General features: G+C 38.6%; 2 protein-coding genes and 3 non-coding genes across 5 annotated transcripts; all 5 read right to left on the bottom strand.

Moving 5' to 3' along the window:
- Positions 1–892: 892 nt before the first annotated feature.
- stx12 (syntaxin 12) lies at positions 893–14,599 on the bottom strand. The gene is made up of 10 exons (XM_042436594.1): positions 14,498–14,599; positions 13,616–13,756; positions 9,905–9,974; positions 9,326–9,425; positions 6,592–6,729; positions 4,947–4,990; positions 4,206–4,311; positions 4,007–4,079; positions 3,058–3,140; positions 893–1,852 (listed from the first exon to the last, which is right to left on the bottom strand). The coding sequence occupies exons 2-10, from the start codon at positions 13,713–13,715 to the stop codon at positions 1,760–1,762; spliced, it is 807 nt and encodes a 268-aa protein (XP_042292528.1). The 5' UTR covers positions 13,716–13,756; positions 14,498–14,599; the 3' UTR covers positions 893–1,759.
- Positions 14,600–16,299: 1,700 nt separating this feature from the next.
- LOC121913527 lies at positions 16,300–21,392 on the bottom strand. Its single transcript, XM_042436187.1, has 3 exons — positions 20,788–21,392; positions 17,125–17,183; positions 16,300–16,905 (listed from the first exon to the last, which is right to left on the bottom strand). The coding sequence occupies exons 1-3, from the start codon at positions 21,259–21,261 to the stop codon at positions 16,824–16,826; spliced, it is 615 nt and encodes a 204-aa protein (XP_042292121.1). The 5' UTR covers positions 21,262–21,392; the 3' UTR covers positions 16,300–16,823.
- Positions 21,393–32,382: 10,990 nt separating this feature from the next.
- trnat-ugu lies at positions 32,383–32,456 on the bottom strand. The gene has a single exon. It is a non-coding gene; the product is annotated as a tRNA-Thr (tRNA).
- A 1,589-nt stretch (positions 32,457–34,045) lies between these two features.
- On the bottom strand, positions 34,046–34,119 carry trnat-cgu. The gene has a single exon. It is a non-coding gene; the product is annotated as a tRNA-Thr (tRNA).
- A 1,004-nt stretch (positions 34,120–35,123) lies between these two features.
- trnat-ugu lies at positions 35,124–35,197 on the bottom strand. Its single transcript has one exon. It is a non-coding gene; the product is annotated as a tRNA-Thr (tRNA).
- Between the last annotated feature and the right edge of the window lie 25,171 nt (positions 35,198–60,368).

The following is a 60,368-nucleotide window of genomic DNA, read 5'->3' as shown; positions in this document are numbered from 1 at the left end:
GAAACACTAGAAATAATTTCCAAATATTAGAAGTAGGCTAAGGCTTAAAATACATGAAGGAATTATTATATATGACTTAACTATAGAGTGAATATTTTTGCTATTTAGTCAGCTGATGAAGAACCAATTCTGAATATGTTCCATAAAATTAAAAAAACAAACAAACTTAAAGTAATGCCAGACTGTTTCTGCTACTGAAGCAAAGAGTGGAAAGTTACTGATTGAGGTCTATCAGAACCAAATGTTACATTTATAATCATGGAAGCCAATTAACAGTGTGTGGATTATTTTTCTAATAAAAGTTAAATTATTATTTGGTTTTATAAAATCATCCACACTCTCAGCTGTCACTCTGAGGATAAAATAAAACTTTGCACAGTTAAAATGCAGCTAAACTCATCATGTGTTTAGTGTTGTAAACAATCTCTGTTTGTTAGAAGCTCTGTTTTAAAACCAGAGTGGAAATGGAAAGCCTGGAACAATAAAATGTTTCCACTGACCTATAAAAATATATATTGCTCTTTACTTGTCACTTTACTGTAAACTCAGGACTTTTGTTGATGTCAGGATCTTGTAGGAATTACTTTTTTTTCCCCAGTGATCTGATTGGTCAGTAGTTGGGGTGTTAACAGGTTGTTATCCGATCCTCTGGAGCAGGTTAGCTGTTCAGCATAAGTTACCATGGTGATGTACCCCGGTAAGAAGTGAACCACTGTTGTAGCCCTGAAAACCCAGAGTTAACCCTGAAGTTACCTCACTAACCCAAAGTCCTGCTTCATAGTACAGGCCCCCAGGCCTCCGGTTAGAAAAATACCAAACAGGTTGTTGAGCCTCCATAAAAATCTGACCCTGAACCAATATGTCTAGATAAACTGATCACACATCCAGAGCATCAGAAGTGTTTAAGACATTTATTACGTATACTGACAGGAGTCATAGAAATCAATTAAAAATGTTTTGTTTGAGATCCATAATGTTATCAGCAGAATATAACGCAGCACTTTTGTAATATTTACAAACATGGATTTGATTGATAATATTAATCTGTTAGAGCTTTCAGTTTACAACATTTATATTACAATCACGGCTGCCATCACCATCAGGAGTCATCCAGGTCCCATGTACAAGTTACTGTGAAGGCCAGGAGCTGCAGCAGAGCTCTCAGTAGTGTCAGATCAGATCTACTACACACAGATGGTTTGACAACACTCACCTGAGCAACACAGCTACAACTTCAAACTGTGGCACTCCACACACTTTACATCAGAAGGTTCCACAAGAACAGGTAACAAAAAAATAATTTACAGCCCCTAAAAACCACAGATTTATTTCCTTTTTAACAAGCCTTGTTTCTTTTTTTTCCATTTTGCCTGTTCTGAAATCATTCCCAATAATATTTTGATATTTGAAATACAGTGACGGCTAGTGTTAGTGCAGTAAATAAGACAAAAAACGAATGAAGCAAATTAAGGAATCTTGGATCTTAAATCACTCCCCTACACCACCTCAGTCCTCTCTCCTCTCCTTCATATCAGTTTAAATAGGATATTTTTCAGCTATTTTACAAAACCGGACTTGATCAGTACAGATGAGTGTTTTTTTCACAGCGGACATCCCTCTGCACAGATCCACTCCCGTTGACCTTGGTGAAGTGATCGGCCTCTATTTGCTCTTCTTGTGATTTCCAAGCAGGTACTTGCAGGTGGGAGGGGGGCAGAGCAAAAATATAGTCGTGGCACAATACATGTGTGGAATGAACTCACTTAGCCGCTTGCCAGATAATGATGCCGAGTATGACAAGCACGATGGAACAAACCATAGCGAGGATACACATCTTCTTCCGGGACTTTTGCTGTGATAAAGAAAGCAGAGAAAGGAGGATTGTTAGCAGGGACTTCACCAAATGCCAAACTGTAGATCTAAATTTGGGGAAACAGATTTTGGGCTTTTAGTTTCTCTAATATACATTCTTTTTGGTTTATGTATGAAAATGAATAAGCTTCATAAAAGCAGAATGTATGGCAGACCTGCTGTATTGGATTGCACAGGTGTTCCTAATAAAGTGCTCAGTGAGTGTATATGTATTTACAGTAACAATCAAAAGTGGGTATTTTATTATTTATTTTCTACATTGTACTGACAAGATGAAATAACACATTGAATCATGTAGTAAACTAAAGTCTTCAACAAACCAAAATATCTTTCATATTTTAGGTTCCTCCTATTGCCAGCAAAGCTGTCATCACAGCAAACATTGGCTACTTTGAAGAATCTAAAATATGAAACATGTTTTGGTTTGTTTAACACTTTTATTTTACTACATAATTGCGTGTGTTATTTCATAGTTTTGATGTCTCCAGTATTGCTCTACAATGTAGAAAATAGTAAAAAAAAAAATAAAGACAAAGGTGTGTCCAAACTTTTGACAATCGACAAATTTTTCTCATTGGCAACAAATCTGAAGTATGATGTGTGTGTATTCAAAGCCAGATATATCGTGTTCCTCTGTGCCAGAGACCTCCGTTGTTGTCTGACAACTATTAAAAACATGTTATACTGTTGCACTGGGTGACATGTCCCTTTGCCCAGACAGTGGTTATGGTAGTTTGTTTGGAAATGGTTCCAAACACTAATAACAGTGCTAACATTTTCAGTGTCAGGGGAGCTTATACAGCAGACACCATTGTGCATGCTATGGAACGCGTGCTACATATCACAACTTCTTGACTTTGTGCTGTATTGTAAATTTCTCAAAGATCTTCAGTACAAAGTCAAGAGTGAGTTATGAGAGCTGTGATATAAAAGATGATTTTCCACAATGTAGACAATAAAGTAACTAATAAAAGTGGATAGACAAGAAAATCACATAGGAGGGTTTGTGACCATAATATTCCAGAACAGAAGTGTGACGAGCTTTCGACCTGCACGAGATTGTAACGTGCTACTGGATCACCGACCTCATCTGTGCCTCTCCTCCCACTGTGACGCACAGTCAGTGACCAAAATACCAAAACAGTGACACCAAAATAGAGCTCGGAGTGACTGCTGCAGACTCACTTGGTAGTAGGCAGCTCTCTGGAGCTGCTCTGTTCCTCGTTCCACGTGAACCTCAGCGTTCTCCACGTTTGCCTCGATGCTGTCTGTAGAACAGCACAAACAGCAGGGTCAGCAGAGAACTAATAGAAGTCACAGTGAAGACGACTAGAGGTTTTGTAGCGTTCACAATTAGGAAAACAGCATTAGTTATTATTAAAACACTTCAGATGAACTTTGTTAACATTTTCCTGATAAGTGACCCATTGTGTTTGTGTGAATAATGTCTGCAAATTGACATTATTGTAGGTGTATGAAGTATCTGACTGAGAGATTGCTATTCACATCTCCATCTGTTGGTTTTTGTTAACAATGAGCATGATAGTTTTAGTCGTCTAAACTAAATGTAAAGCATAGTGATGGCAGATCAGAAAAGGGTCATGAATATTTTTGTTATGGTAGTGTACATTTTAGAAGGCAATGAATAATCACCTATTTTGAACTTAAACTTTGACGGTTGAGCTCACAACTGTTGTGTTATTTGGGTTGGAGGAAAAAGCAACCCTTCCCTGCAGAAGCTTCACTTTTTTCCCCCAATAAACATTATTTCTGTTATTCTGTATAATTACATGTAAAAAACACACCATAAATTCTCTATCTCAACTGAAAAGAAAGCAAACCTTTATTTTCACACTGTTTACATTAAAATAAAATAAAAAAAAATCTCCTGACATACTTGATTCAAACTCAACACTTCCTCTATGTTGAACTTGTTGGATGAAATAACCATTCAATAAATCCAATACTGTCAAACTAAATGGTGTAGTCAAATGATTACATTGATATTTGCTGTTGTGGTCGATTCAGTCTCACTGCTGCTGATTGTGTGGGTTTGAATGAAAAACAACAGGATCAGTTGTTTTCATGTGTTTTTGAACTTAACAGATCCACAGAGCGCTCCAGTGCTACTCACCAATCATCTCTCCCTGATCATGGATCATCACTGCCAGGTCCTTGAAGATCTGGTTGACATCCATGATGTCCGACTGAAACAGACAAGACAGACCAAAGGTTAGAATCAGCTGTGATCCCATCACATGACAGTGGATTCTAGGCAGAGGTGAGAAGTCAGTGGTATGTATTAATATTAGAAATAGTAAGCAGAAGCTGACCTCCAGCTGTCTGATGTTGGTTTCTCTCTCCTTGATGAGCTCCAGGTCCTCCTCTGTGATGGCAGCCTCTTCTGTCTGGGTGGTCATCTGACCCCAGTCCTCTTGACTTTACACAAACCACATAACATTTAAAAACATGAGTGAGGTTTAGAATAATGTGAACACACACGGTGCAACTATTAAAGCAGTTTACTGAGCATCAATTAACTAAAGCTGCTCTCTCAACTTCCTGCTGAGGTTCTTCTTCTTTTCAGTCTTGTTTTCACTTTCTAAGCAGAATGTAAATGTCAAACAACTTCTAAAACTGCTTCTGAAAACAGTGTGCTACATAACGCCAACGTCACCCTCTCCAGTCACCCTGTAACCCTTTCACATGTGCAACCTGTATTATTACTGTACATTAGTTCATCTGTTTGTTAAGTAATGGCTGTTTGGTTGGAACACATGTATCTGTTGTTGATCCATTTTGACTCAACACTGGTTTTAGAAACAACAGGACAACTTGACTGAAACTAATGGAGGGAAGAATGAACTGCAATAGAAAATAATGAATAGACAACAAAAGCATTAGATGATTTTGACCATGCTGAACTATTAACAATGATGAATTAGAGAGTATTATTTCACAATTTCATGGTTATATTCTTATCTGTATGTATTCATTTCAAAATGTCTTTTTATTCATTGAATATTGAACACAAATTCCCAGATTAAAGGAAACCCTGAATGACAGTCACTTACTTCTCGAAGGAAACAAGCTTTTCATCCCGAGAGCTATCTTCAGCCTGAAAGAAAAGAGAAACCCTGCTATTAAGTCTCTGCATTACATCATTCATGCAACTGTACTGTGTGTGTGTGTGTGTGTGTATTCAAAGGTTTGGACACACCTACTCATTCAGTGGTTTTGCTTTACTTTTTACTATTTTTTATATTGTAGAGCAATACTGAAGACATCAAAACATATTTTAGATTCCTCAAAGAAGCCACTGTTTGCCTTGATGACATCTGTGCACGCTATCAGCAATATCTTGACCAGCTTCATGAGGTAGTCACCTGGAATGGTTTTCACTTAACAGGTGTGTTTTGTCAAAAGTGGCCAAGAGTTCCCTCTGCTGGAGAGGAGAAGTTCATTAGAGTTATCAGCCGTTTAACAGCAGCTCAGATTAGAGCCTGCATCAGTGCTTCCCAGAGTTCAAGTAGCAGACACATCTCAATAACTGTTCAGAGGAGACTGCGTGAATCAGGCCTTCATAGTTTGCTGCAAAGAAACCACTACTAACAGAGACCAAGAAGAAGAATTGTTTGGGCCAAGAAACAAGGAATGGACATTAGACCGGTGGAAATCTGTACTTTGGTCTGATGAGTCCAAATTTGAGATTTTTGGTTCCAGCAGTCGTGTGGTCATGAGATGCAGAGAAGGTGAACGGATGTTATCTGCATGTGTGGTTCCAGCAGTGACACTTCACCGCTTTGATACACTCTGCAGCGATACACCAACCCATCTGGTTTGGGCTTAGTAGGACCATTATTTGTTTTTCCAACAGGACAGTGACCTGAAACACACCTCCAGGCTTTGTAAGGGCTATTTGACCAGGAAGAAGACTGATGGAGTGCTGCATCAGATGACCTGGTCTCCACTATCATCCAACCTCAACCCAACTGAGATGGTTTGGGGTGAGTTGGACCGCAGAGTGAAGGAAAAGCAGCCAACACGTGCTCAGCGTGTGTTGGAACTCCTTCGAGACTGTTGGAAAAGCATTTCAGGTGACGACCTGCCAAGAATGCCAAGAGTGTGCAAAGCTGTCATCACAGCAAACATTGGCTACTTTGAGGATCCAAAATATGAAAGATATTTTGGTTTGTTTAAGACTTTTATTTACTACATGATTCCATATGTGTTATTTCCTGTTGTCAGTGCTGTTCTACAAAGTTGAAAATATAAAAATAAATAAATACATTAAAACCTTGACTGAGTAGGTGTGTCCAAACTTTTGACTGTTATTGTAAATACATATACACATACGCTCATTGAGCACTTTATTAGGAACACCTCTGCAATCTGATGCAATCCAATATAGCAAGTCTGCCATAAATTCTACTTTTATTAAGCTTATACATTTTCAGTTTTTGTTGACATGCCATAAAGGGTTAATTCTACTTTGTTTATTGGAGGTGGGTGAAAAAAATTGATTCACGTAAGAATCACGATTCTTATCTTTGATTCTGAATCGATTTAAATGTGCCAAAAATGTATTTTTCTAAATGTTAAGTTCATAAAGTTATATTGACGGAACGAAAAAAGACATAACTCAACTGCGAAGGCTTTGCCCTTGAATTATTTGTCTGTTATGGTGTGGCGTGACACCACCGCTGACTTACTACTCACCGATAGACGGGATCCAGCTCTTGCTCTGGCTACTGACTCCTTCTCCTTCTCCGCTGCACGCCGCTGGACTGCTTGGAAGTTGTTGAGAGCTGCTGAGAAATCATTCATGAGTCGGTCCCTCTGGATCTTCTGCTGCCTCTGGACACCACAGAGGAGATAAAAAGGTATGAGACCGGTTAGGAAAACAAGGAAAAATAAAATAGATAAAGATAAAGAGGGCCACACTTCAGATTTTTATTTGTTTTTTTTTATTTATTACAATATACTTGAATGTGTTTGACTGAGCTCTGTCTTTTGTCTCCTCCATCTTTGCCATTAATATGATAAATCACTGGGACTTTTTTCTCTTTACCTAGATCCTGTAGTTGTTTTTAGATTGTTTATTATATATTGTTTTTTGTATTTTATATTGATTATTATTTAAAGTTATAAAAGTAGTGTTAAAAAATAAAAGTATACAAACTTTCAGTATCTGCTTCAGCATTCATTCTGAAAAAAATCTAAGCTATTGCCTACATTACCACAACTATACAGAATAGCCAATAAACTCATTTTCCTAGCTGTTTGCAGTTTGGTCATTTTGCAGTGGTGTTAGAAATGACACTGACTATGCCTTTACATCTGTTGTAATGGCCTTCACTCAACCATTGTGCTATCTCTCCCTGTGTGAGGCCTATGAACCTCTTGATAAGGGCAAGTTTATGTATGTGTGTGTATTCTGTCACACACAGAGGACTTATTTGAGTATTAGAGTGTTAGTGTAATTGTGTGTGTTAGTGTATGTGTGAGGGTGTCCATCTGCTCTACCCAAACACGGGTGGTGATTCGGTTCTGTAGCCGTTTATAAACGGTGTGTAGCAGTGATCCAGAGTGTTTGTTTCCTTTGTGGTGCAGTCAATATGTTGATGGAAGTCAGGCATTACCTTCTTAAGGTTATCATATTGATTTAAAGCCCTCAAATCCTGCAATCAGTATTGACTTAAAAATCCTGTATTGGTTTTCAGACAAGCCCTCGCTGAGGTAATAAAGGTACTAGGCTGCTTTCTGATTGTGGGTCATAACTACAAAGAGACTTTGCTCTTAGCTGATATTTAAATGACGTTTAATAATTTTACAGCTGATCAGCCATGAGTGTTGTTTGTGGTTATGTTTTAATGGTAGTCATTTATTCTCATCAGCTGCTTTTGACTGATTACTTAGAGTGCCCCCCCTCCCTCAAAAACATGTTTTTCTTCTTGTTCCTACAGTTGGATGTTTGAGCTTCACTGTGTAGAATCACACATGTGCAGTTTGTTGCTAGAAGGTTGTTTTCACATTCATCTGTTGAGAGTGGAAATTTTCTCTGTTCTTATTGAAAATCAGATTTCTAGTGATGGGCCTATGAGCAGGGTTTGTAACAACGCAACTAGTCTGGAGCCAATCATGGTCCAATATTCGACTTATACAAGTGTGATGTGGAAACTTCAAGCCTCCATACACTGAGAATGGACTTTCCAATGAAGTAGGTAACATCTTGTGTCCTTGTGTTTATGGAAAAGCCATGTCAGACACACATTATTGTTCCAAGCAGAGTATGTTCATGTCTTAATACATGTCTGGAGGGGATCTTTAAGTTTGAAATCACATAGCAGGGCAATATCTCATCTCATTTTCTCCCCTTTCCCGACTGGTCTTTCATCTGTTTCTATCTGCAGATGTGTGTAAACAATTGGTCTGATCCATATGTGTATGTATGGTCTCTCTGCAATAACAAAATTAATACGTACTTTGTTATTACAGAGAGACCATATGTAAACATGACTTTATATGTGCGCTGTGATGTCTGTCAGAGCACACAAACACCATGAACACACCTGTCACCTGCCCAGCACAGTGCTGTCAAACCAGAAACACCATGGCTACACTTTATTTTTATGGGCTACACACAGCAGGGCATGGCTATGCTAATGATGCTAGCCATGCTAACTAGCTGCTAGCCATGACATCCAACATGACACACCAGGGAAAAAAAAACAGAGAGGTTTACCTGCATTGAAAAAACCCACAGATGTGCTAATTTTGGTGTAAAAAGGGGTGTAAGACAAACATTAAGGCTACATTCAGATAGCTTTCGTTTTAGCCTTTTTGCAACTGTTTGCTATTAGCCTAACCAGCATGCTATAGTTGTGAGCAGAGGCTACAGCGCAAACATAAGTTACTCGGGCTCTTAAAATTTAAGAACTGGTTCCAATTAAGAACCAGGTTTCAGGAGGCATCACTAGCTGAAACTAATTATTAAACTGGATGCTCTACTTAGTTGAGGCATCTGATACTGACAGTCAGCGGCTGTGCGGGATGACCTGCATTTTATGTGTAATGATAGCCTTGCAGGTGGTGCAGGTATTATATTATTCTTGCTCAACTGTCTTAAAGAAATACTATGTTTCAAACCTGCATTTTGCAGGCAAAACAAAATCGATTCAAATCTTGAATCGACCCCAAACTTGATTTTTTTTGGGCCATATCACCAAACCCTATCACATTGATCGCTTTCATTACACAATTTTTTATCTTTTGTGATACTGTGACAACAGTAATAGAATGGTAGGTAGGTGAATGGAGCGAGTGTCTGTGTTAGTGCTGACTGCAGAGGCTGGAGTGACAGTCATTTTATCTCCTATCATACAAAGTGTATACTACTGATATATATCTATACTTGTGATACTAGCTTTAATAAATGCAAACTGATACTCACTTGCTCTGAGGGTGATGAGGGCAAAGGGATTGAGCCCAGTTCTTTCAGGTGCTTGTTGGTTTCTTTTGCAAGCTGGTTGGTAGAGTGTTGTATCTGCTGCCTGTGGTGGAAACAACAGTTCAGAATGACAACACTGTTGGACAACCTCATGCACTCCATACTGCAAAATGTAGAGCTGGTTTAGTCTGTGTTCTTGAAATGTTTGGATTAAGATTCAATAATGCAATAATACTGAATAACTTGTTTGTGTTTTGATTGGACCGTTACTGGTATCATATTAGCTGTGTGAGATACAGGCATCACTGAAACACTAATTATTTATATTGAGAAACAGATTTACAACTCAGTGAAAAGGCCATTACACATTTGGGATGGTCTGTTTCTAAGTTCTGAGTAAGAAGATAAAACATCGCTGTCAGCTCTGGGGCAGATCTAACAGGAAGTCTGGAATCCTGTCCACAGCAGTCCAAGGTGACTAAACAAAAGCATTCTTTAGTGACTGTGTGTGTGTGTGTGTGTGTGTGTGTGTGTGAGGCAGAGAGAAGAAGCAATGCAGGGGGAGATAAGGTTGATACATACAGTCGATCCTGGAGTTGACTGGTATCCTGTCTGGTCCCCAGCTGGTTCACCATACTCTTGATCTGAGCAGCTGTCAGGAAAAGAACACAATGATAATGTGAATCTTGTAATGGAAGAACTCACTGGTTCTACACATGCCATGACAACAGACTATAGGAAAGAAATAGACCTGTCTTCAGTATTCAACTTTTTTTTTTTTTTAAGACAAAATGGATTTAGAATACAAATCAAGAGTCATAATAATCAGGCTGTGGCTAAATCACTGTAAATCACTATGGAGTGTTGCAAAGTACAATGAATGCATGTAAGCAAAATGTCAATAATGAGAACACTGCATATGTTAACTCTGTTGTTCTGTTTCCTCTTAAACACGTAAGAAATGTTCTTCTGTTTCCTCATTCTTGAAACACTAAATACACTGGTGTTATCTACAGCCACAACATCTTTGTAGACAACTATTTCATGTAGGGGTGGAGTAAATTAAGCGTGCCATATCCTCTTTCTCTCACTAATGTACTGTATACACAAACGGCACATAAAGGTCACACGGCTCAGTTCAGAAGATCAGGCTTTATGGCGTCACTTTAACATCTGAACATTTTATCTGATGACATAAACCACCGATAAAATGCTGAACCTCAGTCAGCAGTTCACTGGGTCTCCGGTTTATTATTCCACTGTCGTAAAACTATTAACCTAAACTGTTTTTAACAATGTTGAAATGAGCAATTACAACAGAATATGTGCAGGGTCTGTTCCTTTACATATAACAGACTGATAACAGACAGGTTCCCTTTATTTAATATCTCAGTATTAACACTGCTGCATTTACAGTCCAGATGGTAACTACTGTATTTACACAGTTTCTACAGAAAAATCAATTTGAAATAAAACATTGGATTCTACATTAAAGTGCCATGTTTCAGTTTGAATTTGAGTAGGTTTACATCAATACTGCAGGTAGTCCAACTTGATTCTTAGTTGGATGAAATCCAACCTTTGCTTGTCTAACTCACCAGACTAAAATAAACCAATGTGAAACTAAGCCTGTGTGTAATATTAAACCACACTGTATCAGTTCACTCATAAAATGACATCAAAAATGACTTCAAATGTTATCATGGTTTGGTTTGGGGCGTCATGATGTCAATGTAGCGTTACTGGTTTGATTCCGGGTGAGGACCTTTGTTACATCTCATTCCTCTCTCTCTCTCCCCGCATTGCCTGTCATCTCTTTTTAAAGCTGCCATATTGCTTCAACAGCGATGCTTGTTGAATGGTGGAATAGCTTCAGAAACCCCCCCCCCCCCCGACCCCATATCTTATCAGTGCTGGAATTGATGGAGCTGTGTCTCTATGAATGCCTTCCAGGAGCTGTTGTGTGAAAGTGTGCGCTGTTACCTTCGTATTTAAACCATTAGCGTGTCTCGTCCCTCTCTATGACAGCAGGCTTTTCATCTCATTTTTGAGTGGGTTCATTCTGAACAACTATTAACACTTGCTTTCCAATGTGGTCAGACAACACATCATATGAACTAGTTCTTTTTAGTGTCCACCCCTGAATAAAGGCTAATTAGGTACCGTTTGACTAGCTGACGGTGACATAGCTAGACAGGTTGTTCTGCAGAATCACATCTATATTGTTAAGGATTATGGATCATTTTCAGAGTCAAGCTGGGTAAAGTCTGCATCCCAACTGGACTTTACACTTGAGGACTTGTTAACTTTCAGATTTAGACAGCCCTCAGCACTCGTAGTCTTCCAGAGAATGTGCTTGTTAAGTCCATGAGTCTGCAAGTGTCAGTGATTCTGGCTATTTGGATTCAGCCTATACAGTATATCTTGCTCGACTGCAGACCCTGATTATAACCAGCTTCTTTGAATTTAAGGCTCTGTTTACACATGGCATTAACATGTGTCTTGGGTGATCCGATCACAAGTGGACAGCTCTAAGTATGTCCGTTTACACCTGGTATTAACATGCGTCTCCACGTGTCTTGAGTGACCACTTGTGATCGGATATCACTTCCTTGAATCTCACATTTCCATTTGCAACGACCAAATTCATTGTTCTTAAAACCGGCAGGAGAAGCGGGGGTCCGTGTACCCTCCGTCCACAGCTGTGTTCAACTTGTTTGTTGACAGGATAAACAAATATACAATGTATTGTGTGCCCCCTCATGAAAATCAAATGCTACTCCTATTGATTTTCTCTAGTGCCACGTCAGAAAATATATATAAGACAAATACTGAGTTATATGCAGCGATCTCCCTGCAGCTGCGTCTCCACATTGAGAGACACTGTGTGCATTTATGCATGAGACACAGCAACATAACATCTCTGACACGCCAACAGGATCAGTCAGGATCTAATGTTAATTAATGTTAAGTGTTGTTCTACACAGACGCTAGGTCAGCTGTTACACACACACAGTTCAGGTTCATAATGTTTGGAGTAAAGCAGTCATCCTCCTGATAAATCCTGAGCTCCATTATGTCGAGTAGCGCAGCAAAAGTAAAAACTGTAGTTATCAGACAGTCAAGCGAAAAACTTTTAAAATCAAAACGGGTTAGGGGAACAGGGAAAACAGGAAAAAAAAAGGGAGGTGGATTACATTTTTTTTTAATTCACATGAAAAATGGAAAAAACAAAATAATGCATTGCTTTACCCTGTTATCAAACAAGTTGAACACAGCTTTGGACGGAGCGTACACAGACCAGGAGGCAGCAATGCAATTCCTGTGCCTGGTCTGCAGGAAAGTTGAGCAGAGGTCCTTCAACGTGGCCCACGATGCATTGCGTTTACACTGCTAAATGAATATGGCCACATGCGGCCCAGACCACCTCCGAATGTGGTCTGAGTGATCGGATCTCAATGTGTCCTCAATGCATCTTGGGTGTGTTCACACCTGTACTTAAAGCTGTCCACTTGTGATCAGATCACCCGAGACGCATGTTAATGCCAGGTGTAAACAGGGCCTAAGTTAATTAACCAGATAAATCTTCATATAAAGCATCAAGATCACAGCAACATTGATATTGTGAATGAAAGCAGTTATTTTTGCCATCTGTGTGAAGAATTACAGTTGTTCACAGTCATCTTAAAGGGTAACCACACACTCAAATTCTGCTAGCGTCCCCTCCTCCCAGCATATTTAAAAAAACGCCAGTAGAGTGGGGGGGCAACTGCTATAGGGAGCATAGCCTCATGACCACATCGACTGACCACCGCTCAGTAGCATGAATAGCCATATAGAGCTGGTCAGCAGTTAGAGCCCAGGGCAACATTATGGCTGAACTGAATTTTCAAATCCAATTTTTTTCATACAATACCTGTATTGTTAAAAAAAAATGCCTGTATTAACATAACTTGCCAACATAAATGATGTGATTATGTGTACAGTGTAAAACCATGATTTACGGTGTAGTTACCCTTTAAGAGAAGAATCAAAGTAAAAGAACCAAACACTGTAATACAAAAAAAAAAACCTCTGTAAAATCCTACATTGCAGATAAAAATTCTCCTTTGTCTAAAAAAAAAAATGAGCAGATTTAGCACAGTGAGGCAGACTGCAGGCTGACACAGCATTCCCATACCCTGTCCCTTGGCTCAGTGCCCCTGAATGAGTGAGTAACCACGTTTGGACATGGTCTCAGTCCTGCTTACACTGTGGCAAACAGAGCTACTGATACAGCAGTGAAGCACTTACTATTCTGTGTGATCTTCTGGATGTTGCCGCTGCATGTCTGTATGAGGGAGTTGAAGTCCCGTGGGACTGGGTGATAGCTCTCTGCTTTACCGTATGACATGTCTGCCAGAGTGTGCTTGTGCCTTGACCGATGAGCTTTGGCTGCAGACAAATTGAAGGAAAAATTAAAAATTTACATACCATCCAAGACTTCCTTAATAACTGCCATATTCACTATAAGTCTTGAATGGGCAAATGAAATGATTAGCAGAACAATGACCACTTTCGCAAAAAGCACAAATACTCAAATACTCCTGATGTAAACTGACTGACTTCCTGAGACAGGAAGCTGGGGGGAAGCGGTCTTCAGTTAGGTTCAAGTCAGCTGTTTGCTTTCACATTATGACAGACTAGTTTATCACTCTAGCTACGTGTCACATTAACCTGTTAACAGTTCAGGGATACTTAGGGTTTCATTATTTTACTGACGTAAGAGCTTAAGCTTTTCTACTTTGGTCAGAATAACTGTTAGCTGGTTAACAAGTTAGCCTGCTAATGTCGAATCAATCAAGCTGATCGAAATAGACGACCATGTCACGTGATATTTGTTAAACCACAATGGGAACGTCTTGTAAAGATGGTTTGTATAAACATTTGTGGACCACATTTTAAGCTTTTAAATGGATATCTACCCTCACCTATTCATCTACAGAAAGTTAAGAGAGGTTGTACAGAATTCTGCTCGGCTGTTAGCTTCCTAGCTAACTCATCAGTCTTCGGTTCAACGGATAAACTGGTTATCTTTAAACAGCTAAGCGCGTTCTTTACTCACAAGGACATAGAAACAACAACATATAGTCAGTTATGCTAAAGCTTTGATATGTTAAACAATGTAATACTTGCCTATTTGCCAGTGTAAAATAAACACATAGGCGTAATGTTTTTCCTCCTGCCGTCAAAATACTGCCTTTCCTGATCCGTGACGTTTTCGTGTGACGTCACTACCGGCGAATTAGGTGGGGCCGCTGGTTCCGGAAGTGATTTAAAAAAAAAAAAAATCTTTTAACTTAATTGTGTACATAAATGAATACGAGGTACATTTTTGTGAACAAAACGTCAGGGCGTTCACAAACAACACATAAGACATAGAAAGAAAATTAAATAACAATAAAACAGAATAAAATAATGAATAAAAAATAAATACATAAAATTAGCAAAACAGAATAATTAAATAATGACATTAAAAACAATACACTCAACAGTTTTTACAGCGTTCTTCTGAGTGAAAGATTTACAATCTGCTCACAATCGTTATGAAAAACTAACGAGAGGTTTTTTGTTGGCAACTTACACTTATGAATATGAAACTTAGCTAAGATAATTATAATTATAAGATTGATGATGTAAGCTTGTTTCCCATTATTTCTATTGTAACCCAAACAGCACCTGTACAATAACGCAAAATCTGCCACAGTTTTTTTGGTATAGTAACAATGTCAAAATAAATGAAGCACAGTTTCAAGATGTGCAGAGCAAAATGAACACAATACATTAATACCATTCTTAAATCTTTTAAGAAAATGTTTTACAGGGTAGAATTTGTGTATAAACTTAAAGGAAACCTCCTTTATCATATTGGTGATGAGATATTCGTAAGGCAACAGCCAAACCTTCTGCCATAGAAAGTCACTGACAAAATTATTCCAGAGGGTGGTGACATGTGGAATAGAAATATTCACATCAAACATCAGTAAGAAGGGGAGGTCACCATCATACTGATGAATCGTTTGTCAAAAATTGTTTTATTCAATTAATCTTAAATGTTTAATATAGAAAAATTTACAAAATCTAAATCGCCATTTTTGCATGATTTGGACACTACAGATTTTCTCATAATGTGTCTGATTTTGTATTTCCCTATTCTGTACTCTGTATTCCCATTTCAAATTTTTCTCTAAACAAAATTCTCAATGTTACTGAACATAGAAACAGAGGACTCTCCCTGATAATGTAATGATCCTACAGGATTATGACCACCACCAGTTTAAATTATTTTAACTTTGTTTCTGATCATGTTTTAATGTTGCCATGGCGGACGGAAAAGAATACCCATGAGCCTTGGCCACTGTTGCTATGGAGAAGAAGCCATGGGTGCAAATCAGAGTGTAATGACTTCAAAACATTTTATTGTTGAAGTTATAAACAAAAGCCACTCAAACTAATTCACTCTGTAGTAAAATTAGTTTTCTCAACACCATAATTTTGAGCCTCCAACCGCCGTTAGCGGCACATGTGATTAAATTTTAAGCTCAATAATTGTGTGTTTCTTGCTGCAATGCACACAAAATACACACAAATTACAATCCAAATTGAAATACCTATGTAGGAATTAATTGCAGGGGTATATCTTATTAAAAATCTTAAAATGTACTTCTTTGGCTTTGGGTAAGAAGGGAAACACAAGACAACTGGTTCTGATTCTTTTGATGTCTTGCTGAGAATACTCTCAGAATGCCTCTCCTCCACAGTTCTTCTGGGTACAGTTCTTACCACATCGGATGTTGGTAAAAGCCAGATCACATGGAAATATTACAATGCTTCTTTGTGTCATGTATGCTAATAACTACCAAAATATAGACAATGTAAGGTTTTTATAACAGTATGTTAATTTAATAGATAAGTATAACAAATAACACAGTAACAATATGATTATTTAACAAAGAGCAACAAGCAAATTACAATAAATGATACACATCAACATCAATTTACCCTAACATTTGCATTTAACGTCAAAACATGCATTTAGGTTCAAGTAACCTTCAAGTAACCATGGGTAGTGCTCACATTCTCAGTCTTTAAGTGGCTTTTTTTTGTCGTTTGTTAATGTACATCATTTTTTCAGTTATGTACCATCCAGCCTTTCCCCATCTGGCCTGCAACTCTGTCTCCTCCAAATGTTAGTTGAGAAGCCACTCCTTGACGCAGACTGAAAAGAAAAACAGTGATAAACAGTGATGGTTCTGTCACACCAGGACAAAGAAAAAAAAAAAATACTCCATATCAAATAACCCAGTCCTTGGCATCCCACAAAGACCACATGGCTACTTCTACCAAGAATGACATAACTTTCAATGTTTGGAGTTTCTGTGGGGTTGAAGGCTGCCTGGTGGTTTTTGTGGTGGGGCATTCCTTCCACTGTAAGGCTCTTTCCCCCCAGTGTTTTAGTGCCCTAGAATGCCAGTGCCAACTCCTTCACAAGGACTCCTTCTCCAGGCCTCCTTGCTAACTCAAACTTCTTCTCCCAAGTGAATCTGACAAAATCCAAAACAAAAACAATCAAGGTATTAGGTTGTACATATGCATACAAAAGTCACAAATACTTTAAGTGTAGTTGGGGTTCTTATATTAACCAATGCAGAAGTCTTAGAAGAAGTTTAGTTCTATATACTATGTGTTAAGTTGTTTAAGTTTTGTAGCTATGCTTGTAGTGGCAATGTATACATATATTGCAAACAGGATGAATATTGTACCTTGTCTCCTTTTGGAGATACAGATGATTCCACTGCATTCTCACTGCCAGACTCTGCAACTATATAGAGCATAATGTAAACATACTCAACAGTTACATGTTGCCTAAATTCACACACTTGTCTCAGGGCCTTTACTTTCTCAATTTCACTTATACCAGTTTGGTAAATACAGGCCTAGATAGTTATTCTCAAGAATCTGTGAGGAATATTTTCGTTGCATCTACTTTGTAAATTCTTCTTTGGGCTCAGTAATACAGGATCTTTTACAGCTACAAAGAGAACAAATATATCACAAATAGGAGAGATGATGGAAAACATGATTATGCATCTTAATTGTTCTAAGATGTTCTTCATCTGACAGCTGAAGCACTATTCCTTGAATTTTAATGTTTTGTCTTTATTTCTTGGCTCAAATGTCAGTTTCTGAACAGTTGACAATTGTTTCATTACAGAGGGGAAAGTTACCAAATATGGAATACATTCACCCCGCAAGTAGTGCCAGCATTATTTCCAGTTAACAGGGTTGCCATGTAGTCCAGACGTTCCTCTCCTCAGCATTGTTTTCCAGCTCCTCCTGAGGGATCCCGAGGCGTCCCCAGGCCAGATGAGATATATAATCCCTCCAGCACGTTCGGGGTCCACCTCAAGGTGTCCTACCAGTTGGATGTGCCCGGAAAACCTCCAAGGGAAGGTGCCTCTAGACTACTTGCTTAGCCTGATGCCACTGCGGACCCAGGCCCGGATGCTAACACCGACGAAGACGTCATTGGAATATTAGGACATCTTCCAGCTAATTTGAAATTATGCAACAGCTGTTTGTGGATATTTATTGATGTAATAATGTGTTTTGGATTCAATATTTTACTGGATTAGACTGACTGAACCATTGTCAATGTAACAAGAGTTTTTGTCAGAGTTGTATCAGTCAGTGGAGTAATATGAGGCTTCATGGGTGAGTAGTGTGAATTTTGTAATTGTATGTTTGTTTGTTGGTTGCCTGACAGAGGTGTTGATTGTACCGCCTGTTCTGATTGTATCTTGAAAAGGTTTTGCATCAAATGAATCACAAGAATCTTATCTTTCCAAAGATGAGCATGAGTGCCCACTTAAAGACAGGACTTGTGTTCATAGCATAGTTGTGTACTTAACAGTGCACTCCATTAACATACATGAGGGGGGCAAAATATTAGGAACACTTTTGAATATCATGCACCCCAGGCTGTAGTCTGAGTTAGCCAATACGTGTCACTGTTGTGCTGTCTATTGTTTAGAGAATTCAGCAATTCCTGCTGTTATTCCTGCAGGATACCATAGTGTTGAGATTTGTTTGTGGATGTATTTGTCACTGCCCGATCTGTCACTTGTGAATGCGCGAGCGGGTCCACCATCTTGGACAACTATGCAACACCACTTGGACAAACCACATTAGTTTATCAGAGTTGAGTTTATCAGAAAGAAGAATGAAGAGGAAAGTAACATAATGACTGAATTAACGTTGACATGTTAACAACAGTGTTTTCACAATTTTTTAGGCTATTTTTTGTATGTTGTGCATAAGAGTGTATAAGTCATGTATGAATGAATGAATGAAAAATGTATTATTGTGTCATGCATACAATTGTATGCCAAGCCCCTATGGGCTCACAAGACATCATAAATTCAAACAAGCCAGGACCAGAGTACAGCGTATACAAATACTAGAGAAAGAAAATAAAGAAAGAACTTCTATCTAATTTACTGACAGAAGCTTACTATGTATTACTGAAAAATCTACACAAATATTTATTAAACAGCTATCTTGCCTTCTTTTCCAGGCTTTTGAGATAAGGTTAGCAGACTTAAACACATTAAAATTAAACAGCCATTGCAGTTTTTGCTCATCTGAACACAGAATATTTCAAGGTTTAATTGAGCGATTTCATGGAACAGTAACACTTTTAAGTCATCATAATTTGTATGGTACAAAAGAAAATGGGACTCATTTTCCACTTCACCCAAATCACACAACTCACAGTTTGTTTTCCTCTGGAATATTTTTGAATCGACCAACCTCAATGGCCAGAGGAAGAATACATCTCTCAACTGTGCAACGAAAGAGCTTTGCCTTCTGGATAGACGAGATGTAACATATAATTCAGAGCCAAAATTCTGTTTGATATGCACATAGGTCCTTAATTTTGGCTTTGACAAAATTTTTTCAAACCATTTTTCTTCAAATTTCAGTAAAAACTTATTTTTAATGTTGTTAACATTACACCACAGATTATTCCAGCATCTCCACCTCCTGTATTTTATACATGCATTAATTCTTTTTGATGTGAACTTGTACTTTTGGATCTGTGAATGTTTTTAGTGTTCAATCTTTCTAGTATTCAGCACTGATCCGTACCTGAATCAGATAATAAGCTTTGTGGTACTTTATATACTTCTGTAAACTAAGAAAATACATGAGAAACATGTGTAAATCATGTGATGTGATATACTATGTGATACTGGCTATTAAAGATCCCCTTCAAATGTGCTTTCAATGTAAGTGATGGGGGCCAAAATCCACAGTGTGTCCACACAGTCATTTAAAAGTTGATGTGAAGCTTATATGAGGCTTCAGTAGTCTGAGTTAGTCATATCAAGTGGATATCTGCCACATTTAGTCTTTTTAGCATCAAATTCCCTCTTTGTGTTTCCTCGGACAGTGTTTCCCTGTTGAGCTGTGGTGGAAGTATAGTAACAAAAAGAGGGACTTTGGCACTAAAAAAAGACTGTAATGTTGAAAGATATCTACTTGATTTGACTCATTTGGACGGTTGACGCTTCAAATTAGCTTCAGATAAACTTTTAAATACGTGTTTGCACAAAAGAAGGTCTGTGGATTTTGGCCGCCATCACTTACATTGTAAGTACATTATGAAGGGATCTTCTAATGGTGAGCATGAACAGGAGGAATGATTATGATTTATTTGGGCACCTGACTGTTTTAAGACAGGCTTGAAAAATTGTGACCCTGTCCTTTAAGTAGCTGCCAGTAGTTCTCATCTTTCACCACTAGATGTAAGTAGACCCTTATAAACAAAATGTAGCTGATCTCAGTGGTAATATTCTAGTCTTACAGAAGGTTTGCTGGTGTGAAGCTAAACCTCAGTATGAAGTATTTAAAAGTTACACTAACATTCAAAGTGCTGCTTATAAGACTTTTTTGGATACAATGTCCTTAACTATTGGAAGTGGACCATACAGGCCTGACACCATTCCTTATCCATCCACCAGCCCCAGAACACCAGCTCCTCCTTTCCCACCACAACAGGGGCCCAGGCTTCTCCACAACTGCCCACCTTTGAGACCCCCTCCTCCCCTACCACAATGACGACTTTCTCCATCCTGGAGAGGGACGTTAACAGACTGCTCAAGAGACAGAACCCCCTGCAAAGCAGCTGGACCAGACTCTGTCCCTCCCTTCACCCTGAAACACTGTGCTAATCAGCTGTCTCTGGTGTTCACAGACATTTTTAACAGCTCACTGACACATGCCATGTACCAGCTTGCTTGAAGACCTCCATCATCATCCCCGTCCCCAAAAAACCAAGGACTACAGGACTCAACAACTACAGACCCTTCGCCCTGACCTCTATGGTAATGAAGTCTTTTGAACACCTTGTACTGTCCTACCTTAAAGCCATCACAGACCCACTCCTGGACCCCCTGCAGTTCACCTACAGAGCCAACAGGTCTGTGGATGATGCAGTAAACATGGCCCTCCACTTCATCCTCCAGCACCTGGACACTGCAGGAACCTATGCCAGGATCCTTTTTGTGGATTTCAGCTCCGCCTTTAATACCATTATCCCAGCTCTGCTGCAGGACAAGCACTCCCAGCTGCACGTGCCTGAGTCCAGCTGCAGGTGGATCACCGACTTCCTTCTGAAAGGAAGCAGCACGTGAAGCTGAGGAAACACATCTCTGACTCCCAGCACTGGTTCCCCTCAAGGCTGCCTCCTTTCTCCACATCTCTTCTCCATGTACACCAACAGCTGCACCTCCAGTCATCAGTCTGTCAAGCTCCTGAAGTTTGCAGATGAAACCACCCACATTGGGCTCATCTCTGGTATAGATGAGATTGCCTACAGGTGGGAGATTGACCATCCTGTGACTTGGTGCGAACAAAACAACTGTGCTGCTATGCTGAAAAGGTGATTGTCTGCAACCTGCCTTCCCCTCAAGGACATGCACGCCTTCAGGACACTGAGGCGAGCAGGAAATGTTACTAGGACAAGGGGAGGACATTTCTCTTAGTTTGATAACATTAAAAGTAAAGTTAGACTTGTCGGCTTCCTGACTCATTTTACAAAAGATGAGAGAAAAAGAGAGAGACAGAGAGTGAGCAAGCTGAGAGCGCGCGAGAGAGAGCAGCAGTGGTCAAGTGAGCAGGGAGTGAATTAAGAGAGGGAGTGGCAAAACAAAGGAGTGAATCTGAGAAATAAAACATTATTTTCTGTTTGTTTCATGGCAGTTACATTCTAAAGTACAAATAAACATGTCCACACCTCCGCACAACCCTTAGGTTACGTTAGGTATTAGGTGTGAATGCAGCCTTACATGTAACCTAGGTGTATGAACGGTACTAAAACAAAGTTTACTTTGTTTCACCATCATCATGTTACAATTATTAATCTTACATAGCCACAAATAGATACATTATGTCATTGCTATGCATCCTGCAAACAGCTGTTGTCCAAAACAAATGCACAAGCTAGCCAGATCAAGATTTTTATGATACAAGGTGGTGGTGCTCATGGGAAATGCTTTCTTCATTCCATTAAACACTACTGCTTTTGTCCACAGGGGCTGCAAAAATCAACACAAAATGAAAGTTCCTTGTAATAACTTTACTTTCGTGTACATTTTTTACTGTTATGCACCACAACACAAAGACAGATTCCTTGTATGTGCAAACCTACTTGGCAATTAACCTGATTCTGATTCTGATACTGCAATAACACTTTTGGAGGATGGACATACACATTTTCTGATGTTTGTTAATTTTATCACAACAAAATATATATCTGATTCAAGTAAGAAACAAAGTGTCATTATGTTGCTAAGCAAAGTCAGGGGCAAAAAGTTAGGATGATTCTAAGGGCCTGTGACTGAAAGGGGTCCAAAAAATTATTAGAACATTATTAGAACACCTATCATCATTAATGTTTTATTTCATTTTTTAATTTTATATTATAATGTATAAAAATGATTGTTTCTTTTTCTTTTTTTGTTTTTGACAAAAAGTCCTTCCCCCAAACTCGGCATGAACAGTACTTGCTAGTAGTGAATTGCGAGTGAAAAAAATCTGGTTTCTACAAACAAAAAGAAAGACAAGAGAGAGAAAATAAAGGGTGACAGCGTGTCACAGTTTTTCACAAAGACAGGTGGTTGTTGTCCCTGAGTGGTGGAAATTAACCTGTTAGCTTAGTCCATAGTGAAAGAGGCTACTTTTGCTCCCCTAACATTAGTTATTTAATATCTTTACAGAAAATTGAGTGTTTGTGGACAAACTTTTAGCAAGCTATTCATGCTAAATCATTTGTCCCTGCCCTGCCCGGTGCCAGGCCCAACAGATGCAGCTTCAGGCTCAGCAGTCACCCCATCCTCATCCCCTTACCATTGAACAAGGCCCACTCACAACTGAAGAAGGAAGTGAGCAGCATTCTGTTAAATGACATGTCAGATGGCATGATTACAGGCGGTCCATGGGAATTTCTTTTTATTATTGTGAAAAAAGAAAAATGATTTCAGTGGTAAGAATTGGTAGTATACTTAGTTCATATGTATATTTAGTTCAAAAATCTGCTGCTGATTTTATTCGTTTGCTATATCATTCTATAAATAATAATGTTAATTTTATTTTAATTTAAGAGGGTAATGCATATTTAAGTTATATTTATTTTAAGTTATTCATTAATGTTAAGATAATTTCCCACTCAAGAATTAACCATTAAAATTACATTTAGACTGTAATAGATGGCTTTTAGCATATTTCCTATAGAAATAGGTATCAGTCTTGCATCAAATGGTAAATTCCACTCTATGCAGAATGTTGCATGCATGTCTGCACAGTGTTATATTTTCACAGCTCACTGTCAGTAAATATCATACGGTAAGTACTGGACTACAAGGGAGTTGCAAGCCTGCAAAGTTTTTTAAAGCTTTGAATGGGTTGACTGGGTTCTGGAGATGTGGTTACAAGTTGAAGGAAATGGTCCTGGCCACATGGATCTTCTGGGGTTCCTAACTGCCCGGATGGCGGCCTTTTCTCCCCGCTGATGTCGAGAGGAGGTTCCGGATGCAATGGGCCGGTGCTGAGGGGCTTAAGAGGAGCTTCTACCCTCTGACCACTGGGATCCTGCATGGCATTGCTACATAGGACTGTCATCCAAGGCCATTTATCGTACCACAGAGCATGTGCCTTGAAGAAATTTAATCATTAGATACTGGGCTCTCACCTCTCTCATCATACCTAAGAAGACTAACAGAGTGGTCCACATGCTGTTGTCATCATGTTGTCATCATCATGTTGTAAATCATTTATTTATTTTTGTTTACTTAAAAGCGGGCAGGCACATTTAAATATACCGAGTCTAAAAATACTGGACCATGACTATAACCATGTTTAAATTTGAGCTGTAGAATCAAAGCAAACTGACCCTTAGGCTGATAAAACCTCCAAAGTGTCAGAGAAAGGTCATGACCTCACATGAAAATGAGCTTTTACAGTAGCTACAGTACATGTGCTACCATAAACCAATGTATTGTTCGCTTTCTAAATAAACAACCAAACTTTAAAATATCAATAAAATGAGGGAAGAGCAGCGTTGAATGCAATTAATATTCTGCAGATTTCTGTATGGAAGATGATTGGATGGGATCTAAAAAGCCAGTGAAAATGAAACATGGAAAAAAGGTAGACATGAGTATAAGAGCAGTGAACACAAACAAGTAACAAATAAGAATTAATGAAAACTTTGCCTGAAGTATATGACACACATGCAGTATGAAGAGAAAACAATAAATTAATTTACAGCTTGTATCTAATGATGTATCATATTCACATTACCAGGTTTACAGAGGGCCACATATTGCAACCTTTAATTTAGGGGGGACATGTCATGTTTCTTGTGATTTTCTGTTATTCTCATACTGTTATGTCAGATGTCCATGTTAAATATGGCCTCTGTTTCATAGCTTTTGTTGCTAAGGTAGTCCACTTGAACATTTTGGATCGGATTTGGGCTCGAACATGCATGGATGTATCTATGAAGTTTCCATTTTGAACAGAAAAAATGAGAAAAAGAAGTGAATTCCTACTACTGTAGTTTGTTTACATAGCCTCTTTCTAAGTAGCAGCTTCCAGAAGCTGACCAATCAGATCAGAGTGGGCTCATCAGGAGGCGGGGCCTTAAAGAGACAGGAGCTAAAACGGCCTCTTTCATACAGAGGCTGAACTGAGGGGCTGCATAAAGATAAATAAGGAGATTTTAACTGTAAATCATGCAAAGATATTCCAGTAGAGTCCCAGAATATAAATATAGACCTGGATATGTGCAGAATCTGTATCCTTTAAGCAACTGAATTACTGTAAATTATATCAGCAAATAGTTTGCATTCAAATCAAATATATTCACTTCACAGAAAAGGGGTATACAATGCAGTATTAAGCAATGACCATCATGTTTAATGCACACTTGTGCTCTACCTCCCCCTCATAATACCCAACCACACTGAGAGCCTCTCGTATGTGCTGTGGGCATTGTTCACTCCATCCTTCTCTTTCAGACGGCAATAAAAGCTCATTGTGGTTGTTCAACAGTGAGAATTAAAAAGAAGCCATGCATCCGGTGTAATCCTCGTCTGAACCACTGATTTCTAAGCCAAGTGCTTTCACTCTGCTGGGATAAACAAAGAGGCTTCTCTCTGCCCCAAGGCCCTGCTGCAGTCAGAGCATCCTGCAGGCTGACGTTTACTTTGCTCCGTCCACTTCCATTTTCTTTTATGTGGCAAAATGAAAAGGGGACATAATGTCGGGCTTTTTCATTACCAGTAAAGAAAAGGAACTTCCTTTGACAAAATGGAGAGATCCTTGTTTATCCCTGCTGTCTGGCAGTTTCACCTCAGGTGAGGACTCCCTGGAGCCACTTCAGAGGACAGGAAATGTCTGCAGAGGTCTGAGAGCTGCACACACATGACCAGAGGCAAAGCACACTCTGGAGGAAGAAAAACAAATCTGAGGATTGTTTTCTTTTGTTGCATGCCTGCACAAAATCCACTTTGATGTTGTCATAACTCCAAATTTATATGTGTCCCCTGGAAAGCTCAATCTCCTGTATTACAGAGGAGTATGAAAGTGACTGGTTAAAGTTACAGTATTTTATTTTTGTGAAGGTTAAATTGAGGCTTTGGTTATTGTTTTTGCTTCCTATATTAGTGGCCCCTGGAGGATGCATGCTATAGTGTACCATGTCCTAAAATACTTGCACAACAAATCTTGTGAAAAATGGTGAAAAATGATTTAGGGTGAATCTTGCCCAACAATTGAATATTGAAACTATTTACATTTGTGTGGGTTTTTTTTGCCAGCTTTTTTTCTAAATTTCTAAGTGGCTTCACCAGTATCACTGGAAAGAAGGTTCCACTCACATCCTATGCAGGACATCAGACTCACTACTTAGTGGTCTTGATCCTGTCTATCACTCATCTTTGCATTTATTTTAATTGTTGGAACAAGAACTCATAGCTGTCATTCTAATGTTCCTTTTCATCTCTGAAGCCATTCTTGGTAAACTACTGCTTTACCTTTGTAAAATGTTCTTTCCTCTAACAGCTTTAAGTGCAGATCATCTCAATGGATAATCTGCAGAGTCTGCTCTGAAGTTGGTAAGACTGCATTTTCCTACTCTGTGGAATTATTTAAAAGATAAACTTCATCTGGAAACGTTGCCTTCAAATCAGACAAAAAGTTTTATGAGGAATGTAATTGTTTTAAAAAGTCAAGTTTCATTTATCTCATAAAGTGTTCATGCCCTGTTTACTGTGCTGTATTTGTTCTAAATGAATGATATGTGTTCTTAAGGAATTATGTGATATACTGTTTCTTGCGCTTCAGTTTGGCTGAGTCTCTCTTGCTAAAAGTTATAATGTATTTGAAGATTTAAAAATTAAAAATGAAATGATCTACATCAAAACCAAACAAAGCCATACTTTAACAACCACTACCCTTTTTGCTCTGAGTGATAAAGTTCCCTAACAAGTTAGATATGTCAATGCCCTGATAAAACACTTCCATTCTTCATTTTTGCCACTTAAGGTGCACTTCAGCAGTCCAAACGCCTTTCTGCTCAACCCAATGCTGCTCTCTTGAGACCTGAACAATTTCAGTCATGGTGCCCTTTTATCCATTTTCACGTCTGCCTCTTGCAAACTCTGTATACACTTCTTCTACAACCTTTGAACCTCACTCTTTAGTCCTCTTTAGTCCAAGTTTTGTTTTTCCCAGCAGACGTCAAAGCCTTCTTTACTGGCACAGCATATCAGTCAGCTTTCTGCCAGCCTGACATGTGGGAGTGATTATCTGTTCTTTTGGTATGTCCTCCCCTCCTCTACCTGAGTCTTCTTCCCACAAAGCCTCCGCTAAAAAACCCATCTGATTTATAGAGAACATGTGTGAAATATCACAACAGGATATCAGGTAGAAGGGGAAAGTCTGGGAGTATACTCACTCTGTACTGACGCAGGTGAAGTGTTAGAAAAAATGCAAGAAATAGTAATAGCAGTAATAATTATATAGAACTACTAAATGTGTACTATACTGTGATAATGTTTATATCAAATATGGTTGTTCATGTGCTTCGGACCTTCCATTGATTCCTACTGAAAAAGGGGGATGTGGTAAATGAGTGAAACAGCACATAGCAGTAGAATTGAAGGGTGGTTGTGTTTACTGGTGATTCACAATGAATCACAGAGCAAAGGTCACATCTTGCAGGTAAGTGCAGTAATTTTGGCTTACAGAGGTTTGGTTCGGCCAGGCACAGTAATACTGTGAAACCCTCTGCCATCTGAGTGGGAAATCAGCAGAGGAACAGAGGTAGAAATGTGTCCTGGCAAACTGTGCTAATTGATATTCTTATATTAATAATAGATCAGATGATTATGCATAATGTGAAAGGTATCACTTGTAGTGACAACCTCATGCAGATCATTAACTTTGCAGTTCCCATCATCTCCACAAAGCTAGCATCTTTCAGCTCACTCTTTTGGTTTTATTGTTTTGGATTAGTCTCAGTGCCCTCATCAATATGGTTTCCAACAGCAGCAGGCGGCTGTTTTCAGCTGCAGCAGTTGGCAGTGACCAGATATTTTTCTCAGCAGTTAGTGGAGATCAAACCAGAGCTACAAGAAGAGGGAATATTGGACACAAACACGACTCCAAATCAATGCTAACGTTGCTGTTTGTCTGTTGGATGTATAAATACGGAACTGTTTGCTGTCAAGTTCACCATAACTTAGAAAACTACTCCATCAATTTAGCACTGCACGCCTATAACATTGTCAGACTCATAATGGACAGTTTAGTTTAGTTTTTTTAAAGTATCAAAATTTTAGCAGAGCCACAGTTATCTTGTTTTTTCCTTACACATTCCTCTTACTTGCAAAAACCTAGTCCAACTCGACCACTGACAGGTGTTATGCTTAGTGTTGGGCAACCAGTCTACCAGTTACTCTACATTAAATGAAGCTCCACTACACTCCCCAGAGAAATGTTGCAAGCTAAGCTAGCAAAAGTTAGTTCTTTTGGGTTTTTTTTTTTTTTTTTTACATTGAACCAACTTCATTCAACTGCAGTTCAATCAATACATTCAAGCCCATATTAAAAAATCTACCAAAGATCAATAAGCTCTGTGACCACTGAGTCTAAACTTCATCTATGGTTTTCTCATAAGCGCAGGTAGTCTTGTTTTTAATTTGATAAGTTTACATTATTAATGTCTAGTTGACATTGTGGGTGTATGTGATGTGCTGTTGTGTGTAGCTTTGTATTTTGTATTTTGTATAATGTGTTCAGTGTGTTTTTTTGCTTTGTACTGTTTGTTGTTGTGCTGCTGTATGTTTTGATTGTGGGAGACTACGGATGTAAATTAGCTTTGAGCTAACTCTGGGACAGTGCATCTTTTGTGTGAAAAACTGTACACTGTCCCAATAAATAAATACAATTGCTAAATGCCAAGTCAATGCTTTCTCACTGATCAATATAACTGTCAGTCAAACAGATAGGCAGGCAAAAAACTGTTTATTATTATTGCAAATGATTGTTTATTAAACAATACGAGCCCCGTCAGTCTCTCCTGTGCAATTGTGCTTCTCAGATATGTTTTTATTAGCTACATCAGACTCACCTGGTAATATGGAGTGGTGCTTTATAAATAGAGAAAGAAGTCACAAGGGCCTTTCCTCCATGTCCACCATGTTGTCATCCTCTTCTTCAACTTACTGTCTCCTTTTTCATCTTGGAATAACAAATCCACCAAATCAGTAAAATAGGAGCTCAGGTACTTCTTATAGTCGTATGAAAGCTGCACTCCACTAAGGGGAGGACTATGATGGGCAACCACTATGTTGGTTTCCTGGGAATTGATGGGTTTGATTTGTTACTTTTATAGGCTGTTTGCAGGCGCAGATGCTGTGGCAGTGTCAAGGCACCTCGTGACCCCATGTCCCTACTGATATGTACACCATATATGATGATGTCAATGCAGTTTTACTCTTTCACTGTTTCAAGATTCCCCCATAACATCTCAAAGGTCTACATGAGCCCACCTGGGTGGGAACCCTGGCAAATGTAGACCTGGGCAGTTCTCATGACAGTATCAAGGTCCACCTTGAACTCTGTCCCCACTGTCCCAATGACAGAAATACACACTCATGCCAGTTTATAGTTTCACTGCTTCAAGACACCCCATAACCGCCTTGTATCTTTATTTGACGCCCTCTGGTGACTTTAAAATCCCTTTGAATAAGTATGGGTCAGATTTGACCTGGAACACCCTCTATGTGCAAAAATGTATACCAGCTGCACAAAAATAAATCATTTTGAAATATTTCCATTTTTGTATATTCTGGGCCACTTAAGGAGAAGTCAGAGAATGGCAGAGATGAGGAACGGTCTACAGAGGTCTGCTAACCTCACAGATTTTTTTACTTTTCAGATTTGTAGTCTTCAACCCCAACCCCAACCAACCAATGTGTTATACGCTGTGGTCAACATATGTATTAAAAAAACTGAAAAGATAATCAGTGGGTTGGAGGACATGCACTGTAGTCATGGATGGATTGTGAGGCGGTGAGTAATTAAAGATAAAATATTGAATATTTTTCCAAAGTTGTTCAAATTTTTAAAAAGTGACAGCCCTAAGAGGAAGGAATGATTTCAAGCTCTCTCTGATGTTCTTTTCCTTCTTCACACAACTACTTCTTTTAAATTTCTTGTGTAACTTGGTGCAACACCATGAATGCCTTTGAGGACAGACGGTCTGAAAGTGAATGCCATTATCCTCATTTTTACGATTATCACATACCCCTCGCTATGGCCGCAGGGTTTTTGCCCATCATAGACCTGGTCAGACGATGCATTGTATGACCTAATGCATTTGAACCAAACTAAAACCTTTAAGTGCCCTCAAGCCCTTTGGTCCCTGGGTCTGTGCCTGGTAGGCCCATGTGGTGTTTCCATCCATAGTGAGTTGCTGTCAAGATGACAGGGTCTTTCTCTGTGCTACTGAAGTTTGACAGGATTGTTATTCAGCTTCAGGTGAAAAAGACAGTTTCCAAGGAAGGTTGAAAGAAAAAGCTATGTGAGTGGCATTACAAGTGGGTCTAAAATGGGAACATAAGCATCAGGGATTTCCATACATTTATCATGCCCTTAGTCTCCTCTGTGCAAACACCACCTCTATCTTTGATGTCTGCCATATCAAATTCTGCATGTGTGCTGTGAAAAAACTCAGAGCGCGTGATTTATTATCCAAGGGGCGGCGCACTTCATCTGAAACAGAGGCACATTGGGGAAGATGTGAATTTGACTAAGACGAAAAAAGGCAACTGTTGGAAATGTAGGCGCCTCGGAGGAACCTGAGCTCTCAGCATGTAGCATGGCAAGCTGGATTACCACTCTGATCCATACTCCCTGATGTAGTGGCAGTGAGACTGAGGTTCTGATAGACAGCAATACCCTTGATAGTATTCACTGTATCTGCTACACCCACTGGCATGGAAACACGGTAAACAACAGCCTACAATGGGGTTAGATCAGGTTTTAGAAAATGCAAAACAAAATAAAACTGAAAGTCTTGTTTTGTTGTCTAAAACAATAAAGGTTTGCCCTCTGGGAAGCATTGGTGTGCCAGTAAATTTCAAAGCAATCTGCCCATTAGATTTTGATATATCTTGTGTAAAGATAGAAACTTGCATACAAATAGAAACAAAATAGAGCTGATTGTATCTTAAAATAGAGAAAATTCAATGTAGCAATGTAACACAATTAATATAGTAAGTTTTGCTAACTAGGTTTGTATCATAAACATTGTTAATTGTCCCAGGATTAAGCTGATGTTAGCCTACTGTTTCTGTTCATTGATCTGTCTGAGGTGCATAGATTAGGAAACTCAGTAAAATCAGCTCTTTCATGGTTGCCCAATACATTTCCTTCATTGTGGTTTCTGTGGTTGCCATGGTCACATGGTGAGCCGAGGCAGCTAGATGGAAAAACAATCATAATCTCAGACGGCAAAGAGCTGTGTATATTCACAACAGTGCTCACATTGAAAACAATGGAGGCAGGGGGTGTTTTTCTGTTGCACCTTGAAGGTCAGAGTTCTCGAGAACATTAGCATGTATCCTCTGGGGATTATGAATATCCACAGCAAATTTCATGGGAGTGTGGCAGTTGTAGCCCTCAGTATAACATAATGCATAGTGCACTAAGCAGACATGTAGAAAGGCAGCAGGATAAGCAGGTAGGATAATTAAAAAGGACATATTTCATTATCTGCGAATCCAGTGTCACCAGATGCAGTTCTCACCAGCTCTCTCTGGGCCAGTGCTGCTTGTGTTTTTACATGCTAAATTGTTAGCAATCTTCTAGTCTCCAAGTTAAAAGAAACCCTTTTTCAGCTTGAAGATCTAAAATTAGTACCACAGCTTTACAGAGCTGTATTAGTCCTGCATCATGAGTTGTCCAGCTAAACAACAGGTTTAATTTAATTGTGTCTATCAACTATAAACATAGAGTAGACACTGCTGGCATTTGAGCCTAGGATCTCCTGTTTACAAGAGAGGTACTTTGACCAATTAAGCTACAGTGCCTGCAGTTGGGTAAAGACTACAGGATGAGGTAAAGTTCACAAATAAAACACCTCTGTCATGCATGTTGAGTTAAAGAGCAGCCCACTCATGGAGATTAATTGGATAGTGTCTCGTAGCTGTGGTTAACATAAGATAGAAAAGTGGCAGCACTCCTGTGTGTTTGAACTCAGGATCTCTTGTTTACAAGACAGGCACTTTTGTCAGCTAAGCTACAGCACTTGATGACGATGATGATAAAAATGTACACAAGGTAGTGTCTCAAAAGCCTTTGGGCTCAAGTTCGCTGATAACGTTAGCAAACAGAATTGCTGCTTCAGTCCCTCAATCCAACCAGAAATTATTCTACATGCAAACATAACCTGCCTATTGACTGGGAAATTGTAAACCTTACCCAAAAATGACTCTAAGATGGCATTGTTAATTGTTTTCCAATCAAGAGTACCAAAAATATCAATCATGAAGCAAGCCATCATTCATTGTACCACCCATAACAGCTCAGCCTCCAATATAAAGGTATGCAGCAATATGTGTAGATGTTTGCTTGCTATCATAAATGGTAAGAAAAGGTGCTGACATCAGCTTTAGATTAAAGTAGTTTGTGTCTCCTTCCTATTCCTATATATTTATTCTATTTTCACTTTATTTTATGTATATTTATTAATGTTATCAAGTGGGCTTTGTTTTCCATCTTATGTTATATTAATGTTTTACATGCTTTTATGTCTTCTTCACATGAAGCACTTGGTGCATGTAAATTCTTTTGTTGTAAAGCACTTTGAGCTGCATTTCTTGTATGAAAAGTGCTATACAAATAAAGTTATTATTATTATTCAGAAAGGTGCTATAGACTTACTGAGGCACCACTGGGATTTGAACCCAGGATCTCCTGTTTACAAGACAGGTGCTTTGACCAACTAAGCCACGGTGCCTTTAGTGATAGCCACCTGAATGCATCCTTAGCTTTGGTCTCTGAAGGGTGTCTGAATGATCCTACATTCTGGGTGCATCTTTTGGAAAATCCAGTCTCTCAGTATGGGACACAGCCATTTTAAAGACTCCTCCAAATGCAGCCAAGAAATGCAGAAACATTTTGTTGGGAGAACCCTGTGATCTATCCCTCAGCATACCATAATCCATTATGCAACAGCAACAACAAAACAATCCCCTAGAGCAGTTTGATGACAACATAAACAGTGGTGTTAGTTTGGTAATAAAGCATAAAGTCCTCCTACAGACCTAAAGTATCATGCCGCAGAAGAACCTAATCCGCAGATGGGTTCAAACCACTAGCCTTTCAGTTGACAGCCGAGTGTGCTGACTGATTATACCACAGGACCTTTCAGCAAGACCTCAAGGGATGATCAGTACCAAACTAGATTCCGAGATGCAGAAAAAGTGCTTTTTAATATCTCTCAGATGGAGTTATAAATTTCATCTGTGGTGGGAGTGACTTTTATTCCAACCACATCTCAGGTCAGAGGTTTGTATCAGTGCTTTACAGAGCTATGCTAGTCCTACATGTTGAAGCCAAGCAGCTAAAGAATCTGACCCACTGACTGCATTTAATTGGCTTATTGGTAGGTTTTGTGGGTATAGTATACGTCAACACAGAAACATCAGCAAGGCATTACAGGGTTTTGAACACAGGATTTCCTGTTTACAAAATGAGCATTTTAACCAACTAACCTAGCAGAAAAGCTCCTACACAATAGATTCCAGTTTTTAGATTTCACAAAAACATTTGGAGTCAACCTAAACCAACCAAAAGACCGAACAAATTTAGCTGAGAATAACAGTACTTAATTAGTACTGTCGATTGACTGTATATAAAGATGGACGACACGTCTCCACTTCCTACCGTTATGCAAAAGTGAAGCCAAAATATCTCCTTTCCGGGAGCTGCCATCTTGCTTGTGTGATATCATTTGAAGCAAGAGTCTGTGCAGTAGAGTAGGGCATTGGGATGACAGCCTGCGGAACATGCTCCTGCCGCCTGATGGAGGTTTGAAGGCGGTTTGTCACAGCTGTCAATCATGACATGGAATCCCCTTTTTATGTCATTAAATATCTAAAGACAAACGTATAAGAAAAATGAGCACTTGGACAAACATCAGTATGATAAGAACTACCTAAAATGACAGAAACCATCTTTGGGAAAAAATTATTTGATGTGTACTTTGATTTTTTAGTTTGGCTTATGTCCCATCCCTTTATGTGGAGGAGGCGGGACTTATGACCTATACTGCAGCCAGGGGGTGATCGATATGTTTTGGCTTCACTTTTTGGGAGCTGTCATGACATCTATATTTAAATGCAGTCATAATCTGAAAAAAATTAAGCAGGCTGCCTGGCCAATTGATCCTTCTGAACCTGGCACAAAACAGCCGGTAACATCTCAGCCACTCAAAAGGATGCAATCTGTGTAGATTCCTTCTCTTGTTTACATTAATTTATGTGCTGAGCTGACAGAAGTTTCATGATCACAGTCCACACAGCTATGGCAGAACTGCATAAAGGCAGGCACTGCTGGGATTTGAACCCAGGATCTCCTGTTTACGAGACAGGTGCTTTGACCAATTAAGCCACAGTGCCATCAGTTTTGTGCTCATTTTAAATGTGATTGGATACCAAATCATACCAGCTTTTTACATACTGGTTTTTCAAGAGTTTTAATAGAAACATCTAGAGCAAAGATTGCAAACAGTGACTAAGATGATCAGTTCACTCGAAATCTGCTGAGATTTGTCAATACTCTACATAACAGTAGTGAAGCCTACAGAACCACTTTAGGGAAAAAGTCAATTGAAGACCATAATAGAGTGTTCAAGTGGTCCTTCTCAACCTCTAAAATAGCGAATATATATATCAGATTTACCTGGTGACTAACTGAATGGTGCCGTGGCCATTGGTGACCAGTAAATACAACACTGGAACTGGACCAATGAGGGAGAGAAATTAAGGGAAGGGAAAATATTCAGATATAAGTTTTATAATTATATTTATTTATTTCTAATTAATCTAGTACATTGTTTGCCAGTTGTTCATTATCTGTGAAGTTAAATGTCACAACCTGCAATTTAATATAGAGAAACATACCCCAGTTTCCCAGTGGTCTTAACTTTCTATCTTTAGCTTGGAAATATTTAATCTGTTGGTGGGATCAAAGAACCAAGATCTCAGTAACAATTGAGAATACTGAATGATTTCACGTCAGTACTGATTCTACCTGGACAATGTTACTCTATCAATGGCTATAACACAGTGTTTCTCATACTGTCACTGCCTGGCTCTAGACTGTGGCAAAAATAGGTAGTCACACGGGTATTCAATATTTTAAAGTATTTTTATTTAAAACTAACCGGGCCCAGGTGTGTCCCTTGCTGCTAATCAGTCTGCCCTCAGGTACATATTCCTGCAGACAGAACACAGCTGCAACAAACAAAACAAAGGGGCTGTCACAATACTACTAGGTTGTTCAGTGCAAGCTCCCTGGTCTCTGGACAAGACTGAAGATAATAACTGCATCAGTCTTGTGTGTTGAGCTCATGGTGTTTGATTGGCTTGTGTCTTATCGCTACAGATTAACAGAAACATAAAGGCACTGCTGGGATTTGAACCCAGGATCTCCTGTTTACAAGACAGGCGCTTTGACCACCTAAGCTACAGCACCTGATGGATGAGTGATGGGTTACGTATTAAGTGTAGCATCTCAAAAACTTTTGGGTTCAAGTTAGCTAACAGCATTTCTGTTTCAGTCCCATCATTCAACAAGAAATGACGCAGCCAATTGCTGTGGATCTCGCCTGAAACTAGTTCTAGATGGCGTTGTACGAGGTGGACACAAAAAAACATAAAGCAGGTCCTCATTCACTGAGTCAGTTATTGTTTTGCCCATTACAGCTCAGCCTCCAATACAGTATGGAGTCTGTGTAGATATTTGCTACTGTTCACATGAATGGATGCCCCTCAGTAACAAAAGCTTCATTACTACAGTACACTTCACTTAGAGCTGCATTTAATGCATTTGGTTCAGGAAGTGTCAGACAGGCACTGCTGGGATTTGAACCGAGGATCTGCTGTTTACCAGACAGATGCTTTGACCATGTAAGCCATGGCTCCATCATGTTTCTGCCTTTTGGAGGCAGTATAGTTCAGGTTGCCATCAGTCACTGGTAGCCTGAATACAACACTGAAACTACATGAACAAAAAAGTCTCTGCAGGATATAAATAATGGAAGCCAGACATAAACTCCAGTGTTTGTTCTTGCAGTCTTGACTTGCTGTTAATCTCTAGGCATTACAAATAAATGGCAAGCATGCTGAGCAATTATGCCTTCAGAGAGCTTTCTGCAAGATTTCACCCAGACATCAGTACTGTGCTGAAATAGCAACAGAACTGCAAGTTTTATGCTATCAGGTTGGTCATTGCAATCCCCTCCTCTCCAAATGTAAATCAGGGCTTTTGCAGAATGAAGAACAGAACTTAGAACTTACAGCTGCTTTACAGAGGTCCCTCAATTTTGCTGCCCAGTATCCCAGCCCAGCGTAACATTCACATTGTAGAATTCCGTGATTTACGTCCAGTGCCAAAATTCAGTCCCTATAGAGGAGATAGTGTGCCAAATGTGGTGAGGCGGACAGTAAGGGTGTGGATGTTGAGGTGGGTGTATAGTACGTCTGTTTCTCATGTAGGATGGCAGATTTATCATCCACAACGACAATCTTTCCCTAACCTTAACCATATTGTAGTTGCCATTTGCATACATTATTGATAGCCAGGGTTTGAAAAATGTTGGCTTTGGATGGACAGAATCATCTAATATCAAGTAATTCAATAGACTGTAACATGTAGCTATGGGTTAGGATCAAGGATTGAATGGTTTCTTACAAGAAAGGTGCTTTGACCACCTAAGATAGAACACCTTGTGTGTACAAGATAAAACTTTTGGGATAAAATTAGGTTGTATAGTTAGGTAACAACATCACTACTTCAGTCCTGTAATCCAACCAGAAATGATTTTGGATGCTAACATAAGCTGCCTATTGCCTTGGAAGTTGTGGCAAAACTGGCTCTAAAGACATCAAACATAAAGCAGATCCCCATTCACTGAGATAATTGTTGTCCAATCCATAAAATCTCAGCCTGCAATACAAAGGAATACAATAGATTCTATTGTTTATACTGCCATGAGGTCATGTTCTTGCTGGCTTGCATTTTGCTTAATCATGCATTTCTCTCTGTTTAGAAATGCTACAAGGACATATCAGACAGGTCCTGTTGGGAACTGAGCTCAGGATCTTCTGTTTGTGAGACAGGCACTTCGGTCAGTTAAACCATGGTTCTTAACAGGGACTGTGTTAGGATGACAGGCTCACTGGGCCAGTCGGTCCACCACTTTGGTCCTGGATTGCCATGAAATGTTGTACTGACTGTACTTGACCAATGGAAATGCCACTGTAGAATGCAAACAATTAAAGCCAGACTTAAACCACTGTGGCTTCTTGTCAGCAGCCTGGATTTACTGTTAATCCCAAGGCGTTACAGATAAATGGAAGTTATTATATAAATATAACTTGTCCACTTTCTGTTCATGTTATACATAATCCAGGTTCCACTTTGTATTGACAATATGTTGTTCTGCCATTTGGATATTAAAATATTTGACTTTATGAACTAACGAGGAACACCTGAATGTACCATCAGCGTTGGTGTCTCTGAAGCTAGATTGTGTCATACTGTGTGGGGATGAGATGCAAGTTGAGCCTAGCTCTGAGGGTCTCTGAAGGACCCACCTTTCTGGACGCTTCCTTTGGAGGATCCAGCCCCTGAAATTGGGACACATCTGGTTCTACCACTCACACTCAATGTCCCAACCTCCCATCAATTAAACAGTAGGTCATTGTAATCTCCAGTGGATAAATTGTCACCTGCTGGCTGTTGGGTTTTTGAGTAACATTTTTAAGCAACCTTTGATGAGTTTCTCTACTCAAACGTACTATAATAAAAGATGCTTATTATGTCCAAACAGTATCATCTGCTAGCAGTTTTCATGCAGAATCATCTGTATTGTATATACTGGTAAAGTCTTACATCTTTCTCCTACACAATCTCTCTCCCTCTCTCTCTGTCTACTCTCTCTGCCTTCTTTTTTATCTTTGCTCCACCCAACCTGTTTACACTCCTCAGTTCCACTGCAACCAGTGTAGGACTCCAACACTCACATAACAGTTGTGTTTTCTGAGGTCTTTCCCTGTTACAGTGTTACATAGATCACGTAGCAGTTCTGGTAAAAATAGACTTCCAGAAAGAGTACAGTGATAGAAAAAAAGTCCCAAACACCCTTGAAAAGTAGTACACAGAGCAGAAGGAGGGAAGGGTGGAAGGGGGAGGCTGTTTTTCTCCTCATCTATTCTGATCTGGGTTTCATTATCCTTCTGCACTTTGCATTCCCTACTATATGCTGCAAACCTGCAAACCTCCTGGGTCACACAGGCAGGCTCTCTCTGTCTTCAGTTGTTCATTGTCTTAGACTTTTTGTGTTTCATTAGTAAAGTTATGAAAAGTAGCTTAAACAGATATGTTATAAAGAAATAACATAAAGAAATAACATAAAGAGAAATAAAGAATTAGATAAAAAAGGGAAATAAATATAGTTATGTATGTGTAAAAGTGCATAGATAAAAGAAAAGGAAGATAAGGAGGTTGTTTTATGCAAATGACAAGTAAAATACCACTTCTGTGCTCTACAATGCACAGAAGTGGTATATAGTGCAGTAGTTTGTAGACTGCATATGCTACAAACACTGTATATTCACTTTGCATGTTGTTACATACATTTCAATATTAAATATTAGCAATAAATTCATTTTCAAACATGAAAATAACAACTGGGAGTTTCTCTGTGCTCACCTTAAATCTCTGTTTAAGGCGTATGCCTATGAGCATGATTTGGAGCCAATCATGGTCCAGTATTCACCTTAAACAATGTGATGTGGAAACTTGATGCCTCCAGTGCACAAACGCTGAGAATGGACTTTACAGTGAAGTAGGGGACATCTTGTGTCCAGCTGTTCAACTTTTGAAATAAATTTACATATTCATAGATATGGATTTTTCAATGAGGGAGAAGCAGGAGATGTCACATTTTAAAGATTTTAACGATGTAAATGAACTTTTGTGGAAAAAGCTATTAGAAAACTATATTAAAAAAAACCTATTAGAAAATATTAGACACAAATGATTATTCAGAATAGTTTATTTTTATATTCTTAAAATATGCCTGGAGGGGATCTTTAAAGCCTTAGCACTAAATGTAAAGTTGATCCTGGGGCTAAAGAGCAAATCATGGATCTGCAATTTCAAAAGACTTATTCTTCTTGGATGTGCTCAGCCAATGTCATGGCAGTCAGTGAAGTGCATTATGCAATATCTTATGTGCAAGTGGGGACTATGAATATCCAAGCAGTTTCATTTAGATGTTCAGGCATGGAACAAAATATGGTTCAAGAGAAACTTATGATGGAACTGTAAGAAAGGTCAATGGCTACAGAGGTCATCAGGATTAATCTTCTAAGGATCATGAACATTGATGTCAAAATCATTGACACAAAGTCAAGTGACGTAATCCTTTTTCTCATTTGAATGATCAAATTAACAACATGACAAAATCTGAACTACAGTGGGTGATCTGGTAAAAAAAAAAAAAACATGTTAAAAGTCTCTCTGTTGAATACACACTGACACACACACACACACACACCATGTCTGATTTTATGAGCCATGGTAGATTACATTCTTACTGTAGCTCTATGAATGCTGGCAGCCGCGCTGCTGTGCCTCTGGGGCACTGAATCCAATGAAAGAATGTTCTTGTGCTTTCAAAAGAGACCCACATGTCAACCAGAAATATGTGCAATATAAAGAAACCCATAAAATGTGACACACTGTAGGATATGCAATCAGGGCCCCATGGGGAGTCGATACTGCAAATACAGAGATTAGAGTACAAACAGCTAAGAATATAAAGTGATGAAACTGCTACATAATGTCAACAGTTGCATGTGTATTAGCACTTATAAACATTAGTGTTATTTACCATAGTTTCCAACAGTTTTCAGACATGCTAACCTTTTGTTTTTTTGTAGTTTAGATTATTTATTTATTTATTTATTTATCTCTTTATAGATCTTAAAGGACATGTTCACAATTTTACAAATCAGTCTTAAAACAACAGTCAGGTTCCCAAATGAACAATGAAATAGGTTTTTCTCTCCATAATCATTCCTCCTGTTCATACTGACCATCAGAAGATCCCTTGATAATGCACTTACAATGGAAGTGATGGGGTACAAAATCCACAGTCCTCCTTCTGTGCAAAAATGTATTTTAAAGTTTGACTGAAGCTAATATGAAGCTTCAGTAGATATCGTTCAATGTTAGTCTTTTTAGTGCCAAAGTCCCTCTTTTTGTTACTATATTTCCACTGCAGCTCAACACTGTCCGAGGAAACACAAAGAGGGAATTTGATGCTAAGAAGACTGTAAATGTGGCAGGTATCCACTTGATATGACTAACTCAGACTGCTGAAGCCTCATATGATTGATTTGAATTATTGATTGGGACAGTGTGCAGTTTTAAACATTAAAGATGCACTGCACCAGAGTTAGCCTGAAGCTAATTTGCATCCGTAGTCCCCCACAATCAAAACACACAACAGCACAACCACAAACAGTACAAAGCAAAAAAAAAAAAACAAAACAAAAAAAAAACAAAACACACAGAACACACCATACACAATACAAAATACAAAGCTACATACAAGAGCACATCACATACACACACAATGTCAATTAGAAATTAATAATGTGGTCACACAGCTGATTGGTCTTTAGTACAAGTTTTAGTTTGGTCTTGAATGTACTTAGCTTCACATCAACTTTTAAATGCATTTTTGCACAAAATGACTGTGTGGACACACTGTGAATTTTGGCTCCCATCACTTACATTGAAAGCACATTTGAAGGGCATCTTTTAATAGCCAGTATGGACAGGAGGAATGATTACAGCGAGGAAAACCTCTTTCACTGTTCATATGGACACCTGACTGTTTTAAGACACACTTGAAAAATTGTAAAACCTATCCTTTAAAATCTAGCCTAGATAGATAGTCAATCATAGTCAAAGTCAAATACTTGCAACAACATATCTCCTTAATATCACCTTGCAAATGAATAAATAGAAAATAATATTGACTTTCTCAGAGGAACCTCACAACACAGCTGAGGTAAGTGAATGAACAAGCTAGCTGCTGCTGTTAAAGATGCTGAGTCATAATCCAAGAGCACATGTCAACCAAGCTAGTTATATGGCTATCTTGGTAGCATCTGTAGCCTTGATAACTGAAATGAAAGGTAAGATAAGTTCTTTATTCATTTACAGGAGCAGATAGTTGGTTTAGAATTACTGTAGTTGTGTTTCTCTAGCTAACAGGAGCTAGTGTCACTTAATTTGAGCTGAATTTTACTGACACCATGAGACCCTTTTCACAATAGACATTTTGACTTGTTGAAGCAGGAAAAGCACAGGTGGAACTGATTACTATAAAGGACAGGTTGACTTGAAAGTATGTGAACCCGTCCTTCAACAATGGTTGCATTCCATTTAGGTGAGCCAGTTCCAGGACTCTGGTATTGTGTATGTTCACTCACTGACATGGCTTACTGGGATGATTAATGGTACGGAAGCATTGTAAGTGTAATTATTTACAGCTGTCCTCTTCCTTCTTTGACAAGTTATAATGGGTCCGTTATCCCAATCAGAGCATCTAGCCTGCCAGCAGATTTAAGTATGTATGTGTTTATGTGTTTTTTTCCCCCCAAAGTCTCAAGTAGGCTATAATTATTGGTTAAAATAACAAATATTACCCACACATATGCAAATACTGTATGTGTACATCTCGACCACAGTAATTACTGTGGATAAATAATGTTTTATGATGTTATATTTACCTTAATCACAAATATAACGTTATTAGCGATGGCTATTAATGGGTTTGTCTAATGCAGCCGATGTATTTCTCCCTTCACAACCTCCCATAGTCATGTTCTGTGTTCTTCTATATTTTCAACTTTCTTCTCATTCCCCGTTTTCAGTTTATTTTTAATTTAATTCCTTAATCTTCCTTCTTGCTGTGTGCATGTACCCCAAACAACCGATCTTAGCAGTGATAACTATAATTATTGTCATCACTATTATTATTATTATTATATCCAGGGACATTTGTTTTATTATTTGTTTTTCTCTCAGACTTTTGTTGGGTTTTATCTAGTTCTTATAATTTTCTTGCACTTTATGTCTACCTCTGTCTTGTGTTTATGCACTCTACACCGATTTCAAAAGTAAAAAACTAGAGATTGGTAAGAAAACTGGCCAATGCGGCAGCACTGGTTGTTGAGTTTGCTAATAGAGGCAGGGGGCATGTGATTGGCTGGGGGGCACAGGGCTGATGATTGGTGACAACACAAATGTAAAATGAATGTAAGGGCCTTTTTACAACTGAAATCTGAAGCAAGGTCTGAACATCTTTTCGTCGGACCAAGCTTACGGCTGTTCCATGTGGATGTGGTTCAGAGGAGCTTTCACGCCTGTAATTTTCATTTGGATCAAACTGAAAAGTCCAAAAGGTCGGACCAAATGAGGTAGGTGTGAAAGGGCCCTAAAGGAAAAGTGACATTATGAAATCATCATGTCACTGGGACTATTACATAATATGTCCTCAAATCCCCCCAATAAATTACTAAAATAAAACATAAACACTGTACATGTTGATTTATAGTTTACACCATACATAGCACCAGCACTCAGGAGTATAATTTTCATACATGCAGTCAGTTTCCCGTGTGTTATACACACTCGTATACTCACACCCACACATGCACAATGTCATACCCTTCTAGATTGTAGACCAGGTAGTTGTATTGTGAAGTAAAGATAAGAAAGTGTGGTGAGAATGAAAACTCTCAGCTCACAGCTGTGGGGCCGAACCTCCTGTCCTGATGATAAAATCATTCTCACCAGGCCTGTTGTTTACACTCTCCTGACAGAGGCCATGTGGCGGGCATCCTCCCAGGGGTCAGGGGTCACAGCTTCTCCTCATGAGTCAGAGTTGTGTAGAAGTGCAGAGTCCATGTGGGGTCTGTAATGGCTGCCAAGGGATAAGCAGCACTGCCAAACAGGAAGTGAATCACTGCAGTACAGACAATCATGACGTAGGTTGTGCAGATCACATGCTAGACGCTCTGCCAATTCTCTCGTAATCTGTTGTCCCCTGGAGACCTGACCCGGATCAAAGTCTTAGTGCCACCACAGGAACATCCACAGTGAGATGAGATATGAGCCGCTTGGCACTCTACCCTCGTGTCATAACACGTTTGATCTCCTCTAGCTCTGTAAACACTGATGTACAGTATCTAGTCATATTATCAGCATACAAACAGCCTCTAGTGTACATTACTATGAAAATCATATTATCAGAAGAACATTAATTAATGCATTTTTTCCTTTTAGTTTCTTCCATAAACTTCTCTGACATCAGTATAATTACTGGAGATAGCATTCTGTATATCTTGCATAGATTCATAGATTTTATGATCAGTAATCAACATTTTATATTTAGTCTGACACTTCCGTTCTTTGATGTAAACGTGCTTCCTTCACAGATAAGAGATTTTACTGAACCTTTCCAGGCTCATTTCAGGACAAACTTGCACTTGAACAGTTGCAAGTTGGAAAGATTGGGGAGTGTCTCATCCAATATGAAAGAAATTATGTAATTATTTGGTAAAAAAAAAAAATCACATTTGTTTTTATGAGGGAATACAAATACACTGTGCGTGTGAATACTAGTTAGCAACAAGCACATATCGTACATTGAAATATACCTTACCTTACCAACAAGCCATCCATGAGGTACTTTACCAGCTTGCAGTTTTCTCCCTACATTGCTTTGAGACATTCATCTCAAAACACCATTTGTGCATCACAAATGATTTGGGCAATGAAGAATGAAAGTCTTTTCTTTTTGCAAATACTAATTCATCCTTCTGAGGTGTCGTTATTGCAACATGTGTGCAGTCAATTACGATGATTACGTTTGGAAAACCAGACATTGCTGTAAATTGCATTTTGATTTGCCTGCTAACCCACAGTGTACAGAAATCTGATGTACCTTTGACTGTCCCTGTTGCAACAAACCTCAGGGTTGTGAAAACCTGAAGACTGACAGGAATGGCAGGGTTTCTCTGGATCTGGAACTCTATAGTCAGATCCAGGTCTACACTCAGCTCAAGGAGAACAGCCCTTGTAAAGTGGTCCATGAACCAACTATCATCATGAGGCAGAAAATCAGAACAATCTCAAGTACTCGTTCTCGTCTTATAGTAACATTTGCATGGTCCTGCAGCGACGCCAGAGCAGCCATCCTTACAGACAACCATCACGCACAGCTGAAGCTATTTATAACAACCACAGTGTTATTAATTGATCACACACCTGTAAATGATCAGCAGTGATGTCTCAATTATCATCAAGCTTTAGAAGATACAGAATCAATGATTTAGTCAATAACACTAACATTGAAACATTTTACAGTAAGCTTCACAATAAGAGATAAACTAAAAAAACAAACATAACAAAATGATATAAAACGTAAACAAAATAAGAAGAGGTCTGATAAAATTGAGTACTATAAAGTTTATGAATTGTAAATTGTACTGTACATATGAATATAGTGTGTAAAGATATAAAGAGATTAGTTATCAGTGAAGAAGCACCTCAAGCCCATCAAATGTCCTGTTTGCTGCTGCTGTTGGCCTTGGAAAAGCTTAAATGACGACCGCACACAGACTTGTTCTTTTCATAGACTTCTTTATTCAAACAGCAATATGCTGAAACCCAATGTCTCTACTTTCTTCTTCATTAGGGGATAAAAATAATAACAAATAATAGACCAAAAAACACTTTACATGCAACATCAATCAAAAGTTTGGACAAACGTTCTCATTGAAGAGAATGGGAAGATGTGTCCAAACTTTTGACTGGTACTGCATATTTTCAAACATCACACAAGGTATACTATAGGATAATTACATCAGTTACGTAAGTATACGTCAGTAAGCAGGCCATCATCTGTGACACCTGTGTTACCTGCCTTTGCTTCACACATTGTAGCACCATCTTTTAGTTAAATCAAACCAGCCAAAAGCACAAACAAAAAAAATAATTTAATTTATAACAAACTGTATCAAATCTAAATTTAAGTTAATAACTTAATTTAATAACTTTTAAGAAAAACACCTGGGTCTTGCACCATGACACAAGATTAGGGTGTTAGCCAGCTATCTTTGAGCTTAACTCGGGTTGGTTTTCTGATATCACAAAGCTGACACTTTCACCCCTGGTAAATCACTTTGGTAACCTAGGTTACGCTAACTTGCTCTGGAGAAGGTTAACTTCTGGGCCCAGATGTTCAGAAAGTTTAATCTTGATGAGAATGATCCAAACTTGGAAATCCCATGTTTTGCTATCCAGGGTCAGGTAATCCATTTTACTTTTGTGCTGTTTTTTTTTAAAGCAACATTGGATTGGATCACCCTGATCCAGGTACAAACTTTTCAAGATTACCTAATCAGAATTTCCAATGCTCTAAATTGGACTATCACAATGTAGGCTACTAGCTATGTTAAGAACAGGTAGAATAGCCAGCATGGGGTCACTTTAAGTGTTTTTATTTGAATAGTTGTTTTAAATCATGAAAAGGCTAATCTCTAATAGTTAACAAAATAAAGAACATTCAGAGTTATTCTTCGTTTGTGAAGAGACCAGCTTTTTGAAGCCTTGCTTTTAGGAGGTGGATCTCAAGTCTGACTTTGGTTTGCTGTAGTTGGGTAAGAGTGATTTGTTTCTCTGCAAAACTAATGTGTACTTCTGCTCTTTCGGTTTCTCGTTTAAAAAGGGACTTATAGGAATCATCATCTTTGTTTGGCAAAGAACACTTCCGGCCTCTTTTCTGAGCTCCAGTGGCATTAACTACTGGCTCTACCAGTAAGGATCCACCTTCTTCCTCAATAACAGGGCTGAGATCCAGAATAAATGTTTCCTCTGCATTAGGAGGAACTGAATGGCTTTCCTCTACATTTATGGGCTCATCTTGAATCTTGTGCAGAGCTTGCAAGTTTTCACCTCCAATAATGTCAAGAACCACATCTGTTTAATCACCTCTCCTAAAGGGCTTGTTGCCTCTTTGGGTGTTTTTTGCTTCAGCATATTCTTTTGTTGCCCTGGCCTTCAGATTCTTCCATCTAAATTTCACTTGCTCCATGGTCCTCTTCTAGCCAGACCCCAGGGCATTCACATTCTGGGTGATTTCAACCCAAATGTCTTTCTTCCTTTTTGTTAGTCACTCCTCCACCCTTAGTAGAATTAAAACTTCCTACTACTGAGGCATAATGGCGCCCGACACCCTCCAGCAGTGCAGCACAGTGAAATTCCTTTTGAGTCCATGGTTCCACCTCTTTCGTGTAGTGAACATAGAGTTTATACACCTTAGGCATGATTGATTTAATTGAACAATTACTGAGGCACATCAGCTAATTGATGTTGAATGGATGTGTTTGAAAAGACCAATTACACACCCATCTTATTCAGCCTCTCTTGAAGCACTTACAGAGAGGTACTGACATGGCAGGTATTGTTCATTGCCACCATCATTTTGGTAGGAGAGGATACCATCAAAGGGTGTGCGTTGAGCATACAAAACCACTGGAGCAATACACCACTGAGGAACTGTATGCTCAGTTTTGCTTTGGGAATGCTGATATATACATTGCAGATTTTGTCACCCCTTTTCTTGAACCAAACACACCTGAGCAGGAACACTCCAACACTGCTCATTGCAAAACAAGATGTACAACTGAGCGTTTAACTGGAATTCTGAAGAGGCGCCTTGCCTGCCTTAACTACTTGCGAGTGGAACCACAGGGAGGACGCAACATACTACTTGTATTGTCCTGCACAACATCGCTACCAGGCACAGTGTCCCTCTCTGTGATGATGTTTATGATGCATCTGAGCCTGTTAAAGACCCAGACCAACCTCCAGCATTCTCTCAAAATGAGGCACTTACTGGACGTGGAGAAAGGGATGCAATATAGAAACTATTTTTGAGTGGTTCATCTCTGATGATTGTGCCATTGTAATTAATGTACAGTGATAAATGACAGAGGAAGTGGCTATTGGTATTGATTCCTCCATGTCAATTAATACGTGTGTCGGATTGTGCAAGATCATGTGATCAAATTCAAATTGTTTCAAAATGGAGGTATGTTTTTGCTTGCAGGTGATACACCAATGGTTAGGTTTAGGCACAAAAAACATTTGGTCAGGGTTAGGGATACATCATGGTTTGGGTTAACATGTAAATATGCAGAAGAAAATGTCCCATTTAAAGGCACTAAAATGCCCAACATGAGGGTAAAAATGTCTGGTAAAAATGCCCCGTTAAATGACACATAAAATGCCCGACATGATGGTCAAAATGTCCGCTAAATATGTCCTATTTAATGGCACTAAAATGCCTGATGTGATGGTAAAGAATGTCTGGTTAGTAGTCTACAAGAGGTACAGTGTTGTGTCGAAGTCTGTTCTCCCCTCAAATAATGATCCCCCTCTTGTTAAAATTGTGTTTACATGCCCATAGAATAAACTACTATTGGCACGGAAAACCGGTCAGGACCAACAGCCTGTGTCTATTGGCACAGAATCCTGTTCCGTGTCAGTAGTCGGTAAATTATTGCACTGGTTCCATAGCCATAGCCGGTGCCTAAAATTAAGTATATTATTTTTGTTTGATATTGACAGCTGTTTGGGGGATTATTTTATGTGGACAAAATCCTTTTTTTTAACTTTACTGTACTGAAAGGCTTTCACATTTTATTACATTTTGTTCCTGAAATCCACCCTTCTGCTGGGATCAGGATAATCCTGATTTTTTGGATCAAAGTCATCCAAGTCCCACTGAAAGGTTTTGAACAACACATACTGAGGGTTTGATCCTGATCAAAACCAAGACTGGAATTCAATTTCAGAATCCTTTTTTTCTTTTGAACAACCCATTTTCAAGATTTGATTCAATCTGATAGCCGAAATCCAATCAGATCACTTCTAAATAACTGAGCCCAGAGGATAAGATCAAAACCTGCCACCAGCCCAACCACTGACCAGTCAGCTCACTGGAGATGAGTCCTCTTTACTACAGGATCTCAACATGGGAAAAAGTCTTTATATAGTATTTAAAATCAGAGCTTTTGACTATTCTTTAAGTGATAAGTTATGAGTTAAGATTAGTTAGTGATAAGTGATAAGCAGTACAACCACTTGTATTCTGACTAATTATTTGATTTAAGCCATCCATACAAATGAGTTGCTCAGCAGATGTTGACTGTATCAAATGTTCCAAAACAGTGAGCCATTTTCACATAATTGCTTCAGTGCATCAGAAAGCTTGGTTTCCCTCATCACTAGCCTCTACCTCTGGATTTTAAACAGGAAGCTCCTCCCACAGAAACAATGCAAAGTTACTATTTCTGTATAAAAACAAGATAAACAACGTCTAAACATTCTTCTTATTCTACTAACATAGAAACATTTACAACATCAGTTGACTGTACTCTGCTCACTACAATACAGTCAGAGTTCTCCCAACTATAAAGTCAATTGGATGCTCCCACTTCCTGTTTGACAGCATGGACCTTCAACCTGGAAGTAACAGGAAGTGAAGCACATGCAACCAATATTTGGGTAACTGAAGTTGAATGTCACAAATAAATTAATTTGAGTGTGTCTGTGTGTGTCAAAGGTGTAGTTTGTAAATGATGTAAGCAAGAAATTGTTAGCTATGTTAGCATGATAACCCATGTGCATTGTTCACCCAAGCAAACATAACTATACAATGAGAGTGGTGCAGTTAAAGTAAATTAGATGGAATAAATTAACAGCACTGGAGGTACTGATGTGTGTTGTGGCCAAAGTGCAACCTACTCTTTGTTTCCTGAAATCTGAATTTTTACATATATTAAACCACATGGATGTTTTACACGTGAACAACCTCACTGGTGGCACAAGTAGGCCTAATACGTCCCTTAACTATACAATAAAGGTTTGTCCTGAATGAGGATGCCTGAATTCTTTAGTGTAGGTTGTGTTTTTGCAATGAACACATGAACAACAAGGAGAATTCCGGTTATCATGGACTTCAGAGCAACTTTTAAAATCTGAAGAGACTGGAACGTCTTTGAGAGTTTTCTCAGAATATGCCTTCAGTATATTTGGGTAAAACTAAGTCGATCCTGTTTGAAGATTAGAAGTTGTCAGGTGTGCCCTGGTAGCCGTATGGTTACTGCGCATGTCACATAGCCGCAACATCCCTATTTCGATCCAGCCAATGACCTTTGTTGCATGTTGTACCCATCTCTCTCCCCCTGTTTCCTGTCTGCCACGTCACAATCCTCTATCCAGTAAAGGCAAAATGCCAAAAAAAATATGTTAAAAAAATGGTCAAGAACAAACAGGTTGAATGTCTTTTGAGACTGAACTGAAATTGTGTCTAAGACGTGTGTCTCATATTTAGGAATAATATTAGCCAGATCACTCTCCTGTGAACCTGTTGTTAAAATATTATGTGAGAGTGCTAGCAAACTCAAGTTCTTTTTTAGGGACATTTAGAAGGGTAAGACTGCTGCCAGTCAGAGTAGAAAAATAGAAGCTGTATATGTACAATATTATTAATGGGTATTCTCTTCAATACATTGTCACAGATAGTGTGCATTCATGTAAAGTACCTCAAGTAAATAATGTAGGCAGAAGCTCTTTTACTATACTGCTGCCATGTTGTGGAACAGCCTTCTGTTAGACATCTAGGTGTTAATAAGGAGAGGGTCTTATAGAAGTCAGGTCAGGAGTTTTTTTTTGTGGAATAGGGTCACAGATTTATAATGACCTTTTCAATGACATTTTTGCTTTAGCCATCAACTTGTCCTCATTGCACTCAGGTGTTTTGATGTGGAACACAGCAAGTGTAGGTCAAGTGTCTGAGTGGGTGATGACTTAGTGATTACCTTCTGTACCACTGACCTACTTTACTTCAAAATCAGTATCCTCATGTTGATGTTAGGAGTGATGAAGAAAGATGCAACACACAGAGACATGTCAAGTTAAAAGTACCTACAGAACAAATTGTGTATAAAGTTAACTTTTTTAAAATGTTGCCAAATCACAGTGTTCCCTCGCAGCCCAGGAGCATATGATTAGCATGTAGCATATAGTAGCATGTGTATACTTCCTGTTTTACTTTAGTGATAAAACCATTGACAGCAATGTAAAAATACCCCATACAAGTAAAAGTCCTGCATGAAAAATCCTACTTAAGTAAAAGTACATAAGTATTATGAGCTTGATGTAGTTAAAGTATTGCAGTAAAAGTAGTGGTTTGGTCCCTCTGACTGATATATTATTATATATGACATCATTAGATTATTAATAGTGAAGCATCAGTGTTAGAGCAGCATGTAACTGTTGTAGCTGCTGGAGGTGGAGCTAGTTTACACTACTTTATATACAGTAAGCTAGTTTAGTAACACACAGCTAGTAACACAAGTAGACAGAAGTCAGTGAAATGATTCAGCAATGTCAATTTCAAAGCTATATCTATCATTTGCTCACATTAGCCACTAAAAGCTACTGGTCATACCAGACCAAGTAAGGCTATAGCACACTCACCAGTAAGTGTACTGAATTGAAGTTTTATTGGTTATGAATTCAACTTTTCATATGTGAGAGGAAGACTGTGTTATGTCCTCTTTCTCTCTTAAAAGTTACGTAGTCTCACTCATGGTTACAACCTAAAGCAGGTTTAATGGCTGTGACCTTGGTTTGGAGGTTAGAATCTACCAATCCTACTAAATTAGAGAGGATTTGTAGTGTAAGCAGCATGAGACCATGGCCTCATTTCTTTTAATTACAGTATTATTTACTGGACTGGTTTTGAAAAGATAATACACACAGCAACCTTTCATCCATCATGGATGAGTTAGATAGTAGATTGTCACAAAGCTGTAAAATATGTCTATCTTCATTTTATTCACATATAAATAAAAATGTATCCACACATTTATGCTAACTATGCTGGATTAAGACTCCACTTGCAAATGGAAAAGTGTGTAAACTCAGTTTATCCACAGTTATAAAATCACCCTCATGTGTTTGTGTTTGACACCAACAGCTTGGCCAGTGACAGTCCTGCACTGCCAAATCTGTCACAACAACAGCCGTGGCCTTTTAGGGAGATGGAGGCACCACTTGTGTGTGTGTGTGTGTGTGAGAGAGAGAGAGAGAGAGAGAGAGAGTGAATGTGTGTGTACACACAGAGACCTGCAAGACAAACAATTACGTAATCTGGTGAGCAGAGCTAACTGTCTGTGCCCAGAGGTAGCAGACACAAGAATCTATGGTGATTACTGTTTTGCTTGTTGGATGACCACTCACTGTGTGTGTGTGTGTGTGTGAGAGAGACCTAGAGAGCTGCTGTTGGATCTTAATTGCCCTCCATACCTCCCATCCTTTTTGTATTTTTTTTTTGTCCCCAAATCCCCAATGCACACAGCAGATTATGAAACTTCATTAAATGCTCAGAAACCCAGAGAACAGAAGTTCTGCTGGTCTGTCAGTTAGTTTGAAATAGTATGATTAAACACAGCAGAGTGAGCACCCTATAAACAAATAACAAACAATAATGAATGTGTGAACCAGACTTTATGGTGATCCATCCAATTGTAATGGATGTAATGACTGAAATATTTCAGTCTGTTGTCAAATTGCTAGCGCAGCTAAACACCTACGTTACCACAACATCTGCACCACCTGCTGATGTTTGATTATCAGCTGATAGAGATTCAATGTAAATCAGTGTGGATTGTGTTTTCCATAGTTGGGGTTTCCCAACCCTTTTTAGCTATAAGAACAGCTACTGAGTTTTGAAGTATCAATATTAGAATTAGCCTTCGAAAATCCACATAGTTCAATACAGGAATTATTTCAAACACATGAAGATTACCAGTTCCTGAACCAGGAACACATAGGAGTCAACTTAACTACATTACAATATTAAACTGAGACATTTTTTGTTTGGTGCAGTATTTGTGTATAATTATCTGTGGCCTGGTGCTTTGTACTTCATGGTTTTCCATTTGCATACATCCTAATGGAACAACACCAGATCCTAAGTAATTTTAAGGATATTTATTACACAACCTTTAAGAATTAAGGTCACTCTGCATTCTTGAACAGTGTGTTTATAGTCTTCTGACACAGTTTGCTTCTCAAGATACTCAACCCAGCCCATACTGGTTCTGTATGCTCAGGAATATGAGCTGCCTCCAATTCAGCATGCTTCCATTGTCACACACACACACACACACACACACACACACACACACACACACACACACACACACACACACACACACAAACCTTCATCCAGTGCTATTGAGAGCCTCATGCATAGTGGAGTGACAAATTCTCACCGTATGAAACTTTGACCTGACCTCCGCCTTAGGCTGTAAACACCAACCTGGTGATCCATGGGCATAATGCCACACATGAACACATTATTCACAAATGCACTTGAAACACAGAAAAGTTTTAGCAATTAAAATGTAAAATATTCACATAATACTACCACATAACAAATCTGTCTTCTACAATATATGTTCACCTATTATTAAAAAGCTGAGCCAAATATATTTTAGAGGACACATACTTGCTTTTATTTTAACTTAACTTTAAAACTCCTTACTATAGCTTGCATAGTAGCGCTGTCACCACTAGTGTATGACTGTGTGCACTTGTGAATGTCAGGCATTGTAAACCACTTTACATTAATCTTGGATTACATGTTGTCCTTGGGAAGACACCACCTTTGAGAAATGTGAGAGAAAGAGAGGATTGAGATGTAAAATTAATCTTTATATCTTCACAAAACATAGCCAATATTAACAGAGGAGGAACTCAACATGATAGAAGAGGACACAGATAAAAAATACACACACACACAAAACAGCCGTACGAGCAGGATTTCATTATGTTGAAAGAAATGACTGGAGTGGCCTTGAAAAAATGTCTTTGTAAATTTTGTGAATTATCAAGGTAATCAGATGAACACAATGTAATTAGTTTACCGCTACTGTGTGCAGGCATCAGTCACTACGTCCACAATGACAAAATCATTTCTAACTGACTTTATCAGTGGCTACAATGTATTTCACAAAGTTGTACAAAAAAAAGGGGAATAAGAGAGAAATGCATGCTGACTCTTTAGGAGCACTGATTTGCTTATCTGCAGCTGTGAAGCTGAGAGAGGAGGCAGAGAGGAGAACAAGGATCTCATTACGTCATATTTTGTTATGGGATGGATGAGGAGGGAAGTGAGCTCGTCCTGTAAGCTCAAGACAAAATAATACCAAAGAAATCACTTATTTACCTAAAGAAAACTTCTGTGGTTTTCTGTTTCCTGAGCCAGGAAATGAATCATGTCCGGCAGCAACATTTAAAACATTTATTTTCCAGTGTCCAACTGATGTAACCTCCACTCTAAAAGAAGGTCTACAGCCATACCGGGCAACTATTTAGGTACTGTGCTACTAAGAATATATTAGGGGTAAAAATACCATGCCTTCATACAGTTGTATTTACAACCAGACTAAAAGTCTACAGCCTGCCAACAGCTCTGTGAAGCTCTAATTCTCATTGTAAAGAAAACAAAATTGTAAGATGCATAAAAATGAAGGTCCAAAGATTATTTTTTCTAGCAGTCAATGTGAAGTAAATATCAAAATAGTAGTGACTGGTGTAGTAGTTGTCATGATAAAATTGCTGATGGTTAGCAGGTAATGTTCACCATCTTAGTTTACATTTACATTTTATATTTCGTCATTTGACACTTTAATTCAAAGTGACTAACAAGCAAAGCAAGGCAATCAAGCATCAGAGGACAGTGATTCTGAAAGAACAGTGGTGCAAATTCTCAAGTAGCTGACCAGGTACAAGTGTAATGAGAAGGAGTGCTAGACAGAGGGATTTTTAATTTAATTAATTGAAAGTGGACAAGTGCATTAGAAATCCCATAGACAACAAGAAAGACCCATAGACAATCAACAAAGTGCTAAAAGGGTTAAAGGGCTCAAGTGTTGAGGTGTTCAAGTGTTGAAGTGTTTCTTGAATGCACCAAGCATTAGCATATTGGCATGCTGATGTTTGCTCATTAGCACTAAGCCATGGCTGATGGGAATGTCATAAGTGTTTGGTCATAAACAAAGCATCAAACAAAGTTTAAATTTATCCTAATGATGACGCAAGATAAAAAGTCAGGGGATCACCAAAGTTATTACAATTCATCCTGAAGGGAACATGATTGTCTGTACCAAATTTCATGGCAATTCATCCAAAAATGTCAACTTGCTGATGGTGTAAGAGGAAAAGTGAGGGCATCATCAAACTCACTAGGGTTCATCCTCTGTAGATTATGAATGACTGTACAGAATTTCATGACAATCCGTCCAACAGTGCCCACATATTTCAGTCTTGACTAACGCGGCAAGTGAACAAGGAATATTACCATGCCCATGTTAGTAGCCTTGAGTTCAAGTAGTGTTTGTCAGTTCACACTTATTGGAAGATGTGTCATCATTTGTGAGTGTACAGATGTTAAGCACAGTCTGGGTGGCCTTGAAAACACTCAGTATCTGTGGAAGTGTTGCAAGGGAATGCTGGGTTGTGGCTTTGTGGGAAGGATAGAATGTGTTTACGCTCTGGGAAAGTGTGGAAGGTTTATAGCTCGACTGAATCAAATTGTATATCGTTTGACTGATTTGGGTTAGTGAATGAAGCTTCAGTTTAGATTTGAACAAAACACTCTCATTATTACTATTAACATATCCTGTAATGAAAGTCTCAAAGAAGACACACAGATATGCTTTTGGTGATGTCAACACTCAAATGAAGCACAGATCCAGAATCAGGTTAGTTTGAAAGAAGACAACATGCCAGTGTGACACTTTACTGCGTGTCCTTGGCCCTGCTGTTGGCTTCAGCCCACATATCTCACTGCAGCTCTGTGAAGTGGATAGTTCATTTATTCTAGATAGATGAGCTCTGACTGGCAGCTTAACAGGGTGAAGGTCCAAACATAACAGTGACCTAAAGAAAGAGCTGTTAGAGTTCTTTATGTTGGAGAAAATGGACTGAAATTACAATACATACTGCATTTAATGCAGTGCAGTGATAACAAAACAGAAATCAGCTGCAACTATATATTGTTAATATAGGGACACTGACAATAGTTTTGTCCTTTACCATAAAGGACAAAAAATTTAAAGGATAAGGCTGGCAGTTTTCTATCATTTTCTCATTGTCAACAAATCTGACCTCACAAACAAATATATAGTTTTCGTTTTTTAAATTTTCTTTTGAAATTTAACAACTGGGCATTGTACACACCAAAGAATACTGGGTTCAAATTTTACCCAGTGGGTCAATATAGGACTAATACAACATTGGCTTAACTTTACCCAGTAGCAATCTGTTATTTTGAACCAGTTTTACACACAACAAGCTTGAAACTGTCACAGATGTATTTTTTCTTGTACAAAATAATGCATACATGACATTCAAAAGATACACAACAACAATCAATAACAATCAATAGCAAACTGTGACATGTAAATTTAAAAAGAGTAGAGTAGATTATAGCAAACTTTAGATTGAGTAAATAACCCAACAATAAAATAAAAAATATCACTAAAACTGGCTCAAAACAACCCCTTGTCTTGAATGGCTTTCTAACATTAACCCAGTGTTGTGTTGGTGCTACATTGACCCAAACTGGGTAAAAAAAAGTCAGACTACCCGCCCTTAAGCTAAAAGACAAAAATACACAACCCTCCTTTTTCTGACATCCCATCTCCCCCTTAGCAAATGTTCCTCAAACAGGAGGAGATACTGCATTTTTTGGGGACTATTTTCAGCGGTGGATGAATCCACATTTGGTGGCAGCAGGATGGTGTGTGTGGCACTGAATCAAAATAAACAGTACATACAGTGTGTGTGTTCATGGTAATGAAGGAACATGTCACCCAGTGCAACGGTGTAACTCATTGATGTGTTTTTCATAGTTTTTTTGGAGAACAATGGAGCTCTATGGCACAGAGGAATAACATATATCAAGCTTGAATACACACGCAATACTTGTTAGTAGATCAATTCAGTGTTAGTTTTGGTCTGCATGTGAGGTTTTTTGACAATAATAAAATAATAGAATATCACCAGCTTCATCCTTTAAGTGTGAAGATCTAAGCAAGTAAATGCTCTTAGTAATAGAATGTAAACAGTTTTTTTTTGTTTTTTTTTAAACTAAATATTTCTCACATAGCAGCAAAGCCAAACATAATCTCTGACCAGAGACCCCAGACCCACAGTCTGCCCTATGACCTGGCCTCAGTTCCAGCAGTACACAATGGCCAACTGTAATAATGTCAGGAGTTCACTGCTGTAGGGAGGTCCCATTTTAGGGACATAAACACAGCTGCCTTTGGTTTACGGTTTAAATAGTTTGCGATTTGAAGCAGAATGTGTTTTGGGTGATAGAAGACCCACTCATGGTCATTCAGACCATAATCGGATTAAGCTGAGTAGGGGTTGAGTTTAGATGACCGCAAACCAAAACTGCTCTCAGTCATGGCCTGGAAGTTTAAGGAAACTTTGGCCTGATATGCAGTAAGACAGTAAAACCTTTCATTACGCCTACTGTGATAAAGGCAGTCTTAACTCTTCTTCACCAAAAAAGATAGACAAAAAAAACTGAAAGTGGTTAAAAGGTTGGTTCAGCCAAAGCACAAAACGATATATTTTCTTATATACCTCTACTGATGGATAGTTATGCAGATAGTTTTGGTTTTATTTGTCCAAGTTTTGAGATATCTGACTCTGACGTTTCTGCCTTCACCCCAATACACTGGAGGAGAATGGTGTTCAACAGGAACAGGAACATCTCTTTTCAGAAACAGTACCCTGGTCACTCTGGATAATTCACAGAACACACTGTCAACACAAGTATTTCTTTGGTAGAGATGAGTGAGGTATCTGGATTATTCACAGTAGGCCAAACATTTCTGAAAAGATATGTTCCTGTTCATTTCTTCAATCTAATTTTTCATAAATATAAGCACAAAAAACATTGGAGTGTAGGCAAAAATCTGAGATGTATACCCCAAAACCCAGACAAAAAACCTAATGGTCAGTGTTGGGGAAGCTACTTTGAAACTATAGCTAGTGGAACAACAAGCTACATTTCATTGGAAGAGTTAAGCTACAGCAACATAAGCTTTTACTGAAAAGTAACAAGGTAAGCTACAAGCTATTGAGAGAAAGTAGCTTCAAATGCACTTAATATTTTTTGGTATGAAATATAGCAATATAGCGTTTGGTCATGTTACTGCACTATATAGTGTAAAAAATAGCTCATTACTGGAGATGTTGGAGATGTTGAGATGAGGTGGAGTGTAAAAGAATTAAAATTATTCACTGCCAAAGCTTAATCATTTTTCAGATTGGCCGTTGATCTTTGCACACCTGTGTTCAGACAGGTGCATAGGAGAATTAATGATAAGATAAACTAACGAGAATCAGCTACTGCAAAGTTGACACTTTTTTATTTATTTTTTTGGGTCATACATTTGGGTCAGCAGCCTTAGTTTAGTATATCATATGACAGAGCACAGAGTTCAGACAGAGCACAGAATCACTATGATTTCGCTTATACCGTCATATCAACTTCTTTTGGTGCCGCAGCTCTCTGCACCACCCCAACCTCTTCCTTATGTGTTTTTTGTTGTGGTACATAACAAAGATTACATTTTCAATTATGTGTTTTTTAAGTGGGATTAGAGACTATACAACATCCCAGATGTGTATTTTATGTCATTATTATTATTATTTATTTATTTAAAGAAAAATCTACTAAGATACATCAAAATTTGCTTTTGTGCGCATCATGGGTAATTAATTCCTCATCAGAATCAGCTACTGTAGCTCCTGTAGTAGGACCAATATCAGCTTTGACAAACACAATAGATATAGAGCTCTATAGTCATTAGTGACTGAACACTTTGTTATACACATCACATTGTGTGTAAAACCATAAATATCTTTTGCTCATCTTTAACAGTGGACTTTAACCATTTGTTAACTTATGTTGCTTATCTTAACTTACCTACCTACAGGAAACTCATATTCTTTTTCAAAGTTAAGGCAGGATTTATATAATGGCACTGGAAAACTTGGCCTTTTTATGACATTAAGTATAAGATTCACCCCCCTCCCTACCCTTTAGTCTTGAGTCTTTTAGAGCAGATCCTTTTCTTCCAATTTCTGTGATATGCTGAAAACTAAACTAAATGCCTTTACACTGCAAGGGAATATTTGAAAAATATTTCAGGCATTCAAATATTAGCACCATAAGCTGTATTTCAGTATTTTATATGGGTCATGGTAGGATACATTCACACATGCCAAAAAGAAAGACAAGAAAAAAAGCCTAACTTTGAGTGCAGTAGTTACAGAAAATGCCAAATTGGTTTAAAGATCAGACATAGCCTCAGGAAACAAAAGAAGTAGGCAAAAAATAACTTTATAAACCTTTGGATTGACTTTGACATCAGTTTAGAACTCTGTCCCTCCCTAACACTCATTCTTCCTGAGATGTAACAGATTGTCTCTTTGCCTCGTGTTTTCCTCACCCCCTCCTGTTGCATCCCACTATCCGATCCAGATCTCTATTCACTCCACGGCTGCTGTGCTACCCACAGGCAACAGCCTGAGATCTTCAAAGTGATGACAGTTCCTCTCATCATGTCTAAGAAGTGTGGAATGAAGCTCGCTGAGGAGGCAAGACTTCAACTTTAAGTGAAATAAGTCAAGTAAAGGAATGAGGGTGACCCAAAAAGTTTCAGATTGATTTAAGTCCCATAACTTACTATAACAAGACATGTTTGTGTGTCAAATGGAAACTCTGCACTGAAAGAGGCTGAAGTATGAAGTATAAACACTACTGTTTACTTTACTCAAATGAAGTGTTTATGACATAATTTGTTAAGCATACACATTTAAACTACTATTTTTCACTTCACTAGTATTTTGTTTACATATTGTAAAAGCTGCATGTAATTACAAATGTCTTTATTCAGTGGCTCTTAGTGGATTCAAATTTATTGTTACACTACTTTTAAATATTTAACTAACCCTCTTATCCAGAGCTAATTACATGAAAAACATGACCAACCCTGTGTCCCCATTCCCTGTTCAGACTAAAGGCCTCAGTATGCTTCAAACGAACTAGGCTGAGCAATATTTCATCCACCTTTACAATCTCCCTCTTAAAGATAAATGTGTTGGGAGCATAAATTTGCAAATGCCAGGAAGATATCACAAAGCAGCAGTGATCATGGGACTTGTGGTCTTTATTTTCAGAATCACAAGTAGTGATGAATTCCTCCAGGGTCTCATCTGTGTACCAACATCAATTATTTAACAGTGATAACATGCATAAAATGCTAAATAGCACCTTCTGTCAGAGTAAATCTCCAGTGGTATGAAGGCACACATATCTGACCTACTTGAAGTGTCTCTCTCCAGGGGGAGTGCTCCTGGGGGGTAGAGGGTAAAGAGGGGGGAGTTAAGCAGTAAAGCGCTGAAATAGAGCCCTTCACTCCTGGTGAGCAACAGCTGAAGTGAGATGAATCTCTACTTTAACCATCAGAGCAGGTGGAAGAGTACACAGTGGGAAACAGGCCTTTCTTTCTAAACACCTGACATCAGAATTCCCACTGCGCTCTGTCTCCTGAGAGCTCCCCCCCACCTCAATCTGCTGTCTGATGTCAAGAATGTCATCAGAACAGAGACCTGGCTTAAAACTACAGCTTGTACTTCGTAAACCTGTCAAAGCCAGATAAGGGAGAAACTTTGTTTAGGGACTGACCCTTCTCAGCCTTAGTGTTTTGATGAAATGTATACAAAAACTAAAGACATTTAATCTAGTTTTTCTTTCTCAAGAAAATATGCTATTGGTTGAAATATGGGAAATGTATGATCCAGCATTTTTGGAGCTTGAGAATACCAGGGAATAAAAGTCAGGATATCTCAGCCTCTTCTGCTTTTATTTAAGTAAATACTTCTGCAAAGAGGCATTAAAACCTTAACAGTGATAAGAACAAATTCTGTTTTTGCTGTTGTATTTGGACATGAGTAGACACAGAGAATCAGTCAGTCTTTCCCGCATTTAAAAGCACTTACTCATACACTGTTTGGCATGTTTGCATCAGCTGTGTCCACTGAAATAACATCCATTCTTGGAGCAGTCAGCACCAACAGTATGAGAGACTGGGTTCTTGTTTTTCTTACACAAAGATCAGAGAGCATGAACGTACTGGTTCTGGTGCCAACCCTGGCTAGAAAAAATGTACATTTTGAGATAATTAATTTGCAATATAGATTTTCATTCACTGGCAACATATAGTGTTAATGCAGGAAACAGGGTGATGTTCATATAGTGCAGTGTAAAGTAAACCTGTGGAGGTCAGAGGGTGGAAGAGTTTATATTGGCTTGTAGTAAGGACATTGTTAACCTAGCTAACATTAAGACTGGAAGCAAGGGGAAACAGCTAGTCTGGTTGTGTCTAAA

This window comes from Thunnus maccoyii, chromosome 15 (genome assembly GCF_910596095.1).
Source record: "Thunnus maccoyii chromosome 15, fThuMac1.1, whole genome shotgun sequence".
Taxonomy (NCBI): domain Eukaryota; kingdom Metazoa; phylum Chordata; class Actinopteri; order Scombriformes; family Scombridae; genus Thunnus; species Thunnus maccoyii.
This window is presented reverse-complemented; position numbering and strand designations above follow the sequence as displayed.

Bases quoted from the DNA above. Each gene is read 5' to 3' on its own strand.
- LOC121913527 (XM_042436187.1), bottom strand. From the start codon at position 21,261: ATGGTCAATCTCCCACCTGTAGGCAATCTCATCTATACCAGAGATGAG. The intron at 17,184-20,787 runs GTAGGACAGTAC...TGCTCTATATAG, and splicing joins GGGTCTGTGATGGCTTTAAG to TTGCAGAGTCTGGCAGTGAG. The intron at 16,906-17,124 runs GTACAATATTCA...GGATTTTGTCAG, and splicing joins TATCTCCAAAAGGAGACAAG to ATTCACTTGGGAGAAGAAGT.
- stx12 (XM_042436594.1), bottom strand. From the start codon at position 13,715: ATGTCATACGGTAAAGCAGAGAGCTATCACCCAGTCCCACGGGACTTC. The intron at 3,141-4,006 runs GTGAGTAGCACT...GCTGTTCTACAG, and splicing joins TGATCAGGGAGAGATGATTG to ACAGCATCGAGGCAAACGTG. The intron at 1,853-3,057 runs GTGAGTCTGCAG...TCTTTATCACAG, and splicing joins AGAGAGCTGCCTACTACCAA to CAAAAGTCCCGGAAGAAGAT.